The 69,569-nt window shown below is 33.5% G+C and overlaps 3 protein-coding genes and 2 pseudogenes across 5 annotated transcripts; 2 read left to right on the top strand and 3 right to left on the bottom strand.

The window, feature by feature from the left end:
• Positions 1–3,456: 3,456 nt before the first annotated feature.
• LOC18035321 (phosphoribosylaminoimidazole carboxylase, chloroplastic) lies at positions 3,457–9,991 on the bottom strand. 2 transcript variants are annotated; one of them, XM_006423910.2, is made up of 16 exons: positions 9,522–9,991; positions 9,153–9,368; positions 8,956–9,067; positions 8,682–8,744; positions 8,427–8,565; positions 7,706–7,761; positions 7,008–7,081; positions 6,745–6,892; positions 6,453–6,626; positions 6,158–6,245; positions 5,929–6,045; positions 5,043–5,143; positions 4,841–4,958; positions 4,663–4,757; positions 4,002–4,108; positions 3,457–3,927 (listed from the first exon to the last, which is right to left on the bottom strand). In XM_006423910.2, exons 1-16 carry the CDS (start codon positions 9,764–9,766, stop codon positions 3,834–3,836), a joined length of 1,947 nt encoding a protein of 648 aa, XP_006423973.1. In that variant the 5' UTR covers positions 9,767–9,991; the 3' UTR covers positions 3,457–3,833. The 2 variants fall into 2 exon arrangements, with proteins under 2 accessions (XP_006423973.1, XP_006423972.1); XM_006423909.2 differs by having other exon boundaries at positions 5,043–5,140.
• Positions 9,992–17,340: 7,349 nt separating this feature from the next.
• Positions 17,341–22,743, bottom strand: LOC18035467 (myosin-binding protein 1). 2 transcript variants are annotated; one of them, XM_024179178.1, is made up of 4 exons: positions 22,650–22,743; positions 19,700–21,590; positions 17,884–19,431; positions 17,341–17,777 (listed from the first exon to the last, which is right to left on the bottom strand). In XM_024179178.1, exons 2-3 carry the CDS (start codon positions 21,474–21,476, stop codon positions 17,909–17,911), a joined length of 3,300 nt encoding a protein of 1,099 aa, XP_024034946.1. In that variant the 5' UTR covers positions 21,477–21,590; positions 22,650–22,743; the 3' UTR covers positions 17,341–17,777; positions 17,884–17,908. The 2 variants fall into 2 exon arrangements, with proteins under 2 accessions (XP_024034946.1, XP_006423971.1); XM_006423908.2 differs by lacking the exon at positions 22,650–22,743 and adding an exon at positions 22,380–22,637.
• Positions 22,744–31,821: 9,078 nt separating this feature from the next.
• On the top strand, positions 31,822–35,505 carry LOC18035223. Its single transcript, XM_006423907.2, has 2 exons — positions 31,822–32,259; positions 32,993–35,505. Exon 2 carries the CDS (start codon positions 33,104–33,106, stop codon positions 35,357–35,359), a length of 2,256 nt encoding a protein of 751 aa, XP_006423970.1. The 5' UTR covers positions 31,822–32,259; positions 32,993–33,103; the 3' UTR covers positions 35,360–35,505.
• Positions 35,506–37,223: 1,718 nt separating this feature from the next.
• Positions 37,224–38,258, top strand: LOC18035599 (annotated as a pseudogene).
• Positions 38,259–52,994: 14,736 nt separating this feature from the next.
• Positions 52,995–54,710, bottom strand: LOC112096425 (annotated as a pseudogene).
• Between the last annotated feature and the right edge of the window lie 14,859 nt (positions 54,711–69,569).

Here is a 69,569-nt window from a genome sequence, read left to right as displayed (position 1 = left end):
AGAGGAAGATGAAGATTATGAAGGATATAATTTGATATTATCGGATTAGCGATTTACCAGAAATCATTAAAAAGTGAGACATATTTTAAAACTTCCTATAGCATGCAACTTCCCTTTTGATGCCTAATCCTATATACCCTTTAAGTTCTTATTGTATCACGAGTCTTCCAAATTTTGAATCTAGCAGGACTTTGTGTTTCAACGTTTTATGAATAATTATTATGCTTGCTTACATTTAAAAGATTACTGGTTTTTGAGCTGCTGCCTTCTCCTTGCAATTTCAGCTTCTCAGGGGCAGCACAAATTTTTTGTTCAGCAACAATGATAGCCACCACAGGAGATGCTGCTGCCGCCAGAGGGTTTGCTCATTGAGTGGTAAAGGCCGAGGAGCTGCTGGGGGTTGAAGTGAAGGTGCTCCAAGCCCCCATTATTACGGCCACCAGTGATGAGCAAAGAGTCTTAGATCATCAACCCCACCACGCCCTCCCATTCCCATTTTCATTGATGATAATTTTTTAGACACTACAAGCGATTCTCATCAATCTACCATCGGGAGTTTTGATGATCTAATAAATCAAAGCGAGAAATACTTTATGTTTTACAGAGCAATTATATATACTGTGTATTTGAGTATATTAGTATTACAAAGTTGAAGAAGTGTTTCAATTATATATAGTGTGTGTATTCTTTACTATGCAGTAATAAGAATCGGATTTGTTAAATTAATAAATTATTTATTTGTTAAATTGAAATTGAAAATAAATTAATAAGTTTTTTTTAAAAATTTTTTTTTGGATTTGGTTCCTAAAATTTTGCTTCAAATAGGTGATTGGGAACCAAAACTCCATTGCCCCGATGACAAAACTATCCCCGTTATATGTTCAATATTTTTAAAATAGCCTCTTTGCAATTAAAAAATATAAATTAAAAAAAAAAAAGCAAGTCCCTAATAGCCGACTAACCCAGCTCCTCCCTAGAACAAAGAAAAACGATCGGCTGCACATTTGACGGTTAAGGAGCTTGTCATCGGTCATCTCCGTCGTCGATTGCGACCGATCTCCGTCGCTTCTCATCGGCCGGATTCGTCGCTGCTGTCAAGGTCAACCTCTCCGTCCTCGTTGAAGAACCAATCAATGATGGTGATGATTATTTTTGATGAAAATAATAATTATGATTGATGATGATGATTATTATTATTATTATTGATGATGTAATTGTGATGATGATGATGATGATGATGTTGATGAAGAAGATGAAATTGACACGTTGACGATGAAGAACTAACAAAGAATTTTCAGAAGAGAGAGAATAAGAAAAAAAGAGAAGAAGAAGAGGAGAAAAAGGAGAGAAAATAATAATAATAAATAAAAGAGAAAAATAATAATAATAACAACTATTATTATTAACAATTTTCCTAATGGTAATCATATATCATATAATAAATGAAGGTGATTTTAGTAGTTTAAAATAATTTATTTTGATTTTAAAACAAAGTAAGCACATTAGTAATAGAATAATTCATTTTGATTTTGATTCTTATAATTAAATTAAATATTTTATTTTATTTTTTATTTCTCATTTCAATTTTAATTTATTTTAATTATTGATTAGTAAATACACTATTAAAATTTTTACTAGATGTCATCATTTGATTTTAAATCTTTGAGGGGATTAATTAAAAGTTTATTTGTATTTGGTCCACCCAAACCACCCCTCTACTTGAAAAAAAATTGTTTGTCTACTTTTTTTTATTTAATAACTTATTCCCATTGTTAATTTATTGTTGGCTTTGATGATTCTATTGAAAATTAACATCTCCTCCTTTAGATTGCTCATACTTTTACCCCCTATTAATTTAGAATTTAATTAAAGTTTTAACTGTACAAAATGAGTAGGGTTATCTAAACCCAAATTCCTGAATATATATTCATTACACCTATAATTTAATAAAAAAAATTATGTTAAAAATATAGCGATGGGCAAAATTAATTACTAATAGGCACATGATAAAATTTGTACGTATTGTTTTCATCAGCAAAATTGATATGAGCGCTTTGTCCGTCATCCAACCTTTTAATAAAAACAATACATGGCTAAGATTTATTTTCTTCTATAATCTTACCTAATACTATAAATCATTAAACCACAATTTTATTCAAGAAAGCTTAATCTGGTAAAAACTCTCAGTAACAAAAGAATACATCTCTTCGTTCACCCTCATAATTGCATTATTATATTCATACTATACACCGAATTTTTTGGGATTCAGATATATTTCTTATCATAAATACTATTTAAATTCCTCAAAACCACTACATTTCTTCATATAAACAATGCTAGACACTATTAAATTTAACACAAGAAATCATTTTTCAAACAGCAAAACTTTGCATATATGTTTTCCTCAAAATGATATTTTAAATAAAAATCAGGGTTAAAGTAATCAAAGGAGAATGAGGAGATGAAGAAGAGGAAGATAAAGCAAAAACTGATGATATTATCGAATCAACGATTTACCAAAAAATAAAAAATAAAAAAAAATTGAAAGGTGAGATTCACAAATTTCAAATTTCTTATCGTAATTTCTGGTGTAATTAATAACAAAATAATTTAGCGATTTACATCATATATAATCATTCTCCAGTACAGATCTACATTATATGTGCTAATATATACTAGCTAATGCTTATTTTATAGCATATTAACCGAAAAATTAAATACATCTTTCAGCAGGCATGCCGCTGGAGCTCCCCAAATTCAACATCTGAATCCTCATGCTTACATTTTTCAACTTCAAAGGGTTTCCCTAAATTGTGTAATTGTGGTAACATAAGCTCAACAATAGTCTTCTTGAGGATTACACATGGGATCCAGTTACAGATTGGGGTGATGGGATATTTTTCACAGGTGGCAATTGCTCATTTGTTGTTTCGATTCTGGATTTCACAAATTGTTAGTTTAAAGATGACTAATGAGCAACCTGGGCATCTGCGACCACCTTAGTTTAAGTACTAATACGGAGCCAGAGTTAGAGCTTAGTTGTCTGGTGTTTGCGGAAGCAAGAATTAACAAGTGCTGTGTATATCTGCACAGAAAAATCGCTCATATTTAAATCTTTGTTTACAGATTTATTTTGGAGTTTTGTCGCATATTAATTGTCTTAGATATTATTTTGTAACTTCAATTTATTATATGGTTAGATAATTTATTTAGTTACTTTTCACCAATTCGCAAAATAAAACTTTCACTTGCAGATTTTACAATCATACAAACTATAGTTTGAACGAAAACCACAAATTATACAATCTGACCAATGAAGCAAATGACCATAGTTAGCTTATTGTGCACATATACACGGTCATGATTGGTATAATTTTATACTGATTTCAGACCCCAACAAGGCATATGAGCATAAAATCCAATCCCTGCAAAAATGATACAATTGCTATGATTTTGAATTGATAGAAACCAGAGGCTCAATACTTTTGCGGCACAAATGCAAAGAAAGTCGTTACAAATCATCAACGAAATAAGGCGCACACACTCCAGACAAAATTCGTATCAGATCATCAATTGAACCAGTGATGAACCGGCTGTTATACCAAAAGAATCACATACAACCCTTGCACTTTACCCCACCCCAGCTAACCTAAATCTTTGTTCATTTTTCTCGTCGACATCAAACTAAGTTTCCGCGGGCATTTGTCAGACTAGTTTATGCCCATCTTGCTAAATGTTAATAACGTTGCTGACACGGGTTAAATGACTTGAAAAAATTTTACATTATGCAGTTATGGGTTAACAAGACAAAAAAAAATGATCTCAGAAACACATCAATGATTTAAATATGATTCCCAACCATCTTTTTGTAGCTTCTCTGCTTTGGTCAAGACATCATCTCTCATGTCTTCCATATATTGTTGCATTCTGCACATGACATGTGCAAAAGCAATCAGATTTGCATTATTTACAAACATAAAGGGAGTTAGAGAGAAGCTAACCTTGCCCGAAGATCTGCATCGCCAAACCCTAACATCCTCACAGCCAACAGACCTGCATTTGTTGCATTATTGATTGCAACTGTTGCAACTGGAACACCTCGCGGCATCTGCGTCATCAATACAGAAAATCATTACGCAATTTCTTAGAGAGACAAGTTAAAGGGGAAAATGGAAAAATGATTAAAATAACAAATTAAATGTCATTTTGAGGAAAATGATGCAAGTAATACTTCGTATGTGCAGCTTTATAACTAGACGTGAAAACGGAAACAACTGCACATAATCTATCGGATTAAATAAGCATTCACGTGATGCCCTCACTTCAGCATTCTCTTGATATCATGAAAATTATGTCCAAATAACCTTAACCCAACAAAATTGCTCTATTCCTGTTGCTATAATAGAAAGTATGTCATATAAAGAAGAAAATATGTTATAAGAGTAATAACATACAGAAGATTGCTTCTTAACGCACTGAAAAGGAACTACAATATACATAGCTCCTTATCAGTCGAAAGAAAGAGAAAACGAAGAATAAGTAATCTAAGAAAAGCAACAGACTAGGAAAATGGGCACATCTTACTCTCAGACTAGAAAATGGGCTAAATTATCAGTATCCCAGACATTAAACGTGAATATTACTAGTTAAACAAAAGTCTACCTGCACGATTGATAATAGTGAATCAAGTCCATCCAAAGCTGAAGCACGCACAGGGACACCAATGACAGGTAAGGGAGTACGCGCAGCAACCATACCTAAAATAAAGAAAAAGCTTCATGGCCCCACATAATTGTGCACTAGGCCAGCATATGGATCAAATTCATAACTTATAACTTGCCTGGTAGGTGGGCAGCACCACCAGCACCAGCAATAATGATCTCAATGCCTCGCTCATGAGCAGATGAGGCATAAGAAAACATCAAATCAGGAGTTCGATGGGCTGATACTATTCTAACCTGGAAACACAATTTTTGTACTTCAAAAGGTCAGGTAGAAACGGAATGTGCAAGACTACAACTTTTAAATCACATGAGACAAACCTCATGAGGAACACTAAACATGGTCAAGATCTTTGCAGCATCTTTCATTACAGGAAGATCTGAATCTGAGCCCATGATGATCCCAATGCGTGGAAGGACTGCTGTAAGCAAATAATAGGAAGCAATTTGCATCATGCTCCAAGTGGCAGTAAGCACAAAACCCAAGCAAATTGCATCAAACACAAAACCCAAGCAAATTGCATCATCAATCCTCTTAAACAAATGTAATGATACAGTCCAAATGTATTGGTACTGATGTAGGACAGGTTCTCCCCCAGTGATAACATATATAGCTGATAGAGGAGCCCAGAGAAACCTAAAGAAAGCGGAGGAAATTCAAGAAAGCTGAGGAAAAAAAAACATATTATTTTTTTCCCAATAATCATCAAGACTTCCTTGAAAATGAAACACAGGGCCCTATCTATAGTAGCCAAAACCCTAAAATAAAATAGGAACTCAAATATAAGGAAATCTACTTCCTAATTTGAAATAAAAAACCTACTCAACTAAGAAACTTCGTAAGGAAATTATATATTACTTAAATGCCAATGCTGATCAACTACAAGAATTCAAAACTACAAGGAGTTTGAAATCAAATTTCCAAAATGGGGGAAAACTTGTTGCCATTTACAAACTTGAAGGCAAATAAATTAGTTTCAGCAAAAAAATCAAAATAATAGTATAACCAAGAAACATACACCTACTTTATTTAATTTACTTCACAAAGTCATGTTCTTCTTGCACTTTACCCAAAAGATTAAAAAAAAAAAAAATCATGAAGATGGTTGAAGAAAACCAGAGTATATCAGAAAAACTTGAATCAAACATGTCCACCAACAACATGAATATTTGTTATAAATATCAAGCCATCACAGAGGCAACTAACTTTTAGACTGGCAATCGGAACTGTCTTCTTTAAGCAACGAATTTAAACATGATTCTACCAGGCCCATAGAAGATCCAACAATAGTTATATGGCCCATCTTCCGCTGTTGCCGCATCTCTGTGGGATGATTATAACAACACAGTTAATTGTTAACTATGTGTGGGGAAGAGATAGAGAGACAAGATGAGACATTAAAAACGAGGCTGGGTAGAAGTAAACAAAACCTGACCTGGCTTATCATACCAATGAACAGTAGCCCCTGGGATAGACAATGCCTTTCCAATCAATTGATGAGCTAAGTAGAAGCCACGCTCTCCCTACCATGACAATCAACATTTAGTTAAATGTTTTATCTTCTAGAACGATGTGGTAACCACAAGACTAAAATTAAAGCACACAGTCATGCATGCACAAACACACACCAAGAGAAATTATAAAGCAATCCAACCATATGACACGAAAGAGCAAAAGATTTAGGCATAGGATTTTGAGGTAAAATTGTAAAAACAAAACCGAAATATCACCTCGGCTTCACCAAGTAAATTGTACATGATAGCTGCCGGAGTTTTCATTGATGGATCACCAAGCGGAAGACCTACAACAGCCCGCATATGTTGTTCAAATTGCGAGGTGTAGCAAGACTCAATTGTGTGATGACCACTATTGTGAGGTCTAGGAGCTACTTCATTCAACAAAATCTGTTTCCATGTAAATGAAAAAACAAAATGGTCAAAATCAATAACTTCAGGAAGCTAACATAGCACTTAAAGAAATAAATGTGTCAAGCAAAAATGATGAAAGATACAAAATTATTACCTGCCCATTATTTGTCCAAAACAATTCCACTGCAAATATACCGGCACCTTCCAGTGAACTAACAGCTTTGTGAGCAACATCAGTAGCAAGTTCACTGATTTTCCATGGCACAGCAGCAGGTGCCTTGACTATGTGGCATATGTTTTCTCTGCAAGATTAGGATCCCAATTCAAATGCGTCATCAAATTCGTTTCGCAATTTACGCATTGAAGACAAAAGATTGGATATAACCAAATAATATGAAGGTTGAACTTAGAACCTACTTGTGAATTGTTTCAACAACAGGATAGCACAAGATAGATTTGTCTCTTCCTCTCACTACAATGACAGCCAGCTCCTGTAATCATTAAAATTACAAAACCACGGAATCTATGCCATCATCACATGTTCTATTGTTCAAGCTATATAAAGAAAAAGAAACAGACCAAGTAAGAGCTTTTTTAAATAGCTTCTTTTCTTGTTATGAACATGTGAGATAACTTTAACAGTAAAAAGTGTATAAAGGAAATGTCACATTGAAATACAAGTTTAAAAAATTAGCAATAATGAAAATAAAATCAAACTCGAATACTAGTAAACTTTTGAATTAACAATGTTCGCTTATAAAAACTTAACAGTAATATAATAGAAAAACCTAATGAACTTGAATTACACAAGTGGCTCTACTAGTAGTGGAACATTATATGATTGACACCAACACTAGTACTATGGTGAATTTTGCAAATGATTAAATAATCCTTTTCAGGAGGAAAATGACTATCAAACCCTGTTCTGAATTTTTTGAAGTAGTTTCTTATGCATATATAAGGTAACTATAGTCACATAGATGACAGTAAAAAATAATATTTACATTTTAACCAACAAATAATTTAAGGCGCAAAGTAAAGGATTGTGGGTTGAAAATTTATTGAAGATGAAAAAGATCTGAAGCAACAATTAAGTGTGCATGTTAGACACTGACCTTGACAAAGGGTGCCCATTTCTCAACATATAAACCACGATCAAATCCTCCAAGAGCTGAAAAATAGGAAAAATGAGCGTTTAAAATCACTGAGAAAAAGAACCATCCACTATTTCAAATTATACACCTATACCACCAGATGCCAAATTTTATGCAAAATCAAAACCACAAAGCTAGAAACCAAGTAACACCATATGCAAGACAAACAAGTTACCAACATTTTGTAAATCAAACCAAACAAAAACTTATGTAATACAGCAACAATAAGAAAAATAGCTATAAAAGATTGCTAACATGCAGAAGAAATGAAAACTTGGACAGGATTGGAATGACTAGACTAAAAGCAACAGCAATGCATCTTTAGACAGACTTCAGAAACTCAGGACAAGCAAAGACAAACTAGAAAATTAATTCAAGGTATACTATCTTTAGACAAAACAATTGCTACCTAACACTGCCTTGCTACACAACCATCAGCATATGGTAGTGTTTTTCTAAGTAGGGCAGATGATATTAAAACAACGAAAAAAGAAATTTTATTATAAGAAAATTACAATATATTTGTACCAGCATACCATTTGGATACCAATACCTGGGTACAACAGCTATCAAGATGAGGTAAAAAGTGCAAGTAAAGATAAGCAGAATATTACATGCCTACTGAATTGTAACGAAACCATCTATATCAAATTCAGACAGTTATATTTAAATGAGCATTTACCAGTTATGGCGGAAGACAGCTCCTCTTCACTCTTTGCAACAGCATTCCCACGCCCATCATAGGCTAACCTTTTGCTCTTAACCATAAGAGGATAGCCAAATTGTTTACCTGCTCTCCTGGCACTTTCAAGATCATTTACCTGAAGCAGTCATATTAAGAACAATAAATCAAAATCTGAAACTAAATTTCTCTCGATAATAATCAGATTCAGAAATGCCCAAAGGAAGTATGGAGGTGTTATTAATAAAAACCAACCTCCATAAACTCAGGAAGCGGAAGGCCATGCCGAGAAAAATGAACCTTCTGAAGATACTTATCCTGTAAAACAGAATCCACAGATGAAGCTCAGAACAGAGTTATCTTTAACATCAAAAAAGCAAGAATAAACACTGGCAAGAAGTAAAATTTAGGGTAAAATTAGTTGAAAATTCATAGAAATAGCTGTCAACCATACAAGAGGACTCTGTGAATGCTCAAAGCAAAACATTATCATGAAGCCAAACTGTTGGATAAATGAAGAAAGACATACTTGGATTATCCGAATAGTAGAGGCTTTAGGTTGACAGTCAACTCCTTGTTGTTCAAGCTTCTCCATTGTGGCAACATCAACATGTTCAATCTCAACTGTCAAAACTCCACATCTAACTACCAAGCAAGAAATCAGCAATGCAAACAATTTCTTGCCACAAACACTAGAAAGACAATAGCTCGGCCATAAAATCAAACCTCTTAGCGAATTCCTGAACCGTAGCACTGTCATCGAAACTACCAACCATGTGATGATACGAAAGAGCACTCGCAGGGCAGTTTTCAAGTGGGTCTAAAACCATAACTTTAATGGCCAGCTGTGAAGCCGCTTGGCATAACATACGACCCAATTGCCCTCCCCCCAAAACACCAACAATCGTTTCAGATAACCCATGAACAGATGAATCATCCTTCCTATATTTACAATCAATTTGCAGAATTCCCATGTTAAATAATAAGTAAATAAACAAATCAAATACCCACTTAACTCATCATCCATTGTGGCAAAACAAATTAAGAATTCTCCAAACAACAGTTAACAAACAGGTGAATAGAGAGAGTACGGACCTGGCAGGGGAAGTCTCGTTAGAATCGCGTGAGGCACGGCAAGCCATTAAAACGGGATTCTGATGAGACTTGTTAATGTTGCCGCTGTTGGTTTTTTTATACATTGAAGAAAAGTTTAATCTGGGTGGCTTTCGGAGCCTAGACTTATTCGAAGAATATGAAGAAGGATTGAAGATGAAATTGGTGGAAGCAGCGAAAACAGATTCTGTGTTTTTCGAAAACACTGCGCCGTCAAGCTTTTGCATTTTAGTTTGCTTTGCCGCTGCTGCTGCTGCTGCCGCTTCTTTTGCTTGGCTGCTACTTTCTCTGCGTTTGTCAATTCCTACCGCTTATATTTTTCGTACAAAGTTTTATTATTTATTATTTTTTCACAAAACTCTCTAACGTAGCTTTTAGTCTTTGGGAATCCTAATAACGGGAATCTCAGAATAGAGAATGCAGGGTAAGAGTACGAGTCACTTGCAGGGATTTGTCCGTGGTATACCCAAAAAGGAAGGTATTTATCTAAAAACATCCCCATACTCTAAAATTTCTCATATATATCTTTTTTAATGTGCAGTTACGAAATTACCCGAATTAAAAACCTAAATCATCTAAATTACCCTGCACAATTAGTCACAAAACACGCGCCCATCCCTGAAGTTGAAGCTAGAGGTGAATACAAAGCTCTTCTTCTTCCAATTGATTACCATTCGTTTTTCTTCTAATTGATTACTGTCTCTTCTTCTTCAGAGATACAAAGCTCTCTCTCTCTACCCGAAGAACATTCTTAAGTAGCGTAGGTGTAGCAAGAAGCCCCAAATTCTTGATTTGGCCAGGAACGACTGCACTGCTTTGGCCCCAGAAGCAAAGGGAATGAGCTCGGCTGCTTCTCCTCCACACTAATTTTTCTCCGTGCCCGTTCCGCATGCATTTCGCACGCCATTGGCGCTTTGCTCTCCTCTTATTCTTCACCATTCCCTAAACCCAACGCCTTACTCTCTTCTCCCGACTCTATGTTGCCACAACCGCTGCAAAAGCACAAGGCACACATGACTCACAAATCGAGTTTTTCTGCGAAAAAGAAGTCCAAATTCGACAAAAAATAAACAGGATAAGAAACAAAACCCTAAGGTCGTCAATTGTTATTTACTTTATTTTCCCCCCTTCATTTATATAAATAAAATAATTACTATTGCTGAATTTAATTTTCGTTATTGCTATTATCTTTTAGGCATTTGCTTTTACATCATCTGTGAAATCCAAGTGATTACAGTCACGAGCAGTAGAGAAAGAGCAAAGTCGGCTTCACATTCCGACTATAGACCACTCTTACGATGAACCACCGCCATTTGTAGTTGTAGTTCAGGGAGCTCCCCAGGTTTTTCATATTTGTTTATTTATTTTATTGTTTTAATTTTGAAAGTTTAGGTGGCTTTTTTTAGTTGTTATTATAATCTAACCTCCAATGCAGTTGTTTAAAGAATTTCTTTACCTGACTTTTACCTTGGAGTCGTGTAAAGAATTTTCCAATGCAGTTGTGTAAAGCATTTCTTTACCCGACTTTTACCCTGGAGTCGTGTAAAGAATTCTTTACTCGACAGCAGTAGTGTAAAGAATTCTTTACACGACGGCTGTTGTGTGAAGAATACTTTACTCGACAGTAGTCGGGTATGAACACTTTACTCCACTATGTTCGCATAATTAGTTCTTTACTAGACTTTAGTTTGTAAAGAATTCTTCACTGGACATGAGTCGAGTATGAACACTTTATTTCCAATGTTACAAAGAATCTATGGTTTATATAGTGGACTGTAGTTCAATGCATGTTTTACTCGATTGTAGTCGTGCAATGAATGATTTACTCGACTGGTATGTCGTGTAATTTTTATGATTGGTTTAAAATATATTATTATGCAACTTTTCAATCATTTTATATATTGATTGATAAATTTTTTTGTATTTATGCAGATGGAACCAGAGATCAAGGAATCTGAATAGACTTCTATTTATGACTCCATGATAGACTTAGCAAATGATTCAGTTTTGGTGAGACAATTGCTGCCTGTTGCAAACATGATACCTTTAGTACTTCAGAAGATAGCATATCACGAAACACATCCAGACTGTAGTGAGGTTATATCGAAAATTTCTTGGCACATCGTGCGAGTACGTGACATCCCACAACAAAAATTAGGGTATGTACTATACATATAATGTGTTTTGAACATAATAATAAGAATGATGATTTTTAACAATTGATTTATATGAATTTTTACAGTGGTGATTGTGGAGTATTTTTGTTGCGGTACTTGGAGGTCCTAGCCCATGGACTTGATGTCAATTTATATTGCCAACAAGATCATGCTATACAATTTCAAAAAGCCTTGGTTGTCAAATTATTTGGGCATAGGTCATGAAAAAAAACTTTGTAGTGTTATTTTTTGGACTATGAGATGTAATAGTTATAGTGAGGATGTTGTTGATATTTGATGTCATTAAAGATAACTTGACATCATTAATATATTTTATTTCTTTGTTAATTATATTAATGATAAATAAGATAGTTTGTACAATCTATGTGATAAAACAGGATTGCCATATATGCACAGGGAATACGCTGTGAGAAAATACACGAATGCAGTCGGGTATTTGCACAGATACACGACTGCAGTCGGGTATTTAGAAATAAACATGAGAAGCTCTCTGTGAGAAAATAGACGACTGCTGTCGGGTATTTGAACAGATACACGACTGCAGTCGAGTATTTAGAAATAAATATGACAAGTTCTATAACAACCAAAATACACGATTGTACTCAGGTATGTGCACAAAATAAAAACTCTCCTAAAACATTCATTATATTGATGACACAATCAATATAGACTTTAACATATCAAACTTCAAATAAATGAAACTAACTGTAGTCCGATTGCCTATCAAATAACATAAATCCAATACTTATTGAAATTGTAAATAAGTCGTAATACAATAGAAGTTGTTTAACATTCATCATAAATTTTTGGCATCTTCAACCCAAACACTCGGTCCATATTTTATAAACCTCTGGTCGCCTCCCTTCAATACTTATTCTTAGAAAGCCACACAAATACATTTATTCATCTGCGAAACAAAAAGGTAGAAAAATAAAATCTATTCACTACAAAACATAATAGGCACACGTACGGAAGTCATTTCCTGTAATAATACAACAGTTGATTATACAACAAATACAAAAATAAAATCAAACAAGATTTACGAAATGTAGATCTGTCTGCCTATTTACATGATTGACATCGTGTAATTGATAGTTTGCACGACAATAGTTGTGTAACTTGCTAAAATACACAACTATAGTTCTATAAACAGTGAGATGATATATTTAATAAAAAATAACTGTAATCTGTGTACTAACAGAATGCTAGGTGTCATAACAACTACTATATCTTTTAAACTTGTAAGATTGTTGTCGTGTAAATTCATACATACATGACAGAAGTCGTGTAAGTTGCAAAAATACATGACTCAGTAAATAATCAGAGGACATATTTTTTCTTAAAAAAAATATTGGGATCTCATAACAATTGGAACATTTTACATATATACACAATTATAGTATGTAAGTTCATACGTACACGTTAGTAGTCGCGTAACTTATTAACACACACGACTATAGTCTAGTAATAGTAAAATGATATATATAGTGAAAAAAATATATTTTTTGAACCAATAGAATGACAAAGTGTTATAATAATTGAATTTTTTTGCACATTTTCACGACTACAGTCGTGTATGTCGGGTGCAAAAAAAATTTGACAACAACTTCAGGTTTTAACGAATGTAGTTATAAAATCCATCAAATAACAGTCATATGATGCAAATGTAATGAAAATATGACTTGCTTTAGTGTTTATCACAAACCAAACAAAACCCTAAAAATAATATAATGTTAACAAATTGAATAGATAACACAAAATAAAAAAAAAGTTTTAAATACCTTATTCATGGGATGAATAATACACCCAGTTGCAAACAAAAATCTCAATGCATTAGCTGTTTGTAAGTGATTTTGAGTATGGTGTGAGTTTTTGTTGTGTGGAGTTAAAAAGACTAAGAAGTAAAGAGTGTTGTGAGTTGTGTGTGTTTTATATTTTTCTTTAGGAATATTTTAGACAATATACCACATAAAAAAGTATATCTAGATAATTTTCAAGCATGGGGTATATTTAACTAAATACTATACTTTTAAGGCATATTTAATTAAAAACCCCAGTCAGTTGCTTATTCAAACTGAAATAAGGTAGAATTGAATTAGGAATATTGAGAAGTGAGCATGTTGTGATTAGAGTGAGCGTAGGTTGTAGGTTGTTTATTTATACTGTAAGAAAATTGTGGAATAAAAATAAAAATTTTATTATTGGAAGTGAATTATTTTAAATTATAATTTTATTTTAATTTAAAAATTATAATTTTTAATTATAAAGTGAAAAATATATTTATAACATATATTATTTATTTTATTATTAATTTTAATTATATAAATTAATATTTTTAATTAATAATATAATAAAATTATTTTGATATTATTATTTTTAAATAAATACACTAAAATTTTATTTTAATACATATATTTATTTTTTATTTAATAAAATAATTATAAAAAAGACATGTGAGTAGATTTTCATAGGAGTAATGAGAATCTCACTCCTCACTTAAAAAATGAGTGAGACCCACATAGTAAGAGTGTAAGACTCTCACTTCCCTCTTTAAATGACTAAGTAAATATTTGTGTGAGTTGACACTCTCTACTCTCAACGTAAACACAGGCTAAATTTATTAATTTTTAACAAACTATTCTTTATGCTTCTCAAATATTACGTAACATATTGTAAGTTAAAATATAGATTTGTAGAATTTTGATCTAGGTGCCCAATGTTGCGGGTGTTAAGTTCTGATTGGGGATTCTATGATATGGAAGCATAAAGTCTGGAAATATGATTTATCATACACTAAATTAGTCCTCTAAATTTATAAATATAAAGAATTATTTTGACACATAACAACAAAGAATTTGTTATCAATACCGAAAAACACGTAAAGAGAGTAAGATACATATTTTTGCAATGTTGGTAACCCTTATGTATCAAATGTGTGTTATTGAAAAATCCATGTTCTCTTCTAAACCGGTGTTTTTCTTTTTTTTTTTTAAATAAATAATAAACCACTGCTATTACAACAAATTTACGGGTCCAGCTATTGTGCCCCCTTGGGCACCGTGCCTCCTTTATTTGTCGGCTTGCTGGGAACCGTTAGATTATAATGAGTGAAATCTAATGGCTGGAGCTTTGAGAATGAATAGTGAGTTAAAGTTGGGCTACCATTCCAACCTGTTGCACCTTTGAAATTGGTCTTAGGGTGCTGTAAATTGTGAGTGGAATTGATTTTGACCGGTGTGAGGGAGAGAGACCCGAGTTGTGGAGAATAGTCAAGTGCGCAGCGACGGAGTGTTAGCTCGGATTTATGAAGTGAATCGTGTTGAGTTTAATTTTCTTCTGGTAGCATCAAACGAAATAGAGGGAGAGATCACGGCAATAAAATATCAAGTTAGTGGAAGCTGAAATTGAAATGCATGAGTTGAATAGTGAATTTTTGTTGGTAAACCTACTGGGAAGTGAGATTTAGTACAAAGAACGGTAAAATTGTGGAGTAGAGGGCATCGATTTCAAATTGATTTAGGGATTATTACCAGCAGTTCAACTGGGCCCATTTAATGCAGCAGGATTGATGACTATACATTGGTGGTGTTTGGCGTCGCGTTTATTTATCTTTATGCTGACTATACATTGGAAAGTTCAACTTCTTCGAAGCACATCGCGTCTTAATTACCAATTTCCACCCAACTGATTTTCCTAAATTTATATCACAATTTTTTGCACTTGTATAATGATCAAGGGATTAATTAATTTATTTGTTTTGTATCTTTGTAAGTACATGTAATGATAATCAAATGTATGATCGAAAGTTCCATAGTAACTTCAGAGTTGTTAAGTTTTTTCAATGAATCTGTGTGGAAAATCAGAAAGTGAAATTGCAACAAGTAATGGAAAGAAGTGAATCGGATGCATTATGCCTATGGGTTACAGTCCGTTGTAGATCTGATTTATTGATTTCATTGGAAATGAGCATTATTATTATTTTTCTTTAAATTTTTGGGCTGCCAATGTAATGGACATGTATTTGTTTTGTGCATTACGAATGTATTTATATGGTGCTATAAAGTGCATTTTCATGGTAATAAACAAAGATGATGGGCATTTGGTCGTTCACGTCTTAAGCAATCACCCACTTTCCGAGATATTTGTTATTTCAAGTCATGGCTGTGGACCTATGGTGATAGCCATGTAATAACACATGCATGGGTTTTCTAGCTATCGTCAATTCCATAGCTCCTGCTTTTTGAACTGATTATCCTGCTTCCATGCCAATCTTTATTTGCTACATGTTTTTTTTTGTATTTTCACTTGATATTCAAATCTTAGCCACAGATCAGTTCAAATTCTATTCAAATCCAATTTATACTTCTTCAGACTCATACAAATTTCACACAATCTAATCCACTATTGTTCTTATTATATATCCCTCCTCTCCACTCTACAATTTGTTACGTCTTTTTTTTTATAAAAAAAATCATTATCTATGCAATTATACTTTATTTTCATTCCATTTTTCTTTCCTTTCTATTTATTTCAGTATTACTTGTTGTGCTGTAATTGTTTTTCCTCGTTTTCCCATTATTTCCATACACTACAAATAATGCCACTTACACAAGCTTCCTTCCCCCATTTGCCCATTTGTGGAACTAATGCCACAAATGGTCAGCCGACAGCGGCTCTCAATTTTTTTGATGCTTCCTACCAATTCGCCAATTCATCCATTTCATCCCTCCACATACTGGATTATTTTTTGCTCCATTTAATGTGGCCCCGCCGGATTTTGCGGCTCCAAGCGTATTCTCAACACATCTAATCAACTACATCTACTTCCTATCCTTTCATTCATGCTTCATTTTTTATTTAGTTAACATCAATTGATCTCATTTCATTTTCCGTGCTACAGTAACCACACTTATATGCCTCTTCCAACAAAATATTTGTTTATAACGTACATAAAATTGTCTCTAACAAACTACTTGCTTCTACATATAAATGCTCCAGCTAACTACTTTATTGTTGTCTATACCAACATGCGGGATCCCCTATCTTACATGCATGTAAGATAGAGTTTGCCCCAACATATTTGTTGTTCCATTTAATAAAATTATTGCACCATAAACAGTTCCTGTCTATTGACTTATACTCCCGGTTTTTGTCAACTGCCACCTGGCGATTTCCCACTTCCACGATCTTCCTCCTTTTCATCCAACGGTGCCCGGGGGGCATGGTAGATGGAGCCCAAATTTACTTATTTACAGATGTACGGCTTTATCTTTCCTTTAATTAAGTCGACAATAAAGTAAAAGTACAACAGAAACAAGTGAAACAAAGCAAATAATATAGTTATAGGCTTACCAATTATTTTGCATAAATTGATGTGGAAGCATATAAGTGGTTGAAGAATAAAAAGTGCTCGTGACCCACATGCTTATTTTATTTTATTTTATATTCCATCCAATCAATCATAAAATGACACATTAATTTATAAAAAATAATTTATCCAAGAGTTTAGCTATAACATTATTAATTTAGTAATTAAATTTTAATCATTTAAGTGCAAGTCTATGGCCATGAAGCTAATTACAAGAAGTAAATTAACAATAGCTAAAAGGAATCAAAGGAGCAAATCAGATTTACATGTAAAATATATCATTTGTTCTAATGTAAAAAACATCAGGTTGAACAGCTAATCTCAACCCTTTTAATGTACAAAATACTGCTAACTTTACACAAAAACTTGTACAAAGCAAATGCAATCACTCATCCAATCTCGCAATTAAGAAAAGATATGCTGTGGGGGAAAAAAAAAAAAAGAAACCAAATCTTTGAATTGATAGCACTCTACTTGTAAAATAATTTAGCTAGTGAAAAGAAAATTGGAAATGAAAAAAATGAAAAGGAGAAAGAAAAACAGAAGCACACTGTATAAACTCAAGCTCTATTTTGTATTCTTGGTATGTGGAGAAACATGCTGTGAATTCTGTACAATTGATTGCCAGTCTTCATTATTTTAGCCGTGTTATATTTGAGACCTCTTTCTGGATCATCGATGTGTTGCGTCAATCTGATGAATAAAAAACAAGAACTTAGGTTGAAGTAGAAAGCTTGCGGAAAGGGATATGTTAATGTGTATTAAGTAGGCGTGTATAAGAGGAGTTTGAAGTTCTTACCCTTGAGTTGAATATGCATTAATCCTCAAACAACATTTTCTTCGCTCCTTCTTACCCCGATCCTTCGTAATTCTCGCAAGTGATAAGCTATCTCCTGGACGAATTGAACACCATCCTCTCCTTTTTTAAGCGAGTTAATCGTGAGTTCAAGAAAGTTCTGGTCCGACTCAAGTGCTTCCAACCTCTCGTTCAGATCAGATATCTCATTTTCAAGAGAAACCAAATCTGTTCCCTCACAAAGCGCAGGTGAGATTTTCTCACCACAATCCATTTCACTAATGTCCTTGCCACTGATCTGAGGTTTTTCAAGTGAGGAACTGCATCCCTGGTCATGCGGACTCCCTCTTGATTCACATGCTTTATTCAGCATCGACGAGTCATTCCCTTCTGTCCCGCTGTGCACATCAGAATCTCCTTTACAGTTGAGTTCTTTGGAGTCATTTACATCATCTACTGCATTTCCAGAATTTCCACCATTAGCCAAGTCTGCCGAGTACAGCCCATTGTATGAGAACATATAAAGCTTCTTCTCCAATTTCTTCAAACTTTCTAAAATATACTTCTTTTCATCTTCAAATTCTAACACCCAATTTTTTACAGATACTGTTTTCATGTCCTCAGATGACATATCTTTTTTGGGACTATTGATCACCAAGTTGTTATTAGAATTTTCACTTTCATGAACGCATGTAGAGTCCGAATGATCCATCCTAATCTCTTTCGCTTTGAAGCCGGGATTTAGCTCCAAAATGCTTTCCAACATCGAGTCATTTGGGTACTTCTTTCTATAATATTCAAGCTGCTCTTCTAGATCTTGAATCTCTTTCTCCTTCTCGGCTAGAAGGTCATTTGTTTTTTGCAGTGTTTCCATGTCATACTCAGCTTGCTCTTCCATCATTCTGAGGGACTGCAAGGCTTCCATGTGAAGTGATGCTTTCTCCTCCTGCAGTCTAGTAATCATGGCCATTGCTTGATTTATAGCATCCGTGGAAGCATTTCTTTCTTCCTCCAATTCCTTATACACAGCATTCAATAATTTCTTATCATGTTCGATCTGTCGTTTCAACCGATCTACCGCACTTTCACCTTCGATTTCACTGACAGTGCTTCCATCTAGAGATTCAAAACCAGACTCATTTCTCTCAAGTGAAATCCTTTTTTGAAGTATTTTCATTCCATTAGAACTAGAAGTATCAGAAGTCCTCAATTCCTCACTATTTGCACGAATTCTAGGACTCATATCTGACAGCAATTGGTCAAATCCTCGAGCAGATAGTTGTGACAACAAAAGCTTTAGATCTTCACTAAGTCTGGAAGAATCCCTCCCAAACCATTGTTCAGCAAGCACACCAGACAACTGTCTACCTCTACTGCCAACAGCTACCTTATATGCATCACTGAGATCCAATAAATTGGATGCCAGTGCAGCAGTATCACTTGAAACAGGGTTTCTTTCTGTAGCTGTTCCATTTGATGTGCTCGGCACACTTCCAGCTTCACGGATTTCTTCACGCTCTGTCTCCTCAAGTTCAACACTTCTTGTAGCACCTAGAAAAAGAGAAAAAGAAAAATTTGATACAGGAAAAATTGTTAAAATTGATAGTCATAAATGCCTACAGCAGTTCCGGCAAACAATGAATATTCAATTGGAAACTCCATAGCATGAGTAGAATAAATACTTCAAGGCCCTATTCCATGGGAAATTTAAGGGTGGGAGGAGATGTATCACACTCATTATAGATGCTAAAAGGAATTACTATGCAATTTCCATAAGTCAGATAAAAAAAGTAGAAAAAAGTGAAAAGCTTGAACTTACAGCTCTCTTTCTGTGCTTCCAAAGGAGATTCCATAGCATCAGATGTTTGCAGGCCATCATCAAGGAAATTAAATCTGCTATCTTTCGAAACTTCAGGATGACTATCCCCACCATATGATGGAGCGGCATCATTGTGGGATACCAGCTTGCACTCTGACACATCAACAGAAGATTCAACAGCGTTTGATGGTAGAGAGACCTCATCAATGGCAATAAACTTGCTCTCTTGGGAAACATCAATCGAAGATTCTATGGACTTTGATTGTGGAGGGACATCATGGTAAATAAGCTGATTCTCTTTTGATACATCCATAGAAATATTCCCTGAATTTGATGATGGTGAGACATCATCAACTGAAATACGCATGCTGTCATTTGATACATCAATAGAAGCTCTCTCAGCAATTGCTGATGGAGAGGCATTGTGGACGGAAATAAGCTTGTTTCGATCCGATACATTAACAGAAGATTCAACAGCATTAGATGGTAGAGAGACCTCATCAAAGGAAATTAGCTTGCTCTCTTTAGAAATACCAAGGGGAGATTCCCTGGACTTTGATGATTGGGGGATATCAAGGTGAATAAGCATGTTTTCTTTCGACACGTCTGCATAATTAGTCCCTGCACTTGATGATGTAGAGATGTCATCAACAGATATAAGCTTGCTCGCATGGGATATATCAATAGAAGCTTTCTCAGCCTTTGGTGATGGGGGAACATCATCAAGGGAAATAAGATTAGTAACTGCAGAAGGATCAGCCTTGATGTCAACATGTTCCCAATTTAGGTCCTCCAATACATCTCCAACTGCAGTAGTAGAGGCTACAGATATGCCACTATGGAGCTCAACAACGTCTGAATTTACTTGAGAAGCTGTAAGTGAAGGCTCAGAAGCAGAAACGTGATCTATCAGATTCTCTTGAGCTGAATCGTGAGACGGGATGATTACATGAGGCTCTAGCTGCACATATTGAGCTGCAAGATCTTCCTTAGGACAATTAATTTCACGTATTTGAGCACATGCATCATCATCATCTGACAAAAGGACTTCAGATTCAGTGTCGGAAGCAACCTTCAGCTCTGTGTACTCTACATGAGACAGAGGATCTTGCCCATAACTTTTCGGATGAGTAGCTCTTAGCACCACTGATGGTTTTTCAATTCTCTTTTCAAAATGCTGGTTATGTTCATCAACATCCGACAAATGAACATTGACTTCAGCAGGCTCAGACACACTTGATTTGCTATGTATCATTTTTTGGACATTCCCTCTTGCAGTCCATGGTTCATTGCAACAAGAACAATGTCTTATACTAGATTGACTGTTTTTATGACCTTCAGGCAATGGATCCTCATCAGATCCAAAGTTAGAATCATCCCCCACCTTACCCACCAATAAGCTGTATGTTTCAGTGATTGATCTGTTAACCTTGGCAAACGAGAAAAGACAATTCTGACACATTCCACGGACATCTACAAGTTTATTGTGAGCATGACATAAAACTAAGGATGAGATCTCCAACCTATGCTTGCCACAGATCAAATCCCTGTAAGGATTTAACTTTTCATTGCCCAAAACATGGTCAAGTCTCGAGCACAGCAGGCACGGCCTTTGCAACTCGCAATAATGGGCAAATCTAGTGATTAGGTACGAGAATATGGCATCAATAAACAATAAAAATATCAGCAACCACTCAAGAGCAGCTGATCCCAAAGCTCTGACAAAACCATGGGAAATTTTCTGGGGTTTCACAGATGAATTTTCCCTGGCAGCCATTCCCTATTGTGCTTGAATGCTTAAGTAGCCTCAAATATGATGTATTAGTTGCTCGGAACACACAGAACTCCAATCCTCCCAGAACAATATCAAATATCCAAGATGTGATCAAATCTGTAATCATAATTAACAAACAGAACAAAGTTAGAACCAGGAACAATTCAAGGAACCACCCAAATCTCCTCCCCCCCAACTGAAAGCTAAACAGACAGAAAAGTAGGAAAACAGCAAGTCAATCCAACACCGACAGCTGCAGTATATAATTCATTATTGGAAGCTGGCCAAAGTATTAAGACTCATACATAGAACAAAGCGAATATGATGAATAGCCACAAAACCTCATCAAAAGCACTTTATCCAAAGAATTAAACAAATATCAAAACTGGACCTAGACACATTTCCCATGGAAGTTCCAAATCGATAAAAACTCTAGCGCAGGCCTGGAATCAAAAACATATGCACCCATTTCTCACCTATAAATATCCCACTGGCTTGATTCTCCCATTCATCCCAAATTAGAAGCTTGCAAACCATATTTTAATTTGGAAAATATAAATTTAATTATGTTACGTGAACACAAAGCTAACAGATAAGAAGTTAATCCAATAACAATCAGATCAAAATGATTTTAAAAAAAAAAACACTCATGGTACATACGAGATCAGCATATATTAGAATTCAGAACAAACTCAAAACCTCATTAAAATGACAAGTAGGAGTTGACAAAAAGTAAAGAAGATCAGTCAATAAATGAAATTTAAACAAACTCAATTCTAATAGAGAATCAATAATAAGATCATAATTCACTCCAATTCACATCAATGATCGTGTATACCAATTGACAAACAACAAGTCAATCAATGAAATTCAAGAAGGAAAATAAAGACAGAGATTAAAACTGACCTGTTCAAAGACTGAAAATTTAGGACAAGAACATGAAATCAAAGCTACCCACGTTCTAGATCATGACAAAAAACAGAACCCATGTAGTATTTGTGAAAGAAAAAGAACAAGAAAAATTGTTTTTATTCATTATATTACGAAACAACGAGATTGCACGTAGTTTTCAGAATTTGGAACAAAAATTGAAATGGAATTTGAAAATACGAAGCCGACAGACAAAAGCCAAAAGGTCGGCTGCTGAGCTGATAGAAAAGAGAAAATGACACGTACCGAAAGTTGACATGGCAAAAAGCATATCAAAAGCTATTAAGTGCTTTTGAAGGCAGCCTCCCCTTCTGCTCCTGTCTATAACTGCCACAGTTCCAGTTAGAATGAACTGTCAAAGTGTTTTTTATTTTTTTTCCTCCAAATTAAATAAATAAGTCATTTTCCCCCTTAAATATGTAATAGAAAATGTTAATAATTAAAGTGTGTAAGTCCAATAGATCCCATGTTTGGGGATATAAATTAAAAACTAAATGTTTGGATTACTATTTTTAATTATTTTTGATATTATGAAATTATCGTCGATGTTGGTAATTACAATCCAACTACTTAAATTAATTTTTTTAATCTCTTTTTTTTTTAATTGAAGTCAAATAATTAATTAAATAAAATTATTTAAAAATTATTCAATCAAATTATTGAGAACGAAATACCCATTGTACTTACAATAGCCAAATATAAATAGTAATATCAGTATGAAGTATATTTCAAAAATTAAAATATTGATGTAAAAAGTAAAATATTCCCTTCCGATCAAAGAAATTCACTAAAGAGTTTTTTTTTTTAATATGGTGGGGTCTATTTAAAAAAAAAAATTTGGCCAAACTTTGTGATATCCTTTTCTTTTCTTTTCTTTTTCCTTCTTTTTTTTTTTCTGTGTTCAATTTTGCTGGCTTTTTTACTTTTTCACAAAAATGTTGTTGGAGGTGACGAAAATCACGTCACCGACCAATGAAATGGACCTTGGCACTGAGTTGTTGCCCGGTGCCGACCAATGATTATACGTTTGAAGTTAAAATGGTTGGTTATGGTGATGACGTGGCAAATGAGACGGAATAATTTGACCGTTTAAACGAACCGAGATGTATTTGTCTTTTTGGTGATTTAACTTTAACACTACTTATCATATGGTATTAAAACTAGTATTAAAATATTATTACATTATATTTGGTAAATATGCCTAATTGTATTTTATTGTGGTTGACCAATCTTTTAATGTGGAAAAATCCGAATAGGTATGATAATGGTATCTGTAAACTCGTAAATCTGTCTAAATCTGTGTGTAAAAATTTGCTTAGATAATTTTGTGAGTTACGGATAGATTTAGCATTATAAATCAAAACCCGCACTAGGTTGCGGATTTAAACTAAATCCGTGTGAGATTCGGGTTTTATGCGGGCTTGTAATTGTTTCGAGGAGAAAAAAAAACTAAAAAATAAGGGTCCTACTATGTTGAAGCGCTTTCAAGATTGCCATAACCAAAAAAATAATTGCATAAACTAAACTCCTCCGAATTGATTCCCTCATTCCATCTCTCTCGTTTGTATCGGTGATTCATTCTCTCAATGACTCAGAGAAAGCCTGCCACAAACCACCCTCCTCCGCATTCTCTGGCGAGGAAGGGGCATCAGAACAAATCGACTCCACTAAAGAGCACAAACCCAAATCACATTTGACAGATCGTGAATCAATTTTAGACCCAGAAGATGAGTACTCAGAAAACACAGCTCCGTCTCCCAATGCCTCCGATATCATTGTCAAGCCAATCATTAGTGAAAGCCCAGAAACGAAAAAACCTAGCTCCACTCTGAGTGAGAGGAGTGGGCCGGTGTCCCGGTCCCGGTCGAAGAAGGACAAATTCAACCCCCCCTCCATTTATGGTTTTGGGTTTGCATGTACAAGATAATAAGCCAACTTTGCCTAAACAAGGTAATAAAAAGAGGAGTAGAAAAATGAAGTGATTCTCCAGCTACAGCTAAAGAGAAAGTAAATAACAAGATGGATTCGAAACGATTGAGTGAGTTACTAAGACAGGAGATGTTGAAGCTGGGAATGGGAAATGGATTGACGGCACTTGATGTTGGGATGAGGGTGATGGATGGTGAGAAATTGAATGAGATTGGGGACAACGGGAGGACGCTGCAACAGGAGATGCTAGAGTTGTATATAAAAAGGCTTGAGTTGGTCGAGAGGGTAGACTAAATTGGTTTTGGATAAGTTGGAGTCATCTCAAGTGTAAAGAGTAAGGGACTGTTGTTTTCTAATGGACTTGAGAATTGTTGTTAGTCAGTGCGGCTTCGTTAATACTTCACTGCCATCAAGACTTAGGCTTCGTTTAATATAGTTTTTCAAGTAGAATTTATTTAAGTTGAGTTTTTATTAGTAAAATTTTTATAAATAGAGCTTTTATAAAAAAAAAAATTAATTGTTTAGTTGTTAATAAAAGTTTTTATTAAAATTTATCAAATTACTTTAATAGACAAATTTTTTAAAGTAACGTTGTGAAAAAATAAAATAAGATTATTAAATAAGTAGAAGATATTTTAGATATTTTAACATTTAAAAAAAGTTTTTTGACCTCTACTCTCAAAAGCTTAAAATTTGAGCTTTTGCTAAAGACAAAATAGCTTATTTAAGTTTCAAAAGCTCTATTAAAAAAATAACCAAACAATAACAAAAATACTATAAGAGCTTATGCGATTAAATAAGTACTTATGACCATTAAATAAGTCATACCAAACATGCACTTAGTCTTGTGGGAATGTATATATGTAGGGATGGCAATTTCCAGGTCTGGGTCCGGTTTTGGCCGTTCCAGATTTGGACCCGGACACAGAATTCTCATTACCGGACCCGTATTTGAACCCAGTTTTTTCAATCTGGGTCCGGTCCGGGTTCAACCTAGAAAAAATTAGGTTTCCGGATTCCGAGTTTTGAACCTGGATTGCTTTACTTAAGTTGCTGGAAAAAGGAAAAAAAAATGAATACAAGCCAGAATGCTTTACTTTAGTTAAGCAAAATTTCAAATACAAAACATATAACATATCCAGGTTCTAAAATAAATACAACACAAATATATAATATAAAATTTGAAGTTTTAAAGTAATAAACATCCACAAATACAAATCCATAACATAATTCTACAATTTAAAGTTCAAATTTCAAGCCACCAGTGCTCAAGACTAAACTCACAATCATCCACTTTATTTGACTATTCCTTGCTCATCCAACTTTCATAAATCAAATGCTCAGCAGAAAGTATTGCTTCTTCTGGAATTCCATCTAAAAAAATGTGTAAATCATAAACATAATGAACAAGATAACCAATTAGTGATAAATTGATAATAAGAACAATACAACAAATTATTTGATTCTAACAAATAAAATTTTCATACCTTTTAGGTTTTGTTTAAGCCAAAACCAATTTTGAGTGCACACCAATGCCTTCACTGTGGATGAGTGAAGTCTACTGCGATGAGGGCTCAAATGTCTACCTCCAGTGCTAAAAGTGGACTCCAAAGCAACTGTTGATACATGAATAGCCAAGAAATCCCTTGCGATATTTGCAAGTATAGGATATTTGCTTTGATTATTCTTCCACCATGACAAAAGGTCAAATTGACTAGTTGAAGGCAAAGTACTCTCCTCAAGATAAAGCTCTAATTCTGATTTGGAATGAGTATTCTATGTGTTTTCATTTCTAAATAATGGCCACTCATCAGCCATTTTATCCAAATCCAAGTCCAACATAATAGAATCCCCTCCTGTAGCAGCTTGAGAATTGGCAGAACCATTAACCCGCCCACTTGAATTTTATAGACGCTTTTGCTTTATACTCATGCACTAAATCAACAAATAACTTATGCACTCTTTCAATTTCGGATTCAGCTTTTTCCTCATATATTTTAGGAAATAAAAGTTAATCAATAATATTTTACGCCTATGATCTAACATAGTCCTCACTGCAAGAACTCCATGATTAACATCCCAATACTTTTCATACTTCGCAATCATCTTAGTGGCCATACTTTTTATCCCCTCAATTGGTGATTGTAACCATGCATTCATTGACAATCTAATTTCACAAATCTTGGCAAAAAATAAATTAGATGTCGGATATCGTGTCCCCGAAAAAAGTTATGTCAACTTATAAAAGCTTTTTAGATACTCACATATAAACTTTGACAAATTCCATTATGACTCACTAGGCAAAGATGTATAATTTCTCTCACGTTCCTTTAAACGATCAAATACATCTTTATACAACAATGCAGTACTAAGCATCAAGTCAGTGAAGTTCCATCTAGTTTTACAATCAAATACCAAGTTTTTGGTTTCCTTAATATCTAATTGTTTTTTTGCATTCTCAAAATTTTCAACTCTAGCTGGTGTTGCTGTTCAATAATGAACACTATCTCTAATTTTCTCAATTCCCTTTTGTATCACAGATAAACCAGCTCTGACTATCAAGTTCAATACATGAGTACAACAACACATATGAAATAATTTGCCACCCATAATCATTGAACTAGTAGAAAATTTCCCCAATAGCAAGGTAATCATAGAATCATTTGCAGCACAATTATCAACAGTTAAAGTGGACAACTTTCTATCTATATTTCAATCCATAAAAAAATCATATAACTCATTACACATTACCTCAGCACTATGTGGAGCTGGCACATATATAAACCTAACAATGTGAAAAAATAATTAAAATATTAAACTAGACATTAATTTATGCTTAAACAAAAAAAAAGTTTCAAGAATATTATCTCATTATAGACTTCACAACACCCATGAGCTACAATGTAATGTGTCTTAATAACCATGCATCCTTTTTTTTTTTTTTTTGTTACTAGCAGTCCACATATCTATAGTAATTGCCATTCTACTCTCACAAGCTTTCAAAATACCTATTATCCTCTTCTTTTCAACATTATAAAGTTTTAAAATTTCAGCTTTGATGATGTTTCGACTAATAGTCTCAATAGAAGGTTGGAGTAGCTTCAACAAGTCATAAAACCCAACATATTCAACAAATGCTAAGGGAGCTCATGTAGTATAATCATTCTAGCCACAAAAAACTTTACTGTAGCCATATCCCATTTTGATTCAGAACTCCAATTATTAAGTGAAGCATTTTCATCAACTTTAGAAGAAAAAGATAGGTGCATTTGTTGTACATTCTTGAATAACTTTATAGGATAACGTTTAGCATGATTTATTAAGTGATTAGTACCCCTCGAATAATGTCCCTGCATAACTAACCCACAGTAATTGCAAATTGCCTGAACTTTCTCACCCAACTTAACTTTTTTGAAATGATTCCAAGCATCAGAGACTACTCTACCACCACCACCTCGCTTTTGTGAAGTGACAGGATTAGTATTACCCCTACGGCCACGACCACGACTACTCCCCTGAACTGTTGTTGTTGAATTTGGTTCTAATTCAACAGCTGCTGTATCATCATTATTTTTTGATTATGTCCTAACTCTCACACAAACAGTTTCATCACTTTTTTCAGAGACATCCAAGTCAATTCTTTGTTCATTTTCCATATCAAATTTTCATTCTACAAAAATTATGTCAAGACATAATTAATTCCAGCAACTTCTTCCAATTTATATGCTATGTTTAACCATAAAAGCTATAAATATTTTAGAGATACAATTTCTATTCTATTAACAACAAGAATAAAAAATAATTCAAAAATAAATAAACTATAAATAATAAAATTGAAGCATAACAAAGTATATATATTAAAAATCACAAAGTATAGATATTAAAATTGCAAACAGAGCAAAACAACACATAAATTGCAAACACAATCTAATTAAATTGCGAAGACAACATAATCAGAGCATAACAACACATAAATTACAAAGACTATAATTAAATTCCAAAGAGAGTATAATTAGAGCATAACAGCATGTAAATTGCAAAGACAATATAATTAAATTGCCAAGACAATATAATTAAATTGCAAAGAGGGAATAATCAAGGCGTAATAGAGCATAAATTGTAAAGAGAAAAGCCGAGACTCACAAATATTCACAGCGGCATCTTAAGTATATGCTGATGAACACAGAACACAACCACGATTAAGGTGGATTTCAACCACTTTTGCTGGTCGCGACAGAGTGAGAGATGAGACGAGTGATGCTAATGAGTGATGAAACGAACACTAAACCGTGAAGGTGATGACAGCCACGCCGTGAAGGATCTGATTTGAAGAAGAGAAATTACAGGAGAGTTGAAGAGAGATTGAGAGAGGAAAGGGTGAGAGATTGAGAGCGCTGGTCAATAGTCGGCATTAGGGTTTCTTTTTTTAAAATTTTTTTTCTATTTATATTTAATAATTTCTAAAAAATTAATATTAAAATAAATAAGATCCGGATCTAGACCAGGAAGTATGCAGGTTCTCAAAAACTCATTCGGATTCCGCATAAAAATTGTTCCGGTGCGAATTGAACCCAGACCAGATTTTTCGGGTTCAGTCCGAGTTCGGGCTGGGTCTGGGTTTGGTTGCCATCCCTATATATGTGTGAACAAATGAATTGCAATTCAATATTGTTTTTTGGGAACAAAAAAATACCTCTCTCATCATCATTCTTCAATTCAGTAAAGTCATCTTAAATTCACTGGCATTTAAAGGTCATTTGATTGAATTGTTTCTTTCTACCTTTATTTCACAAGTTATATATTTTGAAAATATAAAAAAAATAAATGTTAGGTTGCAAAAAATTTAAGACATAAGCTTTGATTTTTATAATGAATTATGATTTTTTAATATTTATACTGAAAAAATAATGTTAAATTTTTAAAATTTAAGATTTCTATATTTAGTATTTTTCTAAGTACTAATAAATATTATTTTTTAAAAATATAATTTAAATTAATCATAAAAAATAATACGATATAGTGCAGAACTAAACATGATATTATTAAATATTAATACTATGTAGTGTAACATCAAAATTTGTATAGATTTATTCTAATACAATGCTAATACAATACGACATAATATAACGTAACTATATTAAAGTTATACAATATAGTATAATATAAATATAGTGTGTCAAATGTACCTTAAAAACACTTTTGGTATTGTAAAACTTAAGAGCCAAATGGTTCAAGAAACCTTTTTAATTTACAACCAAACATCCAATAATTTTTTCATTAAAAGCTCTACTTAAAAATAACTTTTTAAAAAAAAAAATTACCCTTATTAACTCTATTCAATAAGTTGAATCAAACAAAATCTAAGTTCAAATTCATACAATTGCACAAGTCCATATTATTATTGGGCATGTGACCCAATTAAAGATTGTATGTTCAAATAATACTAGTATCACTTGTTTGAAGTATCCATAAAACTCTTTTCTCTTTCAACAAAAGTGTGAAATAAAGATAAAATTTTCCTCAATTTCTAACTAGTCTAGATAAATTTCTAAATTTATGAGTTTCTTGAACCATACCCATTAATAAGCGTGATTAGTTAGAAGATATGGTCCTCACCTTACGGCATATGCACTCCTTTTTTTACGAGTTTTTTTGCTCTTTGATTCTTAAGAAAGTAATTTGATTTTAGCCCATTGAAACAAATACTAGAAACACCATATCTTGTTGCATATGCTTTTCTGATAGACAATTTCTACATTGTCCCAAAATCACAACTTTACCCCACTCCAATAAGGGTGCATCTTGGGCTCGTGCTCTTAAGATATTTTGACGTCTCTATCAATAAATCTCACAATGTTGTATATACACATATTGACGGTTTTATTTGTTTCCCATTCCATCGCATATTGACAAATTCCATTTTCAACATCAACTGCTATTAGACTTCTCGTTATATTTCATGCACCAATCAACATAATACAATAAGGAGAAAAAAATCATACTTTTTGATGGTCGAATACGAAATTAAATTACAATGAGATTATATCATTGTTATTAATAATTAGAGGATTATTGCAAGAATGAAAAACTCTCTAAATTCAAAACAAGAGTTCGCTATCCCTTTCTCCCATTTTATCAATCCCATACTTTATAGATTTTCTATTTTTTTTTTGAAACGTCTTATACATAGGATTTATATTTATATATGTATCTATATAGAAGTTAGTTGAATTGTAGAAATTAAATAAAAAACTTAGGTGCTGTTTGTTTTTTTAGTATGAAATTTGAATTTAACTTTTTTCAGACATTTGTTTATATTAGTTTTTTTTTAACTTATCACTTATTGTCAGACAATTTTATCTAAATAGAAAAAGTAGAAAAAGTCAACTTTTATCTTAAGTCTAAATGGAAAATTTTAATTTCAAATATAAAAAATACCCTTAACAATTCATGTGTTTCCGATAGTATGTATAAACCTAATATTTTTGTATTATTCTTGAAGTTATTTTTTTTAGTTGCTTTAAATTTTTATTCACGTGATAACACTAACTAAGCTTAAATATTGAACAAATCAAATTATGTCCATTGTGATGAATCAAAAATAAAATAACAGTGTTGACTTTATAATAAAATTTGAAGTTATAATTACATCTTTTATTAAAAAAATAAATTAAGATCAACAATGATAGTATTTTTTTAATGCTACCAAACTAATCAACCTATGAAAATTATAAATTGTGAAGAACAAATATATACACCATTTAAAATAATATTTATGTTAAACTATTAGCTTTTAAGTTTTTTTTTCTTCAGATGTTGAAAAAGAAAAAAAACAAACATGTCATTTAGACATTTTCATTTACACCTATTTAGACTTCAACTAAATTTAGACCTATTCAGATTTTAGATTAAAAAAACAAACGTAACCTTACTGTACTCTTTAAATTCAAATATACTTACCATAAATCCTAATCGAAAGTAATATCTAAATAGTTTCAAGTTGACTCGATCAAGCTCATTATGGCACCAATTCCAACACTTTTTCAAATTTACTTAATAAATTTAGCAAGCACTAATGCTCAATAGATTATTTTCCTAAGGTTGTTCTTAAAATTAATCAGATTTCGCTACTGGTAATATCGTGATTATCGTTTCCCATTAAATCATTACTTTTCAATCCTTTATACCATAAATGTAAAATTTATTTTTAGTAATAAATAATAACATGAAAAATATCTTGACAAAGAATAAGTTGTTTATAATTACTCTGATGTTTTAATTTTTTTTACCTTTTATTAAAATTTTATAACTAATTTTTTTAGACCCATTACTCAATTCTTTATTCTTCTATATGTAAGTTGATTTTCCCTATAATTTCGTTTCCTCTAAAATAATAGCAGGCCCATGAACATGATCTGTCCCTCATATTTTTCTATATTTATTTAGAAAGGGCCAAAACAGTAAATCCAAAATGCAAACCCCAGAAAAGACCCCAAAACCAATATTATGACATAAATACCCTTTTTTTCTCTCAAGCAAACAAAAACGCCATCTTCTTGTATTTCCCCTCTCTATCCCTCATCGCTCTCCCTCTTCTGCCCCTGTAATTCCCCATTCCCAATCTCGCCCTTCCTTCCTTCAATTGCCCTTTACTCTCTTAATTTTTTTTTCTTCTTCCCTAAATCATTTTACCCGCCAATTCTCTCTCTTCCCCACTTTCAAAAAATCTTACCTTTCTTCCTCTTCACTCTCAATTTTCAAAACCCTAGCTTTAATTTCTCACTCCCTCGGCGTCTTTTAGTTTCGGATACTTGCTTCTTTCCCTCCTCATAAAGACCCTGTTTGTTTTTCTGCATTTTTGTCTATTTCGAGTGTGTTCTTGAAGGTCTTTGATTGGTGGCTCGAATTAGGGTTTCTATGAGTTCAGGTAATTCTCGTCTTTGTTCTTAGTCTGATGATGTTTGATTTTGTGAGCTTTTTGGTGGGTTGCTGTTAATTTTTGTTAAAATTGCTTGTTTGGTTTCTGTGTTGAATTTTGTGATTGTTTTGACTTATTGGTATAATTTGCTTGTTTGATTAGTTTAGCACTCGGGTTCGAGAATTATTATTTGGATTTCTTGTGTATGTGCTGTGCTTACCGCTTTTGTTTTGGCAATGAGGAACTGGCGAGGCACTCTTGATCTTGTTGATTATATTTTGTTCTTTATTCTAATTAATGTAGTTAGAATTTTTGGAAATAAATCTGTTCGTGGCTTTCACTTGGCGAATTTGTAGTCCATAGCATCTTTGGCAATTTGCTAGGATTTCTATGTTGAGTTGGAAATTACTTTTTGTCTGTGTTAACAAGTGCAGTGTTGCTAGCAAGATACTGAAATCAGTTCACTAAGTTTGTAATTTCATATGGGTTGTTTGTTCTAGATGCTTGATGGTTTGAAGGTTATGAATAATAACAATAATAATGAGAGTTTGAAGTCTGGATTTGTCAGTTTGGTTTGTTATGTTTGACATTTATGTACTGTTTGGATTTTTCTTGTCTTCAGAGTCGTCTGGCTTGATTAATGGGAGAATATTAAATGTTTGGTTTTGATTGTTGAAGATCGATTTGAAATAAATGGTATGGCTTTGGATTTAACAGTTGTTTATTCCTAATAACTTTTCAGGCGTATGTGGATAGAATTGAATCAGCTTTTACTTTGACCATCATTGCTAATTTATAGTTCGTTTCTGAGGGCTGAGTTGGTATTGGTTATCTATTGTAATTGATTTCTCCAATGGCGAACCATGATTTGATTCTTGGGCAGCGTCACAATTTGGGCATGGGGCAGAACCAACAGTTGGTGCTAGGCCATAATCATATCATGGGTCTGAACCAGAACCATGATTTGGAATTGGGACAAACCCATGAGCATCATCTGGATTTGGGACAGCAAAATCATGAACTGGGTTTAGGACATCCTCATGACCATGATCTAGATTTGGGACAGAACCATGATCAAGAAGGGGGTGATGGTCATGGCTATGGACATGCGAATGAATTAGCTATGGAACGGAAACCTGAACACGGTGATCATGAGATGCCTCTTCCTGCTCAAAACCACGAGTTAGCTTTATCAGAGAACAATGAATTGGGTGTTTCAGAAAACCAAGAACTTGATGAGAATCTTGACTTAGCGGTGGACCAGCACCAAGAATTGGCAATAGAACCCGTCCAGGATATGGATGTCCACCATTCCCAGCTTGTGGTTAGCGGCAGTCCTGTATTACAGGTTCGTACTATTACTCCAAATTCTGCATTTGAGCTGGCGGTGGGGCAAGAGTTCCCGGACGTTAAGAGCTGCCGCAGGGCATTGAGGGATACAGCAATCGCCCTTCACTTTGAAATGCAAACCATAAAATCTGACAAGACTCGTTTTACTGCTAAGTGTGCAGCCGAGGGATGCCCCTGGCGAATTCATGCAGCAAAGCTCCCGGGTGTTCCAACTTTCACAATCAGGACCATTCATGAGAGCCATACATGTGGAGGAATTTCCCATCTTGGCCATCAGCAAGCGTCAGTTCAGTGGGTTGCAAATTCTGTGGAGCAACGGCTCAGGGAGAACCCTAATTATAAGCCAAAGGAGATATTGGAAGAGATTCACCGGGTTCATGGTATTACCTTATCTTACAAGCAAGCCTGGCGAGGCAAGGAGCGCATCATGGCTGCTATGCGTGGCTCCTTTGAAGAAGGTTATCGCTTGCTTCCTCAATACTGTGAACAGGTTAAACGGACAAACCCAGGGAGTATTGCATCTGTCTATGGAAACCCTGCAGATAATTGCTTTCAGCGCCTCTTTATATCATTCCAGGCATCAATATATGGTTTTCTGAATGCTTGTCGGCCACTCCTTGGGCTTGATAGGACATTTTTGAAAAGCAAATACCTTGGTACTTTGCTTCTTGCTACGGGTTTTGACGGGGATGGCGCTCTGTTTCCTTTGGCATTTGGTGTCGTTGATGAGGAGAATGATGATAATTGGATGTGGTTTCTTTCTGAACTTCATAACCTGCTCGAGATCAATACTGAAAACATGCCTAGGCTTACAATTTTGTCAGACAGGCAGAAGGGCATTGTTGATGGAGTGGAAGCAAACTTTCCAACAGCTTTTCATGGGTTTTGCATGCGTCACTTAAGTGAAAGCTTTCGGAAGGAGTTCAATAACACAATTCTTGTCAACCTTTTGTGGGAAGCTGCTCATGCTTTGACTGTAATTGAATTTGAAGCAAAGATCTTGGAGATTGAGGAGATCTCTCAAGATGCTGCTTACTGGATCCGACGAATTCCCCCACGGTTGTGGGCCACAGCTTATTTTGAAGGAACACGATTCGGTCATTTGACAGCTAATATAGTTGAATCTTTAAACTCATGGATTTTAGAAGCCTCCGGTCTTCCTATTATACAAATGATGGAATGCATTAGGAGGCAGCTTATGACTTGGTTCAATGAACGCCGAGAGACCAGCATGCAGTGGACATCAATACTTGTGCCTTCTGCTGAGAGGCGTGTTGCAGAGGCTCTCGAACGTGCGCGCACTTACCAGGTGCTTCGTGCTAATGAAGCTGAATTCGAAGTCATATCTCATGAAGGAACAAACATTGTGGACATTCGAAACCGATGCTGCCTTTGTCGGGGATGGCAGCTGTATGGCTTGCCTTGTGCTCATGCTGTGGCCGCCCTTCTTTCTTGTAGGCAGAATGTACATCGGTTTACTGAGAGTTGTTTCACTGTAGCAACCTACAGAAAGACATATTCACAGACTATTCATCCAATTCCTGATAAAAGTTTATGGAAGGAGTTGTCTGAGGGAGATGCAAATGCCAGCAAATCTGCTGACATTGTTATCCACCCACCCAAATCACTTCGGCCTCCTGGTCGACCAAGAAAGAAGCGCGTTCGAGCTGAAGACAGGGGACGTGTGAAGCGAGTTGTGCATTGTAGTCGATGCAATCAGACAGGCCATTTTAGAACCACATGTGCAGCACCTATTTGAGTTATTGAGTTATTGAAAGTTGGTTTAGTGTTTAGAAAAGCTGGGTATGTTACTTCTGTGCAAAGGGTTATCGTTTCATTACTGTATTCTTAGTTCTTGTTAGTTATTAGATTTCAAGTAAATGCTTAACTTAGTTACTTTGGTGACATGACATTATTGCAAATTTTTTAGTTCATTAGCAGCTATCCTATTTGAGTGTTTGCTTCAATAATGCTGTGTTATGGAGAAAGGCATTCATGTCATGATCTTGAAGGTTTCGTTGCCCCAAGTTAGCTCACTATAGTATTGTTTTGCACTCGCTTTTCAAACTCTGCCGGAGAAACATATTAGTGACCCCATTATTATCATCTTACTTAAAAAAAAAAAGAAAAAAAGTCGAATTAAAATAGAAAGGAGCTAACATAGTTTCACTAATTTGTTATTTATTTTATCTTAGTATTACATACAAAGATTTGCTATATTGTCAACAAGGTGAAATAAGTTATATATATATATATATATATATATATATATATATATATATATGTGCATCATTCATAAGGGTAGTCAAATTTGCTAACTGGGTTTGTAACAACCGTTTCTCTTCTAAAAGGTCGTGAGAGGTTAAATAGCCATCAAAGGAAAAACTAACATTCCAATGAACACAGTGCCGAAATATTAACCCAATTTGGCCCAAAATTAACCCAATGGGTTGGGTTTAAGGTCGATCTAAACCAAATGAACCCAAAATTATTGCCCAATTGAGTCCAAACCATTTTAATTTAGTTTGAGGTTGGGTTGATTTTGCTCCATTTTAATTGAATTGAATTTCTATTATTAATCAATTTTATGTTATTTTCAATTATAAACTAATATTAAGTCATTAATCAAATTGAATTCAATTTGTACTATCATTTAGTGAAATGTTGTTGTTTTTTTCTTTTTTGGTTCTTATTATTACTGGTGCTATTTTAACCATTTGTAAAAATATTCATCCATAACTTGAGACTTCCTTTCTCATATTGGATATTAGATAAAATGATATGGCCTCCTTCTGCTTGCTATTGTTTGCAGATTTCTTATTTATTCTAGTTTTCCGATGAGTTCATCATTGAATTCACAGCATTAATTAAAAGGTTTGATAATAACATTTGTCAAGTAGACTGTTGATGCACTTGAACCACAAGCAATAAAGAAGGCAAATTTTTATGGCCTATTGAAATTAAAGAAGACAGAGAGGAGAGGAGAAAAAAAAAAAATACCGAAGGGGGAACAAGGACGAATTAGTAGAGCATACGGCAACAACTTTTGATAAGGCCGAGACGAGACATCTCTATTTATAAACACAACAATGGTCTAGCTGAATCAAATCCCACCAAGGGTTCAAAAAAAAATATATATATATATTGAAAAGAAAAATAAAAAGTATATTTTTTTACACTGTTTGGAGCCCACATGGGATTTGACACTCTGATTTGAGAAACTGTCGGTATTATTATTATTATTTTTAATTTGAAATTGAACTGAAATTTTTACTCATTCTTTCTTGATTTCTTCACTTTTACGTTGTTTGGTTTGTTATTCTATGTTCCTACAGCAATTACAAATAATGTTAACTAATCAGGCTTAAATTGAGGCGAAGAAACAAAATGCTCAGGATTTCGTAACTTTTAGAAATGGTCAGACAGATTTTTATTTTTTTTTAAAATTAAGCCCTTTTTCGCCATAGTTAAAAAGAATTAAGAAAACATTTGATATGGTAAAGAAACTTAACTACATTAATATTGCTGATCTTTCTATGATTTCTTATTTTAGTTTGAGCGGTTTTGATCATCATTGTCAACCAGCTACTTGATGAGTGAGTAGTTTGATCATTGTGTTTAACATGCTGCAGATACATCTTAATGATATTACAGGGGAGAAGGAATATCACGAGGCATAATTTACGACCTTGAAAGCCTTCGAGGAAGTGGATGCATTAATGGTGGAATCTGATCACTGCAGTCCGGAGGAAGATCTCGAGGAACAAGGCCAGCATGAAAGGGCCACGAAGCTATCCAATTATGCCAACACTCCAAGGTGCTTCAAATTCTGTTTATTGTATTACCTATACCTGGCTTGGCATGCAGATTTATGCTACAATTATGAGTGGATCCATCGCCATTGCTGCATCAACACTAGACTCTCTACTGGATCTACTAGTTGGGGGCATACTTTAGTGCACTCATTGGACTGTGAAAAATGTCACCATCTGTGAAAAATGTCAACATCTACAAGTATCCTATTGGCAAACTGAGGGTCCAGCCAGTAGGCATTATCATCTTTGCCGCTGTAATGGCCACACTTGGTGTGCGATCACCAAAGCTTAATCTGTTTCTTGATTGTTCGTTGATTGTGATAGTTAATTGCAGCGAGATTGCTATGTACACGCCTAGTTCCATTTGTTTGCAGTGTTTCAGGTGTTGATTGAAGCAGTACAAGAGCTTGGTAAAGATGAAGAGCCCACAAAGATGAGTACAATTCAATTGGCATGGTTGTACTCGATCATGATTGGTGCCACTCTTGTCAAACTTGGTCTCTGGATTTGCTGCAGAAGCTCAGGAAACACGATTGGTCCGTGCATGCGCCAAGGTTAATTAATTTTTAGACTCTGTGTTTTTCATTAATAATTCCGTATTTTCATCAATTGTCCTTTAAAAGTGTTCTGTTTGTTGCTCAAGATGACTATTTTGAGGTGATCACACATGTAGTAGGACTGGTTGTTGTTGCCGTTCGTGGCGATAAATACTTTTGGTGGATTGATCCTGCTGAAGCCATTCTCCTTGCAGTTTGCACAATTAAAAATTGGTCTGAAACTGTTTGGGAAAATGCAGGTGCATATCTTCCCAACAGCAGTCAACCATCAACCATGATCGCTTAATTTTGCACGCGTTTTATGTTCCCGATAATGCAACAACATACGGAAGACATGAGGGATGATGTCTTGATCGCCAAAGCAGAGAAGCTACAAAAGGATGGTTGGAAATCATATTTAAATCAATGACAACATTGATGATTTTAATTTTTTTTTTAACGTCGTTAACATTTATGGTGTGTTTACTTTTGGGTTTGGGGATTGTGAATGAAAGAATGAGAATGAAATATATGTTTACTTAGTAAAATATAATTTAAAAATAAAAATAAATGTATGGGTCCCACACAATTTGAGAATAAGAAATGGAAATCCAATTCTCATGGGGAGTTGAGAATGAAAATGTGGGAATGAGAATGAAACATAAATTTATTTTTTTATCCTTCTATTTTTTTCATATTTCCTAAAGTACCCTTATTCAAATCACAAATAATTTTATTATTTTAAATGTCATTAATAATAATAATAATTATTATTATTAAATTTTATTAACTTTATTATTTTAGTTATTATTAATTATTATTATTATTTTCATTAATATTATCATTATTAACAATAAAAATAATGATAAAAATAATAATTAATAAAAATAATTAATTTATCATTATTAACAATATTATCCTTATTGTTGTTGTTATTATTATTATTATTAATTTTATTATTATTATTAAATTTTATTAACTTTATTATTTTAGTTATTATTAATTATTGTTATTATTATTTTTATTAATATTATCATTATTAACATTTATCATTATTATTATGATTAAACATAATAATAACAATAATTATTAATAACTAAAATAATAAAGTTAATAAAATTTAATTTTAATAATAATAATAATAAATGTTAATAATGATAATACTAATAAAAATAGTAATAACAATAATTAATAATAAATAAAATAATAAAGTTAATAATAATAAATGTTAATAATGATAATATTAACAATAATTAATAGTAACTAAAATAATAAATTTAATAATAATAATAATAATAATAAGAACAAAAACAATAATGATAATATTGTTAATAATGATAAATTAATTATTTTTATTAATTATTAATACTATTGGTATTTTGGTAAATTGATTCTCATTCTCATTCCTCATTCCTATTTATTTTGACAAGTAAACACATCAATGACATTACAGCACATTCCTATTCCCATTTATTTTTGTTAAGTAAACATTGAAATTTCATTTCCATTCCTCATTCCCATTCCAACCCATTCTCATTCCTAGCTCATTCTCATTCCCACCCCATTCCCATTCCACCCCATTCCCATTCTCATGAAGTAAACGTACCATTAGTGAAATGGGCATAAACTTGTCTGAAAATGCCTGAGGAGAGTGAGTAGTTTGACGTCGATGAAAAAATTGAAGATAGGTTTAGTCACTTAGGCTAACTGTAACTGTGGTGCGGGGAAAGGGCAAATATTGTTAGGAAGAGAAAGACAATTTTCTAAATAGAATAATTGAGAGACAATTTTGAAATATGAAATCTGTTGCATTATTCGTAGAGAGAGTACACCAAGTCTTAAATATAAGTAAAAAACTAACAACTTTAGCTAAAAAAACAGGAACACAATACTAGACCATAATCCCATAATCCCATGACTCTAGCAACAAACAAAATAACTCACTAACCACTAATCCACGTAAATCTCTAACACTGCCACTTAATTTTGAATCAGTCAATCAACACTCCCCCTTGATTCAAAATCGCAAATTCCCAACTATAATCTGAAAAATTCATGCTTAGTTTGGGGAAGAGACTTTGCAAATATGTCTGCTGCTTGTTCATCTATACCACAAAGCATGATTTTTCCATTTGCCAACAGCTGCTGAATGAAGTGATGTTGCACATCAATATGCTTGGTTCTGCAATGAAAAATAAGGTTTTTGGCCATTGCAATTGCAGACCTGTTATCACAAAATATGTCAGTAGCTTCCTCTTGTACATAGCCAAAATCAGCAAGGAGTTTTTTGAGCTATAAAGCTTGCCGTGCTGCTAAAGTTGCTGCTGCATACTCTGCTTCAGATGATGACAAAGCTACTGTTTTCTGCTTCTTTGAACTCCAGGTTACTGCTCTAGAACCAAAGCTAAAAATATTGCAAGAAGTGCTCTTTCGATCATCCAAATAACCAGCCTAGTCATTGTATGTGAATCCAAACAATTTGAAATTTGAAACTTTGGAATACTAGATGCCAAAATCAAATGTTCCAGCCACATAGCGAAGGATTCTTTTTGCTACACCAAAGTGTTGCTTTGTAGGATTGTGCATAAATCTAGACACAACACTAACAGGGAAAACAATGTCAGGCCTAGTGTGTGTCAGATAATTTAATCCACCAACCAAACTTCTAAACAATCTTTGATTTGCTTTTTCAATCCCATCTTCATGCTGTAGCTTCTCATTGATGTTCATTGATGTGGCTGCCGCTTCACAATTGCTCATGTTAAACCTCTTTAAAAGATTTGCAGCATATTTCTTTTGACATACAAAAATCCCATCTTCACCTTGTTTCACTTCAAGCCCCAAATAATATTATAGTAATCCTAAATCTGTCATCTCAAATTTTTTTATCATGCTAGGCTTAAAATCATCAATTAATGACTTTGAGGAACCCATATAGATCATATCATCTACATAAAGGCAAATCACCAGAAAATCTCCATTACTTTGCCGCTTTAAATAAAGAGTGGGCTCATTTTCACTTCTTGTGAATCCGCTACTTAGAAAGAAAGAATCAATTTTGCTATACCATGCACGTGAAGCTTGCTTTAATCCTTAAAGGGCTTTTCTCAACCTGTACACTTTGTCCTCGCAACCATTAATAACAAAACCTTGAGACTGAGACATAAAAACCTCCTCCTCTAAAGCTCCATTCAAAAAGGCGGATTTCACATCAAATTGATATACAGGTAGTTGAAATTGTGCAGCTAAAGCCAAAACAACTCTCACCGTCTCAAACGAGCGACATGAGAAAAGGTTTCCTCAAAATCTATACCTTGCTGTTGTGAATATCCCTTAGCCACGAGCCGTGCTTTGTGCTTTTGAATGCTTCCATCAACATTGTACTTTGTTCGAAACACCTATTTGAGCCCTATACCATTTTTGCCTTTAGGAATATCACAAGAATCATATATTTCCCTTAAAGTTATGAATTTCTTGGGTGATATTTCACTAGAGGAGCCATGTGATGAAGAATTTGCAGGACTACTGTTGCTGCTATTACAGAGGGAGAAAGAATGTGGATTTGAAGTTGATGATACATCAGATGATGGTGCTTGTATTTGCTGAAAATTTTCATTTGTAGGAGCTTGAATTACAGTACCTTCCTTGTCATCATTCCATTTCCAGCTAGCTTTTTCATTAACACAACATTCCTGCTGATTATCACTTTGCCACTTATAGGATTATATAGACGATATGCCTGAATTTAGTACTATAGCCAATGAAAATACATTTCTCAGATTTTTCATCAAGCTTAGAACAAAAATTAACCAAAGCATATGCTATACAACCAAAGACTTTTAAGCGGCTTACCCGAGGCTTCTTACCCATCCATGCTTCATAAGGTGATTGATTTAAAACTACTTTTGTTGGAGAGATGTTAAGGAGATATACTGCCGTTGCAACTGCTTCTCCCCAAAACAGATCTGGAAGCCCCTTTGCTTTTAACAAGGTACTGGCCATTTCTACAACTGTTCGATTGTTCCGCTCTACAACGCCATTATGTTCTGGTGTGTATGGTGCTGTGAGCTCCCTACCAATACCATTCTCCTCACAAAATTCATCAAAATTTTTAGATAAAAATTCACCACCCCGATCAGTGTGAAGTGCTTTTACACTCTTACCACTTTGCTTCTCCAATAATGCCTTAAATTTCTTAAAATTCTCAAAGGTTTCAAATTTGAATTTCAAGAAATAAATCCAGCTCATACGACTATAATCATCGGTGAATAATAAAAAATACCGACTTCCACTTAGTGACTTATTTTACATTGGCCCACACAAATCTGCATGCACAAGTTCCAAACAATCTGAAGCTCTCTAAGATTTTCCAACAAGAAATGAGTTCTTACTCTACTTCCCTAAAATAAATCCTTCACAAAATACAAGTTCATTGATTTTCGCAGGCTAACAATCATTTCTTTTTACTCAAAAGTCTCAACCCATTCATATTCAAATGCCCATAACGTAAATGCCACAAATTAGTTTCAGTATTCCCCTTGACACAAAGGCATTCTTCACAACGTTTGAAACATCAAAAGGAAACATTATATTCTGTGTTATAGGAATACTTACTATAGACTGATCAATTTTCTTATCATGAATAACACATGAACCACCATTAAACATAATTGAATATCCAATATTCATCAATTGCCCGACATTTAACAAATTATGAGCTAAACCAGGCACAAACTGCACATCATAAAGAAGTTTCACATTACCTTGTATAGTTTTAATGGCAATTGTATCTTTCTCCTAAACTTTCACTTGTTTGTCATCCCTAAGCCAAACGTCGCTTTTCTGTGTCTATTAAGATCTTTGAATAATGACCTTGACCCAGACATATGATTCGAACATGCACTGTCAACAAACCAAACATCGCTTGAAGCATTAGTAATGGGAGAGTGAGTTATGAACAAGTTACTTTCTTAATTCTCAACTTTTTATGCGAAGTTGACATTCTTTTGCTCATCTTTCTGCTTGTCCCAGCATTCAACTTCTTTATGGCCATATTTCTTACAGTATCAGCATTGAATTACACTTTTTTGTTGACGGGAATCACTAGCATTGCCTCTACTTCTGCCACCATGTCCTCGACCATGAAAACCACCTCTACCTCTGCCTCTGCCTCTTGAATCCTCTGATTTTCCCTTATAAGAAGACTCCCCCTTCACCGGAAAAGCCTTCTCCTATGCCTTTACAACTGATCGATTTAGCATGTCTTCATGAGCTAGCAAAAAACACATCAGTTCATCAAAGGAATAGTCAGACAAATCCTTTGACTCTTCGATTGTGGCCACAACATGATCAAATCTTTTGGTTAGACTCCTCAAAACCTTAGTCACAACAGTTTCAGTGCTCACATTTTCACCATCAGACTTCATATAATTAACAATTCCAGACACTCTAGTCAATAACTTTTGCACTGATTCTTTCTCTCACATAACTAATGTTTTAAAATCACGATGAAGGGTTTGTAATTTCACAGAGATTACCTTCTCATCTCCCAGATACTTTTTCTTCAAAATTTCCCACGCCTCATGAGAAGTGGTTGCTGCGGCCATTCTAGGAAATACTTCATCATCGAGAACTTGCTGGATCATGAAGAGTGCCTTGGAGTCCTTCTTGCGAGCCTCCCATAACTACTGGTTGGGTTCGTCGGGTTCTGGGTCTATAAAACCAGTTTCCACTAACTCCCATAATTCTTGAGATTTGAAGAGATTCTTCATTTTAAGACTCCAAAAATGGCAGCTCACCTCTTTAAAAATTGTAAGAAGGGGCTGAGGTGAAGAATTCATGCCATTAGCTGCCATTGTTCTGGAACTTTGAAAGCTTGCTTTGCTCTCACTTGCTTCTTTGTATTTATTTTTCGTGTCTTTCACACACACACACACTCTCTCTTAACTTGGCTCTGATACGAACTTTGTTAGGAAGAGAGAGATAATTTTCTAAGTAGAATTATTGAGAGACACTTTTGAAATCTGAAATTTGCTGCTCGTAGAGATAGTACACCAAGTCTTAAATACAAGTAAAAGACTAACAACTTTAGCTAAAAAACAGGAACACAATACTAGACCATAATCCCATAATCCCATGACTCTAGCAATAAACAAAACAACTCACTAACCACTAATCCATATTAATCTTTAACACCGCCACTTAATTTTGAATAAGTCAATCAACAAGTATTGCATGTGATTGTTTTGGCTATAACAACCAGTTGATCACTAGTCCAATTGATGATCAGATGAAATGAATTTTGCCTAGGGTATGTATAATGATTTGGTATTGACTTTCTTTATATTTGCAATGATAAACCATTGAGCCTTGGGTCTATATTAATTGGTACTGAAAAGTTAATGGAGTAAAATCAATGGATATAAGATCACAACAAATGTATTGTGTATGTTTGCAAGACTTATGTCTTGCTAATATGACTTTTTGGAGTTGTTTGCTTTAGGTATCTAGTCTGAATCCATATTTTTGTCCATATAAAATTATGCCAACTGTGGTCATGTGCTACATGCAATAAATTAATTTGTGGTCATTGCTTGTTTGGTCATGTTATAATTTATAGTTTCATTAAAGTGATAATTTATATGACTATATCATTGCAAGTTATGAGAGAGCGAATTTATGGCCATTGCTAGAGAGAGAGAGAGAGGAGATATATTAACCATAAAACAAAATGAATGCTTAAAAATGCTAGTTGAGACTATCGACTGGGGTAGTGAAGTTGAGTGTGGATAGTTATTTTAGGGGCAATCCTAGTTTATTTGTTGGTGGTGGTGTTATGTGTGATCATCAAAGAGTGGTGTTAGCTACTTTTGGTTCCTTTTTAAGACACTAAGCCATCCTTTTCGTTGAACTGACGGTTGTTTTAAAGGGTTTAGACCTTACTGTTTAGCTTGATTTTTTACTCTTGAGGTGGAGTCTGATTCAGCAATTGTAGTTTCTTGGGCTATTTCTCATGGCTTCATGCGATATGATTTGCTTGTCTCTTTAGTCAAGTCCAGACATTGTCCTCCGACCCATCTATAGTTATCAGACATGTCTTTTGGGAGACTACATCCACTGCTATCTTCATGGCCAACTGGGCTTATACTCATAAGACTCATCAATGATTTTCAATCTTAGGGACTTTCCAGCTAGTTTACTGGCATTCTTTAGTTAGATGCTCTTGAGATCCCACATGTTTGATGTTAATTTTGTCTTGTTGGCTTGGACATTTTGTATTTTGCTTGTTATTTTTATTTCTCTTAAGAGGTTTTGGTTTATATTCCCTCTTTATTTTATTTTATTTTTAACATTAGTTGATTTATATTATAGTTAGGGTCTGGCTCCAGCCTCACCCCTACCATTTTAGTGGTTATTTAATAAAAAAATTAAATAGGTTGTAACAATCTAAATAAATCTATAAAAAAAGATTTAACTACTATTGGACTTGTTGCTTAATGATGGGTTAGTACTCTCAACAATATTCGATAATTACTCCATAAAACATTAAAACTCTAAATGAATGACAATAGCTTGTTGTGTTTCGATTATCAAAAGTGAAAATGGGAGGGCCTGGTTATGGTTGATTTGAGACTCTTTCACTCATTTTACCCATTATGATAATATTGAGTGGGAACAAAAAATTTGGTGGGTGGTGCCCTTCTTGAATCTTTTTGGTCTCTATCGCTGGCGGTAGCTTTTTGGCTTGTGCCTTTGCCTTAAAGACTAAACCCTCTTTAGGCAGCAACAGGATGCCCAGTAGAAATGATGGCTGCTAAGAAAAAAGCCAAAAGAATAGAAAAAAAATCAGAGATTCGCATGAGAAACCTAAATTATAGGGAGAAACAGCTGCATGTCACGAGATGAGAGTTTTGCGTAGCAAACCTGTGCGGCACTTAGATGACGCACGTAAGTCTCTAAGTAAGCCTTTTGATTTTTCTTTAACTAGCAAAGCAAGAACGCTTGCGGAAAATGTTAGAGAGAAGAGAGCAATATGACCAAAATATAATTTTATTACACACTAAAAATAATTTACAAGAGTGCTTGAAAGCATGAGCGAGAATGTGTGTGTGCTGGTGGGTGGGTGTGTGTGGTGTGGTGTGGTGTAAAAGAGGGGGCTCACCCCTGTTTTTAGACATGGGTGCTAGGTTCTTGAAAGTTCTATGCAACTTGCATAAATATCTTAGGGACATTGGTTTGTGCAATCTCTAATGTTATGAATGTCAATGTGCAAGTGTACACAACAAGTAATATACTGATAAGTATTCAGATCATCTCCACAGGAATTGATGTTATCAGATTTGCTATAGTAACCTTAATGGTGCAGTTTGTTCTAAATTAAAAGAAGATAATTTATGAAACTAATAAACCAATTAAAATAAAAAAATACAATAAAGAAAATTCTTACGTCAAACACAAGGATAAACCAATGAGAATAGAGTAGTTGAATGAATAAACTCACTTAATGGCATTGACTATTTTTTCAATTTTCGTACCGTTGCTATAGTATCTACTACAACATTGGGTAGAATCCCTCATGCATCATTAGCTATCGCCTGTTGGATATCTTATATCTAATGCAACCTAATAGTGACCAATTGTTCGTTAATATTAAATATAGCATTAAAACGATCTAGGTTCCATTTACCCTACAAGGTGAATTCTTATATTTAGTTCATCATTAATTTTAGATCAAGTATGACCCTATTCAAATTGAGATTTACTCAACTTGGGAACAATCTAAAATCAAGTATTGTCTTAACGAGATCCACTACGTTAGACCTTTTTGAGGCTCTTTATTAGCTAGTATCCCTAAATGGGTGGTCAGCTGAAATGGAGACTAGTAAACCCATATGGTACTTCGACGACTTCTAACACACAAGTCGCTAAGTAAGCCTTTCGATTATTCTCTAACTAGCGAAACAAGAACGCTTGCGGAAAATGCTAGAGAGAAGGGAGCAAATGACAAAATATAATTTTATTGTACACTAAAAATAATTTACAAGAGAGCTTTTGCAAGAGTGCTTGAGAGCATGAGCGAGAATGTGTGCGCGCTGGTATGTGTGTGTGTGTGTGTGGTGTGGTGTAAATGAGGGGGCTCACCCCTATTTATAGGCATGGGTGCTAGGTTCTTGAACGTTTCATGCAACTTGCATAAATATCCTAAGGACCTAAATGCAGAAGCCTAGAAACTTCTAAGTTATTTACAATTGAAGAAAACTCTAGAACTCAGCCGGGCTTGGATGATCGCTAAGCACACCACGGTTGTCTAGTTGTATTGGCGGCCCATTTCTAAGCACATCACTCTTTTGAGTGTATCCCGCTTCCAGTGCTAAGCACACCCCGATTCTAAGTGCACTCAATTTCTATGCGGACTTTTACTAAGCAAACCCGTGTGCGTGGAATTAGCCTCCGTTGGTGGCAAATTTAAGCGGCCCGTGACATGCAACTCTGAAACCAGTAACGTTTTAAATATACATACATACATACATACATACATACATACATACATACATATATATATATGAGTGTGCATTGCAAATGAAATTGCAATACCAAGTTTTAAAATTTACAATATATGTCTCACCTTGTGATGAATTCTGGTAAATCACTAATTCAATAATGAATTTTGCACAATAATCTTCATCTTCTTTGTCGTATCTTCATCTTCTTTGTCGTCCTCTACTTCAGGTATTTTTCCTCCAGTAACTTTAGCCATATTTTTTGTTTGAAATATCATTTTGAGGGTAATATTTATGAATTTATGCAACTTTCAAATTTGATATATTGCATCAATTGTGAATGATAAGTATAACCTCTAGCTGTCCAGCGTTATTTATAAGAAGAAATGTATGTGTTTGAGGAAGTAGAATTAAGTTTAAAATAAGAAAAAGAGAAAAGGACAGTGAACCCCTAACGGTTGGGAAAAGGAATACAAAATCCTTTAATGTTTTAAGAAAGATATATAATCTCCATTTTTGTTAGTCAATTCAATTTGTTTGAATAATAATTTTTTTAATTTACAATTACTATTATGTCCCTATAATAAATAAATCAATATATTGACCTAAGATATGTCATTGATGATGTGTATAATGAAATCAATAACTTTTTATTTAAAACTTAAAATTGAGATGTAATTACCTTTTACCCGTATTATTCAGTCTAAATTATGAATAAACCCTTTCCAATAATAAGATGATAAAAAAATGATGAATAATAGATAAAATTAAATTTGACTGTAAAAAATAATGAATAATTTGGGTAAAAGGTAATTACATCTTAATTTTAAGTTTTAAATAAAAAGTTATTGATTGGAACATAGGGTCCAGTTACAATGCAACTGTGGTTTCATACCATTTTTTTTGTCTTTTTGTGATTGAACCATTGGATCTAACCCAAGAGTTGCAAATGCTATTCCAACGGTTTGAATGTTATTATTTGGTTATTAACGATGTGGTCCATTGTGTTTACTAAAAGGATAAGAAAATATTAAATTTCATAATTTTGATACATTGGTCCGTTAAATATTTTATTACCAAAGGTAATTTAGTAAATGAACATATTTATATATTAAAAATATGGATGGATTATTTTAACTTGATAAAATACTCTCCACTTCCATTTACTTAAAATACCAATTAGATTTTAATAATATTATTTTGTATTTAGTGTAACACAAAATTGGACAAGGTTTTATATAAATTTTGACAATATTAAAATGAAAAAAAATAAATATTAAATAAATGTTTGGATAGTCATTTACATTCATTATAGAGTTTATAAATAATATTTTCAAAATAATAAATTTCTATATGTAAGTTTGAGATTATGTAAAATTACTTATACTTTATCACACATATGAAGCCGATCAATTATTTATTTAATATGAAAACAAATAAATTGTATAATATTTATTATATTACTTAAATTTAAAATTATAAAGAATGAAACTTAAATTTAAAATTGGTTGAGAAGGAGATAGAGAGAATAAATTTTTTAGAATTTTAAAATTATTAAAACGTGTAGTTTTTATTATTTACAGAAAATAATAGGGATTGTTGAAGAAAATGCCAAATAAAGTTTTTAGAATTTTGAAATTATTATATTTTAATTGGGGCTTATTGTAAAATTTTTTTAAAACTTATAGTTTTTACTATTTATAGAAACTTCAAGGACTGCTAACGAAAATACTAAAATGGCGTTTGGTACAACGGGAGGGTAAGATAGTTTTGCCCTTAGGACATAATAATGATGAATATGTACATGACATATCCTAAGTTAATATATTGATTTATTTATTATAGGGACATAAAAATAATTGTAAATTAAAAATAAATTTACTATTAAAATAAATAAAATTTATTAACAAAAAGGGTTTATATGTCTTTTTTAAAAATTAAAAGATTTTATATCCCCTTTTCTAAATGTTAGGGAATTCGCCATCATTTTTCCTAAGAAAAATAATGGTAGATTTAGAATAATCTAGTATAAAACCTCATAATGTAAATACTGCAATCCTAAAGAGGGTCCGCCTATGTTACCACTGTGGTAACGTACCACAGTTTTTGTCTTCTTTTAGCACCTTCGTTGGATTTAAAATGAGTCGATCCAACGGTTGACAAGAGCCGGTGGATAATAATAGCAGCCGGTTGCTTCAAGTTACCAGGGGAAACTATATTCAATTAATAAAGACCTAGACACAGTGCACGTTCTTCTCTTAATTGATTTGCTTTGAACGGCCCATAACCAAATGTTAGCCAGAAACCAGGAATTGTTGAAATCTTTTCCATAGAAAAAAATTCCCATAATCCAAATCTTTTTGAATGGAATCGCAGTGGTACTAGGAGAAAGTATTTCTAAACGACGTCAGATAAATTAAAGGCGAAAACAGATTTGTGCCAGGCAATTGCAGCAGAGATCGGGCAAAGCTGAAACTTCAGGAATTAGGCACATCTCATTAACTGAAAAAAAAGAATGGAAAGATGTGTGTTTGATCTGGTGATGAGGCTTTCAATCGGACGCAGCAGGTAACTCCTTACTACAAATTTAATATTTTGATCGAAATATTTAATACCGGTGATTAGCTTAGTAGATGGGTTATGTTCATGTGTTAGCAAGACGAATTGCTTTTGTATTCTTCTTCCAGTTTGATGAGTTTAATTTGTTCTCATCTGTCCGTAATGTCCCCAGAGACCACCAGAGATATGTCTCCTGTGCTCGTCAATATATAACTATGCAATTGCATGTTTCTTGCCTCAAATATGAACCGTTTTAAACAAATCAAATTAATCAGCAAGGTGAACTTAATTAATAATTCCATATTCGAAATGCGCCCGGTTAGGAGAACTAATTAATTTTTAGTGGTTCAAAATCCAAACTTTTATTTTCTTGTCTGAGAAGTTATAGCAATTAGGCCAAGGTCAATTAAGAAACCGCTAGCTGTTTCTTGTGATTTATTGATTAAGTGAATGGTCAACGACTTTCAACCTTATGTTGGATTACCTGTCTAGGCTGCCAAATAAAACGGGTGATTACAGTATCCCATTTTGTCTTCAAAATGCTTAGAAAGTTTTATCTTTTATCATAATTACTCCTGGAATTAACGAACATTCAGGGTCAGGATCCTTCACAATCTCAGGAGCAATTTTGTCGTCCTTGGCTCCATTTCTAGTAAAATCAAGAAAACATAACGGGGTAGTTAATTTGGTGGCAAATTAGATCACATTTGTGTGTGCCAAATTCGAACCTCTGTTCCTCAAATGTAATTATGATCCGCAAGTCATTTTCTATGGTTCAGGACGTATTTGTTTAACTAATTTTTTTTTTGGTTTTTTTATAAGCCACGAGGAGTTTTGCATGGAAACCATTAATTCAGTACCAAAAACCCTGCCAGCTGCGGCTTAAGAGATTATTTACTTACTTTCATTGCAGAAGTAACATTGTTGCGTGCATGCTTCAACATTATGTTGTTGGTTACTTAGTCTGTTTTTATAGCAACCAATAGGTTTCAGGATTGGGGCTCCTGAGGAATATCTGAACCAGTAACAAAGTATTTGAAAATGGCTTCTTCTTTACTTGACAAGTGAAATACTTAAATTCGAAACTATAATTTTGTTGGTTGATCGATAATCTATTCTGCCCCTTTTGGTTTTCAGCGATTGCTTTTAATATTTAAGTAATTTTTTTTTTATTTCTTGCCTTATAATTCACTATCTCTTTTATCTTCTACTAAAGTTACTAAATACAGATTTTTATCTCTGTGTGTTACTGTGCAGGCCTGTGATAGCAATACAGATGACCCAGATGAATTCAAGATCAACCTTTTGACCCTTGGTTTTGTCGTTCATTATAATATTTTGTTATATGTATAACTTAATTTCGGATGGACCTTTGTTTATCTTTAGATTGGGGGAAGATTGTGATACTTTCCTTAATACTCGTATGATTGTTCATTACCTAAGTGTTTTGGTATCCACCGGCACCACCACCTCACTTTCAATTACTGTAATGTGAATTAATTACCAAGCATTTACAATCACCAAGCATTTACAATTTCTCTACGGCCTGCGTGCTTTAACTTGATAATATTTGCTCTATCTGTCTGGAGTTTACTGCTATAACTATGGCTTAGGCAATCCACAGTTGACAAATAGGTGATTTGTGACCATTTTAATAGGCCGAGGTCCTTTACTTCCTGCTATTAACATAAAGTATCATTTGCACTCGGCATAATGTGATATTAATCTTTACAAATGTTGAAAATTGAGCATTTTATTGTGAACAAGAGTGCTGGAAAAAGCAACCTGAAACTTCTTGTTAATTGAAGTGGAATCACGTTTCAAGTTTCTTACTTTCAATTTACCATCTTTCCATTTATCTTACAGGACGCGGGCTTACTGAAATTGCATTCATCACTATCGTATAATTTATGTCATAAAGGCACAAATAAGTAATATTCATTACTTTTGGCAAAAAAAAAGAGTAACATTCATTACTATAATAGGCACAAAATTCATCAGCCACTACTACCAGAAAGCTCTTTCCTTTTGCTTGGCATTGCCATGAACATTAAGCAAAAGATTAAAGTGTTTTGTTTTCTTTAATGCACGACAATGGCTGTTTGCATCATCAAATGCCATGCAATATTTAAATCCAACCTACACATGCAAAATCCTATTTTCATGCTCGGTTCCATCACTTATGATGGCCCATGATACCAGCTCCTCGTTTTACTTCGTTATATTAGTCAAGTGGTCATCTATCTCCTCAGCGGACGACATTGTGAATTGTGGCTTCGCCTTCCTTACAATACAAACCTGTAAATGATAAAGAAAGTATGAGATGGTCACAAGAGCTGTGATAACTCCATACATCCTTATCAAGACTTCGTAAGATAAATCTCATCTGCTATGTTATTGTATTATCTAGTAAATTATGCATTCGTTCTATGGTCTTGTATAAACTGATACAGCCACTAAGCATAATTCGATAAAAATAAACAAAATAATATATGCACCTTCAAATTGGCAGCACCTACCTTATCGTGTCCCATTTCTAGCAAGCAAATGTAGATCACCAAAAGAAAAAATTCAAAATATGATTTCAACATGAGAGGGGATATTTAATAATTGAATCTCAAAACTTGAAGTTCATTACTCACAATTCTGTCATGTTTGCCACAATTTCCACAATGTCCTATTCTCATTCTGTAACATAAATTGCTTTAATAATTAATAACAATCCAAATATAAATTCCAAACTAAAAAAAAAAAACACAGAAAACTTATGCCCAAATTGCTGTCATGCAGAATAAGTTTAATTTCGTGTAACAATATCACCTCTGAAACCAACTAACAATTATACCACTCGTGGCTGATCTCCTCAAACAACTAAAGGTTTATGATTACATAGCAAGTACAATCACAAGAAGTAGATAATCACTGTAATTCATATCAAGTATTTAAAGCATAATCGGCATATAAACTATTTGGTAGTACCTTAATCAATGAAAATGGATTAATATTAAAATCAATCTTACCAAATTCTACTAGTAATGATACACACAATAAACATTCTCCCCTGTCCAAGCATCCAAATCAAAGAAGTTCATCCCATAAGCCCATGTGCATGTCTTTGGGTTAAACGTTGCCTCAATTAAAGGATGCAGGAAATTCATGTACTTTCAATATCTATGAAATGAACCAGAATAAGTCTCTACTGTTCCATTCATTTTCCCACCACATCAATCTTCTAAAACCATGTTAGGGCATTTGTACCTCAATATCATCATCCAATAATAAAATCCTATGCAATTTTCATTACATCTCAGGCAAACAAAAACTCAAATAATTAAATATCGACAAGTATTTAGGATTCTTAAGGTTCATATTACTACCATCTTTCTTAGCATTCTTATGCTGCGTTTACTTTTTGGATTGGAGTGGGAATCCTGAGGAGTGGGAATCCTTAGATTAGGAGTGTGGAGTAGGAGTGAGAGTAGGGTGTTTACTTAGACTAAATAAAAGTATGGATTGTCAATCAGAATCCTAATTATTTGTTTACTTTGTCTTGGATTGGGAGTAAATTATTTTAAATTACAATTTTATTCTTATGTACAGAATTATAATTTGTAATTAAAAAATTAATAAAAAATATATTTGGAAAATAAAATAAATATTTTATTATATTTATAAATTACTAATATTCTTAATTATGTAAATCATAATTTTTTATTAATTTTAATTTAAATTATGTGAATAAAAATTATTAATAATAGCAACACAAATGAAATATTTTTATTGATAATATAGTACAAAATTAATATTTTTTTAGAATAAAATATTTATTATTATTAAATAAATAAATAATTAATATTTATTAAAATTAATGTTTAATATTATTAATTTAAATATAATATTTATTTATTTTTATTTTATTAAATTTAATAAAATAAATAATATCATATTTATTATACCTCTCCCCATGAGAGTGGGAATCTCACTCCCCACTCCAAAATTGGGTGGGACCCACGGATTCCCACTCCCACTCCCCTTTTTTAAGGTAAGTAAACACTGGAATGGGAGGAATCCACACTCCACACTCCACACTCCTACTCCAGAAAGTAAACACTACCTTAGTGTAGTTCTGAAAGTAAAACCTCTGCAAATGAGCACACTAGTTGTGGCACTTGCCGTAGCGACATGTGACGAATTCAAAAACTTATAATCCTCCATAGCCACCGCGTCTATACGTGCCCCATTTTAATCTTTTAATTTACACATAATCTGCATTGCCCCGACATTCATTTTCTCAGTCGCAAAATGAAACACATGGGCACCAAAAAATAAAATTACCATTATGATAAATTTTGGGATACTCAAATTCTGCAACCGTGGGCTTCCCTTCATCGTTATACTTCACCGGATGAACAACGCTCTCTTCCATCAGCCTCAGAGCTGAACAATGCAACCTCGTAGGCATCAATTCCAAAACACTCAAACTCGAAAAAGCTCCCTCCCTTTCGGAAACATTCAACTGTTAATTGCAAGTTAAAAAAATTACTCTTAACTTCTGAATCTTGAATTAATTATCAAAAGACTTTTTGCCTGCCGTGATTATTTGGCGAGTCAATTTGTTTCTTTCCTGAACTTCCTTTTCGAACAGTCTCCATATTGGTTTGGTCAACTCTGAGAGAATCGAACTCCATTACAGTCCGATAGGTGGTTTAATAATAAGACCCGTGCACATTATTTCAGAGATCAGCAGAGATTCTAACCTGCTTTGGATTTTCAAGGTTGAGTTTACGGCCGTCACCGCCACCGCTCGGTCATCAGCGGCTTCCTTCCTAATTTAGTCCACCCGCGGATTCAAAGAATTGATTTCAGTGCCAATATGGATCTCGAATAGATGCGATTCCATGCGTCCTTGAATTCAAACCCTAACTGGATATTTGGAGCTAACGGAACGCCCTTTCTTTATGCAATTTTCATCGCTTAATAAAAATGGAAAAAAGGGCTCCCATGGTTGTAAGTTGCAGCTTCAAATCGCCATAAATTTATCTAAGCCGTTAGATTGAACTCTGAACCATCTAATGGTTAGACTGGAAAATGACAAAAACTATTGTACAATACAACAGTGGTAACATAGGCGGACCCTCCTAAAGAACCTGGTAAAAAATTTGAGAATGTAAATATTAAAATCTCAAAGAATTGGATACATAATCTAGCGTGTGGTGTTGTAAATACTGTCTGATGTACTTTAAAAGTAGCTGTGGGACCATAAAAAACTTTTTCGTTTAGATGATGATGATGATTAATCAATGAATTAATAAATTACAAATTTATGAGAATATTCCTTATTTTTGAATATATGATCACATTTATGGTTTTTTTTTTTCAGATCCTCGTAGAGTTTCTATTTTTCCTTTGATAAAGATACTAATTTTTTTAGAAATTATGTCGCATAAATAAGTAAATCGATAATATTAATTGGAACTTCTTTTCGCATTATAAAAAATTAGAAATGAAATCAAAGTCAAAATCAATTTTAGGAACAAGCAAGCAATTTTAAGAATATAATTTTTACTATGTTATAGTATATTGCCAAATTCAAATTCTAAAACGGGTCAAATTTTTATGCACAAATCTAAATCTCCAAGAATCAGATATGAAGACTCTCAAAACACTGCTATTATTAACACAATTTTTTTAAATTTTTTTTTTTTTGGGGTTTTAGAAGTTAGAACCATTTGGTTTTAGTCCTCTGATGTCATTGGCCATACCATGACTTGAGGAAACCTGTGGGCCTGACTCAATGGATCCAACAATCAACAACACGAAGCAAGCCCATGCCATTTCTTAACTGTTCGGACACGTGTAACGATTGAAAACTCGTCCAATTGTAAGGCAAGACTACATCAGATAAATGACTTAAAGTTGTACCCAGAATTAATTGTTAGCTTTGACTAAAATCAGATTAAAAAATTTACAACACCACCTCGATAATTTAAAACTATTATAATCAAGAAAAATAAAATATTTAAGAGAATATTAATTAATTAAATTTACTAATTTATTAATTAATTAGTAAACTATTAATTCATGAATATATTACTTCTTTTTTTAAAAAAAATCATGTTCCATGTAAATCAATACGAAACATTGATAACTAGTAAAGGAATAATTTTTAAAGAGATAATATGATGAATAGAAAAGAATTACAAAAGCTTTTATTGATCGCACTTTATATAGGCAATACAATGAACAAATTTTCCTACAATCAAGCAATAAATCAAAAAATCTGCACCAGCCCATAAAATCTCTAACAAACAGATACACTCCAAAAGACTAGGAAATACATAGACTTATTCTCAGCATAGACTTATGCTCAACAATCCCTCCCTTAAACTGAATATTTTATTTGCACAAGAAAATCATTCGGTTTATTATCTAGAAGCTGTGCAACGCCTCACTGCTCCTCAAATGTGGTCTTCCAAAGTGCAAACTCCAAGTAACTTTTGCAAATTTGAAAAAGTTGCCAGCTTGAGGGACTTTGTAAAAATGTCAGCGAGTTGATCTTCATTTCTGCAGAAAACTAATTCAATTGTACCATCTTTTGTGAGGTCTCAAAGGAAGTGGTACCTTATATCTATATGTTTTGTTCTTCTATAAAATACTGGATTCGAGGAAAGTTTGATTGTTAAACTGTTGTCACAGTAGATTGGTGTAGAAACTTCCTATTTGCAGCAAAATTCTTCAAGTAATCTTCTTAACCAAATAGCATGACATGCACCTGTTGTTGCAGCAACATATTCAGCTTCCGTGGTGGACAAAGTGACAATTGGCTGCTTCTTTGATAACTAAGAAATAACTCCAGAGCCCAGCATAAAAACATATCCCGAGGTGCTCTTCCTATCATCGGAATCCATAGCATAGTCACTGTCTGTGAAGTCAAGTAGTTCAGATTTTTCTCTTTTTCGATAGAATATCCCAAACTTACTGGTACCCTGTAAGTAACGCAAAATTCTCTTGGCAGCAAGAAGGTTCAAAATCTTTTGGATGTTCAAAATATATCTACTAAGAAGACTAACAACATACATTATGTTAGGCCTCGTTGCTGTTAAATACATTAAACATCCTACTATTTGCTTAAAGAAAGTGATGTTTATCTTCTTTCCTCCAAGATTCTTTGTAAGCTTTAGGCCACTTTCTATAGGTGTACTTGCTGAATTGCAATTTATCATTTGAAACCTATCTAGAATCTCTCGAATATATTTTTTTCCGAGAGATGAAGATACCTGCAGCTGATTGTATAACCTCAATGCCAAGAAAATAATGCATTATTCCCAAGTCAGACATGTCAAACTCACTCATTATGGATTGTTTAAACTTCTCAATCATGCTCATATCATTTCCAGTATAAATCAAGTCATCCACATAAACAGACACAATAAGAAATTTCTTTCCATCTTCATTTTTATGAAAAGTGCATGCTCATATGGACATTTTTTAAAGTAGGCATCTATATGGTTATACCGGGCTCTGGGTGGCTGTTTCAATCCGTATAATGCCTTCTTTAATTTGTAGACTTTATTCTCATTCCCATGCTTCACCAGGGGGTTGATCAGCATATACCTGCTCCTTTAGATCACCTTGCAAGAATGCCGATTTCACGTCCAATTGATAGATTGGCCATGAATGTTGTGCAGCCACTGCAATTATCAACCTGATGGTATCATGTTGTGCTACTGGGGCAAGGACTTCTTTGTAATCAATTCCATACTCTTGGTTGTAACCTTTAGCTATTAACCGGGCTTTATATTTAATCATCCATCCATATAGGCTTCTTTCTAGAGCGCCGAGGCCGTGCCTCATGTGCTGCATCTGAATGTTCCAAAGGTTCATTAGGTACTGTCATTGGACGGATGCCATGTTGTTGCTCATTTTCTAATGCTTCAGGATTTTTCTCATCATCTTCATTGTCAAAGTCAACTGGAATTTGTTGTTGTGAGGTTCTGTCAGTCCATGCCCATATATTTTCTTCATCGAATATGACATCTCAACTGAAAATAATTTTCTTGATGTTAGAATTGTACAGCTTGTAGGCTTTTGATTGGTCACTAACACCAAGAAACACACACATCAAGGTTCTTTCTCTTCTGATCTGGAACATGGGCATAGATAATGCACCCAAATATTCTGAAATGGTCAACTGTTGGTCTTCGTCTAATCCAAGCTTCCTCTGATGTCATATTTTGAATAACAAGTGTTGGGCTTCTGTTTAGTATATGGATGCTCCAATTTACTGCTTCAGGCCAGAAATTCTTTAGTACATTGCTCCATTTTAACATTTGAATTTTCAGAATAGTACGATTTTTCCTCTCTGAAACACCATTTTGTTGTGGTGTATAGGCTACTGTTAGTTGCTTTTTTATCCCATGCATCTCAAAAAATTGACAAACTCTTGTGAATTGTATTCATCACCACAGTTGGTGCGGAGAATTTTAATAGCACAATCTATTTCTTTTTCGGCAAGAGCTTTGTAGCTTTTGAATGCTGCAAAAGCCTCAGATTGCTCTTGCAAGAAATACACCCAAGTCTTTCGGCTAAAGTCATCAATAAATGTTATAAAGTATTGTTTACCTCAATTAGAGATAGGATTTATAGGCCTACAAATGTCTGAGTGCACTAGCTCTAACGACCTTTTTGCTCGCCATGTTTTCACCTTTGGAAATTGATCACGGTGTTGTTTGCAAATAACACGTTCTTCACACACTTCCTCTGGATGCTCAAGCTTAGGAAGCCCAAACACCATGTTTTTCTGCTTTAAAGTTCTCAAACCATCGAAGTTCAAATGTCCATATCGAAAATGCCACAACCATGATGCATCCTTTAATTCGGCCAATAAACAAGAATGAATATATATTGTTTTGAAGATATAAAGGAAACATTCGATTTGCCGTCATATTGACTTGAGTTAGCAAGCCTTTTCTGGAATCTTCAATTCTACAGACCCCTTCTTTAAAATTTATTTCGTAGCCTCTTTAAGAAGTAGTCCTAAGTTGAGCAAGTTCTTTTTTTAAGTCAGGAACAAATAAAACATTGGAAATACTCTAACTCTTATTTTCTTTAGTACGAATTCCAACATTTCTTTTTCACATGACAAAATTGTAGAGTCGTCTCCAAATGTAATTGTATCTCTAAAAGATTCATCTAAACCAGTAAACACAGATTTATCACCATACATATGATTGCTATAGCCTATGTCTAGATACCACATATAATTACTAGTTCTCTCTTTAACATGGCATGCCATCAAGAGTGAGACTCTTCATCTTTCTCAGCATAATTAGATTTTTCGCCACGTGCTTTGTTTAAGTTTGTACGACAATCAGAACGAAAGTGACCATACCTGTGGCATCTGAAACATTCAATATTAGATTTGTCTACTGTTCTAGACTTGTGATCAGTGTACCTTTACCTTTTCCATTGAAATCAGTAGCATAATTCTCTTCTTGCTTATTTTGTGATGCCCCACGATCTCCATTACCTCTGCCTCTGCCTCTTCGTCGGCCTCGACCCTGACCTCTTGATGCTGAAGAGTTATTAGTTGCAGCTTGCAATGCTCCAATTTGCTTGTTCATTCTTTGTCCATGGACCTTTAACGAACTTTCCATATCATCAAGATCGTTTGACTCCATAATTGAACAAACAACATACTCGTACTTGAGGTTAATGATCTAGGAACTTTTCCAACTATGATAGAATCATTAATTTGCTCTCCATAAATTCGCAATTTATTTGCAATAGCCATAGTTCTTGAAAGATAATAAGAAATTGACTCACCTGATTTCATTTGAAGTGTCTCAAAATCTGCACGAAGAGCTTGTAGTTGTGTCTTCTTTGCCTTTGCTGAGCCTTGAAACTTCTTTTTCATAGAGTCCCAAATATCTTTAGAAGAGGTAATGTTTTGCATTAAGATCTGTCAACTGAGATTCTTCTAACTGCTTAGTTCTTGCTACTCCAGATTCCAACACCTGCCAGTACTCCTTTGACCTTAAAAATTTTTCCATTAGCATGCTCCAATGATCATAGTGACCATCGAAGCGTGGTATGGCTGGTTGAACAAAGCTGTCAGGTGCCATTAGTAAATGCTACAGCAGTACAAGTTAGAAGAAATAGTAATCTGGCTCTGATACTAGATTGATAACTAGCAGAGGAATAATTTTTAAAGAGATAATATGATGAATAGAAAAGAATTACAAAAGCTTTTGTTGATCTCACTTTATATAGGCAATACAATGAACAACTTTTCCTATAATCAAGCGATAAACCAAAAAATCTGCACCAGCCCACAAAATCTTTAACAAACAGATACACTCCAAAAGACTAGGAAATACGTAGATTTATTCTCAGCATAGACTTATTCTCAACAAACATCACGTGATTTAAATTTTGTTCGATCTAATGTCTAAGGTTTTATATGCTCAATGGATTCGACTTGTCATAAAAGAGAGTCAATTGATCTTTATATTATTGTCATATCAAAATATTATTTGTATAGACTTAATTGAATTATTAATTTGATATAATTTCATAGCACCAATAAATGAATAACACATGATAAGTACATATTTTATCTATATTTTACTATTAATTTCTCTATCTTTTTCTTGTTTTGGTTTTAAATATTCTAATTATTTTAGTTAGTTTTTAATTTAGTTATTTTGTTAAATTATAATTTATTGTGTTAATTTTTATATTAATTTTATATTTTGTTACTTTAGGTATATTTTGGGATTAAAGAAGAATTAAATCGGAGTATTAAGAAAGAAATCTGCTTGAAAGAATAAAAAAAAGAAATAATTGAAAATTTTTTGAAGCCAATTAATTAATTGATGCACATTTGGAAGCTTATGGCAATTTCATGGAGGTTAATGAAAACTTTGGTAACAAGCATGCATAAAATAGTAACTTATTTAATGTGCATGGCTTTATAGTTGCATGCAAGATTCACGTGACCAATTTAAAAAGATTGCATGCATAAGACTTGCCTAAGCTAAAGTGCACGTGCATGACAATTAAGGGGAGCAAATTAATTGCTTGAAATTGGAATTCAAATCCTATAAGGATTCGACCAAGCATTATAAAAAGCCAACCTTACCAACAAAGTGTTGGCTCCACTGGCAATGGAGTCCCCTTAAGTGGCTTGACTGGGTTTGCTCCCCAGTTCGAGTCGCAGGGAAGTCGCCTTTGTTGGGAGAACCTGTGCCTCCCGGTTCGAGCGGGGACTTCTAGTCTGGGTTGTGGTACGGGCTTAAAGGTGTCTCCCACAGTTGGGGCCCTCCCCAGGATACCTCGTGGATAAGACCAAAAAAAAAAAAAAATAAATAAAAAGCCAACCTTTGGCTTTTAAGAGGAAGCCGTACACACACAACAATAGCCGCACGAAGAGAAGAAAAAATAAGACGAGGAAGCTGCACAAACCTGAAAGCAGAGTCAGCCTTTTGGATTAATCTCCATGACTGCTTTTATCAATTCTTTTCTTCTTAATTTTATTATGTTAGGGTAGATTAAATATGTCATGTGATTAAACATTCAATTTATTTAATTGAAATTGTTTATGTTCTTCTATAACTAATGTTTATGATTTTATTCTTATCTTATTTGAGTGGTCAATTAGATAGGACTTGAATAAATTCTATTGCTAGATTAAAATACTTGATCTGTAATTGTCTCGATATTTTAATCATTAGTAGCAAATTGAAATAAGTGATTTCAATTGGAGAACAAGATCTAAGTTAAATAATCCGAGCTTGTGTGTTTATTACCTAAATCAACCTAATATCTTTCTCTACTTAATCCTTCCATTATCTTAAATTTAAAGAGTTTATTTTAAGTTATTTAATAGTTAGAGATTAGGTAAAGAACTTGTTTTGCCTGACAACACATTAAGGAAAGATAAAAATTAACAGAGCTTATTATTATCTACGGTTGATAGCTTCAATAAAAATTGATGATAGAATTGATATATTGATTATGTGCATATTTGGTGGTGGCAAATGATCATTTGACCAAAGTTTTCATCATTATTATTTCTTTCTCGTTTAATTAGAGTTTTTATTAAATTATTATTTTCATGGTTTTAATTTCTTTATTTCTTACTGTTTAGTTAAAAATTCTTAAAACCCTCCTTTAATTTATAGTTGGCATTTTCCTTAGTTAGATTAATTTATATTATTATTATTATTATTATTACTACTACTACTACTATTACTATTATTATTGTTTTATTTTAAGTCTTTGTTTTAGAGTTATTAATAAATACAACTAGTATAGTTTTTGTGAGATTGATCCTTACTCGCGTGTACTAGTTGTTTATATCATTAGTAAGGTTTCAAATTTTTATTTAGAAATTTTGTATCATTAGCACAATAAGAAATTTTAAATTTAATTAATCGGACTAGAGAGTAATTGAGTGTAGAAATTGTTTTAATGAATTTAAATAATCCTATCTTTTTATTTATTTATAAACCAAATATTATTCAATATTATATCCATTTTAATTACCACACCTGTCTACATATATATACATCCTTATGTTATTCAACATTATTTTATTTTAGTCATACAACAACAAATGCTTTAAAAAAGCACCGTCAGCTTTGAAGCACTATACATACTATTTATGAAACTTCACAAACTATGAAAGAGAATATAAATGCAATTTTCACCTAACAAAATGCAAATTTCGAGTATATATCACTATATGAGAGTCACACATACCATCAACGTGTATCTCATTTTCCATGATATATAAGGCAACATTATTATTACTATACTACTACTACTACTTTATTAAGAATACAATATTTTCAAGAAAATGACTCCAACGTGGGAAGTTGTTCTAGCTAAATAACATCTGCTTTATTATCATTATTATTATTTTTTCTAACGTTTTCAAATGGGTGAATTGCGGTACTTGAAAATTATTTCGTCATTGTTGATTTCATACAACTAAGTAGGTGTTTGAGTTCTCATAAGTATTAATGAGAATTGATTCCGAGATTCTCATGTGTATCAGTGAGAATTGATTTCCCCCCGCTAAATATTTAGAAATATATTTAACAAATTTATGGGTCCAAATATCCAAGTGTGTCATCTTAACTAACCAAAGAAGTTTTAATGGAATTTTTTTTTGGCGTATTTACCTGAAGAGGTTTCTGCAATTTCCTTTTCAATATAAATAACCTAACGGTTTGCAAGATATCCATCTCCCATCTTGAGAATTAAATAAAGAAGCTAAACAATACACTAACCTTCTCAAATATGGACTTGAAAAAAGTGAGAATTTGAGAATTAAAGGTTTAGAACGAGAAAGAGACACCAAATTGAAAGTTTCGAAGAGAAAATTAACGAGAGTTAAACATGCATCATGATTAAAATTATATGTATGAGTAGTGCTTATCTCGTGAGGATTTTTCACTTTATTAAAGTGTAGAAAAGCTGTTACGTCATATGATGTATAATAGAATCAGGCCTACTACACTATTAAATTTGTTATGGATTTCATCTCTTGAAAAATCTCTAGAAGCGACTATTGCTATTTCTTAGGCAAGAACAAAGTTAGAAATAGTTTCAGAACAGATTTTAAAATCAACTGCAAAAATAACTCTTTGTTAGAAGAAAAATAAAGAGGTTGTTACTTTTGAAAATCCAATACCTCTCAAAAGCGATTTTCAAGATAAAAAATATTTTGAACAACCTTTGGATTCATTTTATTCTAAAAGATTTCTTGTAAGAGTTGATTACAAATCTGTAAAAGAAATTTTACAAAAGGATGTTAAAAGTATTGCACCGAAATATAGTTTTGCCGGATGGCAAGCAATTTTAAATGTTTTGAATTCGAGATTGAGTTTATAAATGGGGAGTCTAATTCCCTTCCTTATTGACTCACTTGAAAATTTATCCAAGGGAGGTAAGAATGAAGACGACAACCACCGAAACCAATCAAAAACATTTTATACTCGATCTTTTAGTACCCAAAAATCATTCTATGAATTTGTTTTATGAAAATGAAGTATCGTAATTAATTACGTTATTTGTTAGTTTGTAGACTTAAGAAAATGTAATGTCAGCTTTAATCTTAATTTTTGAGGAACTTTATCCTAATGATCAGAAAATTATATTTAAAATTGTGTCCCTTGAACCTACTCATTTTTAAAATGAGGATGCCAGTAAAATACAAAAAAACACATATTTCAATATACTAACAAATACTAAAAAGCACAGTCTCTAATATATTAAAATATATATTTTTTCTTAGTATTTTATTGACATCTTCACTTTAATAAAATGATGATATCCTCACTAGAGAAAGAGTTAGTGATGAGTAATTGACTTATCAACACAATTTTCAGAATAGAGAGAGCTTAAACAATAAAAAGGCAATTGGCAACATTGGGTGTCTTGAGTTTTCCTCATAAAAATGAAAATCAATGTTAGAAACAATATCCAGAAATAATCAAAACCTCAAATCTAACTTCAAATCAACTTCACCATTTCTAATTTTCCTATCTTGATCAAATAGCTCCAAACTTTTTATATTTCTTTACTATAGTTCTACCATATTGATTATCACAAACTTGTTAGCATCAACAACCACCAATTACAAACTTGTCAGCAACAACCACCAAGTAATTAATTCTCTTAAATCCTCATTATCCAATGTGCTAACCAAGTACTATCCCTTAGTCGGAAGCATTCAGAACAACTACATAGAGTGCAATGATAAGGGAGTCATTTTCTCGGAGGCTAAAGTCAGTTGCCAACTTTTAGAAATCATCAATGAACTCGAACTTCCTAGCGAGTTCAAAAAATTCATCCCATTTGATCAAGAAAAAGATGGTATTGCCGCTGTCAATGATTTAGCCATTGCCATTCAAATTAACTTAGTTAATTGTGGCAGTATTACTATTGTTAGGACAATAAATCAACCTTCGGTGAAAACCATCATCGAAATCTAGGAACATTTATGTTGCATTACCAACAATCAATTATTAAATATGTGAAAGTATATTTGAATCCATTATACTTAATTACTCCCTAAAGTTATATAGTTTATCTTCTAGATCAGCACATTCTCATAGAGGATTCCTTTAAATTTATTTATGCACTCTATGTGATGATAAGATGTCAGTAAAGAATTGAATGGTACGTATGCCCTAGGGACCATAATCACTTATATAGATAACTTTTCCTGTTATCATAAGGTACTCTTATTTCAAACCATTATAAAAATAGAAACTACCCTTAAATCTCTACATATTGAAGGCCTACACCCTATCAGATACATTAAAGCCCAAATTAACAAACACTTTAATAGATTATGTTTAATTAGGTTTAACCTTATATGATAGTCCGCAACACATAACTATTCACATAAAAGCCTAATGTTAGATTAGTGATCCAATAATGCTAGATTAAAGATCCAACTAGGGGTGTCAAAAAAATCCGCCCAGACCCGGCCAATCTGGTATAGGCAAAACATGGACTGCATATGCTAAAAAAGTGGATCCGGGTTTGAGAATTTGAAACCCAGATATTTCCATGCACGGTTCCGGGTTCAGCACCAAAAACCCAGAACTTGGACCCGGACCCAGTTTTTTAATAAAATTAAAAAATATATAAGTATAAAAATAAAAAACCCAAATCGCCAAATGCCCAAATGACCAAATCTCTAATTCCCTAATCCCTATCGAAACTGAAAAAGCATAAGCAGCAACGCTACCACTAGCTACCACCCATCGTTACTGTCGGCATTTGGCATCATCCACCACCCACTGTCACCGTCGCCCGTCGGCATCATCTCTTCTCGTTTGCTGACTCAGCTTAGCACGCGGCTTTGCTCGGTTGCTCCATCTCCAGTGCGGCTATGACAGTGAGTCATTCGTGCAGCCCCTTCCGGCGCCGTCAGCGCCACCATCTCCAACTCTCCATCACCACTTTCTCAACTACCATCACTCTGCCATCACAGCCACCACTACCAACCCCATGTATTGATTTTTTACTTTTTAATTTTTCCTTTCTTATAATTTTCCAACTTAGTTAAAAAAACATGATATTATTATGATTATTTGGTGTTATACTGTTTTATTTATGCTTTGTTTTTTTTTGGATGCTAATACATATGCTCAAGCTGATTTTTTATAAAAATAAATTTAAGTAATACAGTAGTATGAGCTAATTTTATGATATTAAACATGTATAATACGATAATAGGAGTTAATTTTTGAATTGTGTTAGTAATTTATAATCATTATGAATAAGTAAAGAAAAAATTTGCCAATTGAGTTACTGAAACCCTTGACGGCAGTCACCACCCTCACCTCTTTTGCTTTTTCCTCTTTTGATCAATCTTCAATTTCATGACCTAAAAGAAAATTACTAAAATATGAAATTTATTTCTCATATTTAAAAAAAAAATGCAATTGAATATATTGGCAATGAGAATGTTAAATTCAAGCCAATAACTCTTAATTGAGTTATTGGTCAGAGTACAGTTGCTTGTTTAATCTTTGAGATCGAAAATTTGAATCTCTTCATAAGTATGAGAATTCATTATTTTTGACAGTCTCTTTAATTTCTTTGCTATTGTAACAGTAGAGCAGTGCAATGTCAGACAACTTGGAAATCAATTCATCGAGTGGTCCAGTTTTATCTTGTAATGTAGAAGATAAAATTGATAATAAGGTTGAGAAAATTTTAGTGTCAACCATGAATGATAAAAAGAGTAAGGAAGAAACTAGAAAAAAGAAGAAAGTCTATGAAGCTTGGGAGCACTTTACAAAAATAATGGTTAATGGAGAACAAAAGGTAAAGTGCATGCATTGTAGTGCAATTTTAAAAGCAAAATAATAATCGGGGACTTCGACTTTGAATAGACACTTGGCATTTTATTTTAAGAAGAATCAACCGAAAATAGAGGAAACACTTTAGGGAAGTCTCAAAGTGATTAAAAGAGAGGATGAAACTTGTGGCATTATTTATGGTAGTTTTGATCAAAGTGTTTTACAGAGTTTAATAGAAAGAATGGTTATAATGCATAAGCTTAGACTTAGATTCATGGAATATATAGGCTTCCGAGAAATGATGGCAGATGCTAACACTATGGTTAAGCAAATGAGCAGAAACACTTTGAAGAGCGAGATCTTGAAGTTATATCAAATCGAGAAGGTTAAGACTTTGTATTTATTGGGGAAAAATCATGGTAGAGTGGCCATTACTACGGATTTATGGACATCTAGTAATCAGAAAAAGGGATATATGGTTGTGACGGCCCATTTCATTGACAACTCCTGTAAATTGCATAGTCGAATCTTAAGGTAATTTGTCTATAATTTTTTATTTGCTTAATTTTTTAAGTTTTTTATTACTTGTATTAGATTTTTTTCAAGTTTAAATTGTAATATATTTTAAGTTTGTGTATTTAATACCGACTTTTGAATATTTGATAGGTTTATCTATGTTCCAAGCCCCCATACTACTGATGCCCTTTCTAATGAGTTAGTACAATGCCTATTGGATTGAAACGTGGAGAGAAAGTTATCCTCAATGACATTGGATAATTGTACCAGTAATGACGCAATGGTGGAGAAAATGTTGTTAAGGTTTGATACTGATACCTTAATTTCTAATGGTAAATTTTTTCATATAAGGTGTACTGCTCATATATTGAACTTAGTTGTGTGGGATGGGTTGAAAGTTATAGAAAGTGGGGTTGGAAAGATTAGAGAGAGTGTCAGTTATTGGACACAAACACCAAAAAGATATGAAACGTTTGAGCTAGCTGCTAGACAATTAAAAATTAATTGTAAAAAAAATTTGAAATTGGATTGTCCTACTCATTGGAACTCTACTTATGCCATGCTTGAAGTAGCATTTATGTATATAAGTTTTTTTTTCTCGATTGCAACAACGTGAGCCTCAGTGTGCTTGCCAAGTGATGAGGAGTGAGATTTAGCAGTCATAATAGTGGAGCATTTGAAATCATTTTACATGTTAACGGAGATGTTTTCGGGTACAAAATACCCAACTGCTAGTTTTTTTTTTTTCCGTTGATATGTAAAATGAAATTGTCAATTAATAGGTGGCGCACTGCTGATAACCTTGCTATTAGGATTATGGCTGATAAATTTGATAAATATTGGAATGACATTCATCCGATGTTAGTTGTAGCTGTTGTACTTGACCCAAGATATAAGATGATGTTAATTCATTTTTATTTCCCAAAGATATATGGTGATACAGCAGATGGGCATATTGAGCGTGCGCATAAGCTTTGTTATGATTTAGTGAAAGAATATGAATCAAAGGCAACGAATGTGAGTGGTGGGCAGAATGTTGGATGAGAAATTTCTCATTCTGAATCTTGTTCGAATTCGAATAAGTATTGGGATGTAGATGGGTTTGAAACATTTCGACGCTAAATTAAGCGTGCTAAGGTAACTAAGTTAGAGTTGGATATGTATTTAGATGAGGAATTGTTGGATTCTATTCCAGACTTTGATATTTTAGCCTTTTGGAAAATGCACAAAAGCTAATATCCTATTGTGGCTAAGTTAGCTAAGGATATCTTAGCCATTCCTGTATCTATCATTGCCTCCGAGTCAGCTTTTAGCGTCGGGGGCAGATTTTTGAGTCCGCATTGTAGTAAACTTCTTCCTGACATTTTGGAAGCCTTAATGTGTGCTCAGAATTGGATTTGGGCTTATACTTCTCGAGGTATAAAGTTATTTGAATTATATTTTAGTAGTATTTGTTTGCTTAAAATGCTTTGAATCTTAATGTGTTATTTTTGTTGTAAGGTAGAGTTCCAGAAGATGAGATTTTTAGTAGGGAGGAGGTAATTTCTAATGATGATGATGAGCCACAAGCGTTGAGCAGCATGACATAAACCTCTTTTTTTTTTGGAATTAGACATGAACTTGTTATTTACTTATTTTACATGGGAGTATTTTGACTCTTTTATGAACTATTTTTTGAGTTGTTGAACATTTTGGAATTTTCATATGTTGTATTGATAATTGGTGTCATAATTATGAACTTATGATATGTTGGATGTTATTTAGATTTATTGTGTGATTATTGTGTTATTGAATTTTTTTTTATATATAGATTGAATGAGTTTAGGTTAGAAATTAGACGAATTTAGGTAGTAGAAAGTAGATTGAAATAATTTTTATTTATTATTTGTGCAAAATTTGTATTGTTAGTATGTTATAAGTTTGTATTTGACTATTTTCTTTTGTTAAGTTTATTATATGTGCAAAATTTGGATTGATTCCCTTTTATTCGTTTTGGAATTTGGAGACAAAATCATGATAAACAGTTAAAGACATGGGGGCTTAAAAGTCGGATTAAAAAACCCAGGCCCGGGACATGCCAGGCTTGAGCCCGGCCCGTACGTACAAAATTCGGGCTTAGCCTGGGTCCGGGTAGCAGTTTCTGTCATCCGGTCCAGTCTTGGGCAGCACCAAACCCGAGGTTTTGCCAAGCCTAGATCCAACAATATCCCACTT

The sequence above is a fragment of the Citrus clementina genome, unplaced genomic scaffold (genome assembly GCF_000493195.1).
Source record: "Citrus clementina cultivar Clemenules unplaced genomic scaffold, Citrus_clementina_v1.0 scaffold_8, whole genome shotgun sequence".
NCBI lineage: Eukaryota > Viridiplantae > Streptophyta > Magnoliopsida > Sapindales > Rutaceae > Citrus > Citrus x clementina.
Note: the sequence above shows the minus strand (reverse complement) of the source record. Positions and strands in the feature narration are given on the sequence as shown.

What these genes read in the sequence shown, in the direction of transcription:
- LOC18035321 (XM_006423910.2), bottom strand. Translation starts at nt 9,766, where the DNA reads ATGCAAAAGCTTGACGGCGCAGTGTTTTCGAAAAACACAGAATCTGTT. An exon ending in GTTGTTGAAACAATTCACAA is followed by an intron (nt 6,893 to 7,007) that starts GTAGGTTCTAAG and finishes CTAATCTTGCAG; the next exon opens with AGAAAACATATGCCACATAG. An exon ending in TCATTGGTATGATAAGCCAG is followed by an intron (nt 6,046 to 6,157) that starts GTCAGGTTTTGT and finishes ATCATCCCACAG; the next exon opens with AGATGCGGCAACAGCGGAAG.
- LOC18035467 (XM_024179178.1), bottom strand. Translation starts at nt 21,476, where the DNA reads ATGGCTGCCAGGGAAAATTCATCTGTGAAACCCCAGAAAATTTCCCAT. An exon ending in GGAAGCACAGAAAGAGAGCT is followed by an intron (nt 19,432 to 19,699) that starts GTAAGTTCAAGC and finishes CTCTTTTTCTAG; the next exon opens with GTGCTACAAGAAGTGTTGAA.
- LOC18035223 (XM_006423907.2), top strand. Translation starts at nt 33,104, where the DNA reads ATGGCGAACCATGATTTGATTCTTGGGCAGCGTCACAATTTGGGCATG.